This window comes from Filicampus tigris, chromosome 15 (genome assembly GCF_054856515.1).
Source record: "Filicampus tigris isolate MCC_2025a chromosome 15, RoL_Ftig_1.0, whole genome shotgun sequence".
Classification (NCBI taxonomy): Eukaryota; Metazoa; Chordata; class Actinopteri; order Syngnathiformes; family Syngnathidae; genus Filicampus; species Filicampus tigris.
In genome coordinates, this window is record NC_141231.1 from 10,648,232 (window position 1) to 10,704,992 (window position 56,761).

The 56,761-nt window shown below is 41.8% G+C and overlaps 7 protein-coding genes across 13 annotated transcripts; 4 read left to right on the forward strand and 3 right to left on the reverse strand.

Moving 5' to 3' along the window:
- Nucleotides 1-504: 504 nt before the first annotated feature.
- btf3 (basic transcription factor 3) lies at nt 505-5,913 on the forward strand. 2 transcript variants are annotated; one of them, XM_086053826.1, is made up of 6 exons: nt 505-590; nt 2,063-2,131; nt 2,768-2,881; nt 2,952-3,153; nt 4,305-4,364; nt 5,476-5,913. In XM_086053826.1, the coding sequence occupies exons 2-6, from the start codon at nt 2,063-2,065 to the stop codon at nt 5,520-5,522; spliced, it is 492 nt and encodes a 163-aa protein (XP_085909952.1). In that variant the 5' UTR covers nt 505-590; the 3' UTR covers nt 5,523-5,913. The 2 variants fall into 2 exon arrangements, with proteins under 2 accessions (XP_085909952.1, XP_085909951.1); XM_086053825.1 differs by lacking the exon at nt 505-590 and adding an exon at nt 636-764.
- Nucleotides 5,914-13,524, reverse strand: ankra2 (ankyrin repeat, family A (RFXANK-like), 2). The gene is made up of 8 exons (XM_086053822.1): nt 10,629-13,524; nt 9,603-9,761; nt 9,450-9,515; nt 8,600-8,697; nt 8,404-8,529; nt 7,620-7,686; nt 7,372-7,452; nt 5,914-7,209 (listed from the first exon to the last, which is right to left on the reverse strand). The coding sequence occupies exons 1-8, from the start codon at nt 10,933-10,935 to the stop codon at nt 7,154-7,156; spliced, it is 960 nt and encodes a 319-aa protein (XP_085909948.1). The 5' UTR covers nt 10,936-13,524; the 3' UTR covers nt 5,914-7,153.
- Nucleotides 13,120-17,753, forward strand: tor1 (torsin family 1). 2 transcript variants are annotated; one of them, XM_086053820.1, is made up of 5 exons: nt 13,120-13,431; nt 14,250-14,515; nt 14,959-15,134; nt 15,728-15,855; nt 16,553-17,753. In XM_086053820.1, exons 1-5 carry the CDS (start codon nt 13,242-13,244, stop codon nt 16,795-16,797), a joined length of 1,005 nt encoding a protein of 334 aa, XP_085909946.1. In that variant the 5' UTR covers nt 13,120-13,241; the 3' UTR covers nt 16,798-17,753. The 2 variants fall into 2 exon arrangements, with proteins under 2 accessions (XP_085909946.1, XP_085909947.1); XM_086053821.1 differs by lacking the exon at nt 13,120-13,431 and adding an exon at nt 13,541-13,867.
- nsa2 (NSA2 ribosome biogenesis homolog (S. cerevisiae)) lies at nt 17,749-22,138 on the reverse strand. The gene is made up of 6 exons (XM_086053824.1): nt 21,971-22,138; nt 20,862-21,049; nt 19,514-19,664; nt 19,258-19,437; nt 18,851-19,043; nt 17,749-17,971 (listed from the first exon to the last, which is right to left on the reverse strand). Exons 1-6 carry the CDS (start codon nt 21,971-21,973, stop codon nt 17,904-17,906), a joined length of 783 nt encoding a protein of 260 aa, XP_085909950.1. The 5' UTR covers nt 21,974-22,138; the 3' UTR covers nt 17,749-17,903.
- Nucleotides 22,125-29,332, forward strand: gfm2 (GTP dependent ribosome recycling factor mitochondrial 2). Of its 3 annotated transcripts, none has more exons than XM_086053813.1 (20): nt 22,125-22,575; nt 22,649-22,730; nt 22,876-22,921; nt 23,348-23,445; nt 23,528-23,653; nt 24,456-24,544; nt 24,638-24,726; nt 24,811-24,871; nt 25,693-25,875; nt 26,292-26,372; nt 26,535-26,683; nt 26,818-26,958; nt 27,038-27,137; nt 27,212-27,374; nt 27,452-27,528; nt 27,695-27,833; nt 27,919-28,095; nt 28,392-28,507; nt 28,588-28,770; nt 28,933-29,332. In XM_086053813.1, the coding sequence occupies exons 1-20, from the start codon at nt 22,567-22,569 to the stop codon at nt 29,059-29,061; spliced, it is 2,238 nt and encodes a 745-aa protein (XP_085909939.1). In that variant the 5' UTR covers nt 22,125-22,566; the 3' UTR covers nt 29,062-29,332. The 3 variants fall into 3 exon arrangements, with proteins under 3 accessions (XP_085909939.1, XP_085909942.1, XP_085909941.1); XM_086053816.1 differs by having other exon boundaries at nt 27,073-27,137; nt 27,246-27,374; XM_086053815.1 differs by having other exon boundaries at nt 22,125-22,388.
- A 7-nt stretch (nt 29,333-29,339) lies between these two features.
- On the reverse strand, nt 29,340-38,901 carry hexb (hexosaminidase B (beta polypeptide)). 2 transcript variants are annotated; one of them, XM_086053817.1, is made up of 14 exons: nt 38,556-38,901; nt 36,764-36,918; nt 36,409-36,474; nt 36,091-36,137; nt 35,852-35,962; nt 35,668-35,769; nt 34,885-35,017; nt 33,969-34,149; nt 33,807-33,893; nt 33,662-33,734; nt 31,683-31,863; nt 30,633-30,723; nt 29,641-29,745; nt 29,340-29,561 (listed from the first exon to the last, which is right to left on the reverse strand). In XM_086053817.1, the coding sequence occupies exons 1-14, from the start codon at nt 38,801-38,803 to the stop codon at nt 29,498-29,500; spliced, it is 1,644 nt and encodes a 547-aa protein (XP_085909943.1). In that variant the 5' UTR covers nt 38,804-38,901; the 3' UTR covers nt 29,340-29,497. The 2 variants fall into 2 exon arrangements, with proteins under 2 accessions (XP_085909943.1, XP_085909944.1); XM_086053818.1 differs by lacking the exon at nt 31,683-31,863 and adding an exon at nt 32,598-32,775.
- An 836-nt stretch (nt 38,902-39,737) lies between these two features.
- enc1 (ectodermal-neural cortex 1) lies at nt 39,738-52,335 on the forward strand. Of its 2 annotated transcripts, none has more exons than XM_086053716.1 (3): nt 39,738-40,037; nt 43,538-45,358; nt 49,812-52,335. In XM_086053716.1, exon 2 carries the CDS (start codon nt 43,544-43,546, stop codon nt 45,317-45,319), a length of 1,776 nt encoding a protein of 591 aa, XP_085909842.1. In that variant the 5' UTR covers nt 39,738-40,037; nt 43,538-43,543; the 3' UTR covers nt 45,320-45,358; nt 49,812-52,335. The 2 variants fall into 2 exon arrangements, with proteins under 2 accessions (XP_085909842.1, XP_085909841.1); XM_086053715.1 differs by having other exon boundaries at nt 43,538-45,346.
- Nucleotides 52,336-56,761: the final 4,426 nt, after the last annotated feature.

Sequence of the window (56,761 nt, forward strand, 5' to 3'; positions counted from 1 at the left end):
AAAGGCAAATTCAAACTTGTCTTGAATAAACGAATCAATTTGAAAATTTCGCCACTGTGCGGGCGTTGCTTTTGAGGCCTAATGTGAGGTCATGTGACTGTCTGGCTCTGTTTGATTGGACAAATGGAGTTCAACCTTGCTACGGATCGATTGGTGAGGATTCTCTGAAAAACGAAAATATATAGCAACAAGTAGCAAACGGAATTTAGCTTATATAACGGAGTCAAAGTTTGATTTCTTCTTAATAAAAACACTGAAGTGAAAGTAAAAAGTATGTGGTATTATTAAAACTACTCTAACAAGTAGAAGTGAATGAAGTGCTTAAAAAATTAGTGCATGTAAATGTAAATTGGTATTTTGTGCAATTTAAGCCAATTCCTTCACAACAAATTAGTACATTGTGCCCACAAACGTTATTTTAATTGTCCATTCATGCTGGGTACGAACCTGCGAAACCAAATGGAGGGCATATAGTAAGATATTTATAGACCCACCCACGCGACAGACTTCCACCTTTTTCGTTACGTCACTTCCGTCTTTCTCTTTGGCGTCCATCTTGCTCCCTGCATGTGTCTGCTGTTAGTTTACAGGTGAGTGCGAAGCTTTTCAATTCCTTGTTTCACCGTGTCGAGTGCCAACGCAACGTATTCGAATCTGTCCGGGTGTGTGGAATGCTTCCCGGCAGTGAGAAGAGCGGACGCCGGAAATTGGTAGCCGCCTGTTGCGCGTTGCTTGACAGGGGCGGCTGAAAGCTAACATGCTAGGTGACGTTAGCCGGCCACTTGCTGTTCGAAAAAAACACAGCCGCACATTTTTTCCCTTTTAAATTATGGCGTTAAAATTCGGACTTTTCTAGTTCATCCACTAAGGTTGTGAAGTAATTTTGTTTTGGTTGCTGCAAGTGGAACTCTTTAGCGCCCAAGCTAGCCTTTAAAAGCTTAAGGCGAAAGTTAACAGCTACATTGGCGTGTCAATAAAGTTGTTATTTGAAATTGTCACGTAAGGCGGTGTTGCAAAAATGTTGTAATGTTTGACTGGCCTGGCCAATCACTTGTTAACTCAGTTTAAAAATGCTGTCAATGGCATTTGTTTCTTTAGTGTCTCGTTTGAGATCCGTTCAATTGATGAATATATTCTCACGGTAATGCAATAGTAGCCACGCTCTAAACGAGCTCAGTATGATGCAGTGAACTTGTGCTACAGACACAAAGGTACACAATTTGTTGACTAAATGTCAACGTAGTTTCAAAGAAAAAAATGTCTTATTTTAAAACAAATTGTCTTATACTTTTCAAGAAAAAAGTGGTAATTTTTTTGTGAAAATGTTGATATTTAAGGGGGAAGGTTGAGAGAAAAAAAGGAATATTGTTGAAAGAAATTTTCAATGTGAATTTTGTAAAACGTTTTTCTCTTCAAAAAAAGGTTGGTTTTTTTTGAAAATATTTTCTTTAAAAAATATTCATGCAAAGGTTTATATAGATAAGTGTATAGTCTAAGAAAAATATTTTTTAAGAAAAGCTTTTCATTTTTTTAAACATACAATGAAAAACGTGCTGATAAAATGTATATTTTCGAGTCTTTCGAATCGTCTTTTTGGGGAGAAACTTTTTTTTCCAAAATTCTGGATTTTAAAAAAAAAAATTTACAAATAGGCATGCATTTTAAAAACGTATTTTTTTTTAAAAGTTGTGTATTTTTGAGGAAGATAAGCTGTGTTGGGTAATATTTGTAAGGAAACTTTCATGAAAAAGTTTTTTTTTTAACCTTTGGGGGAAAGTCTTAGAAAAATGTCAATTTTTGTCATATTTTGAGAAAGTTTTGAGATAAAAATAAACCAAATATTTTCAAAAATATATATTTTTACAGGTGTATTTTTCTAAAAAAAAAAAGTTTATTTTCTAAGACAAAAGTTGTTTTTGAGCGTGACACTTGTGAATGAATACCTCTGTTGGCGTGTTGCTCATATGACGTCAAGAAGATTGTCTGGTTGGGTGAAACCCAACTTCTACTGCCAACTGTTATGTTGACGACTCGTTTCATGTTTGTCGTGTTTCCCCGACAGATGAAAGAAACAATAATGAATCAAGAGAAATTAGCTAAGCTGCAAGCGCAAGTCCGCATCGGAGGAAAGGTAAGACACACACAAAAAACATTGGAAGAAAAGAAAAAAATCTACAATTGTTAAAATGCTAGGTTTTCTGATTAAAAAAAAAATAGCAGGAAAAGTTGTTTATCTGGTGTCAATCAAAGTCAGTATAAATGATGGCTGATGTGTACTGACTCCCATTTTACACGAGTTTGAATGTGATTCGTTAATTGTGAACTCAGCCGCATTCCAGTTTTGAGGGTGTGCACACCTTTGCAGCCTCGTTTTATTGTTACTCGGGATGCCCAATACCACTTTTTTCAGACAATAACAATCTTGAGTATTCACTCGTCTTGAGAACTCATGGTTACCAAGTATCAATATCGCTATTACTTTTGATGCTTTTGAATTTTAACGATTTCCCGATCTGTCAAGCCACTGCAGTGTAGCGCCTACCACTGGCGCGGAAGACACACTCAATGTCGGATTGTTTTGCCTTAAGTATCGGTGGCTGATATCAGCAGCTATACCTTGAAATAAGGTCGGTGATGATACCCGGTATCGATACTTTCCAATCTCTTTATATGTATGTTTTTACTGTTCTCAATGAAATTACATTTCTTTTCCTCAATCAAAAAGTCGGGTTTGTATACTTTTTCTATCCGCACTTTGGTGTTTTAGGGCAGTGCTCGGCGAAAGAAGAAGGTGGTGCACAGGACGGCTACGGCCGACGACAAGAAGCTGCAGTTCTCCTTGAAGAAGCTCGGCGTCAACAACATCTCCGGCATTGAGGAGGTAGGAGCCCAAAACCGGCGCGGTAACCCCTAAAGCCTCAACTAAGTGAGCGCCTTTTGGCTTTTGCCAGGTGAACATGTTCACCAATCAGGGCACAGTGATCCACTTCAACAACCCCAAAGTGCAGGCGTCGCTGGCCGCCAACACCTTCACCGTCACGGGACACGCCGAGACCAAGCAGCTCACAGAGATGCTGCCCGGTATCCTAAACCAGCTCGGAGCCGACAGCCTCACCAGCCTCAGGAGACTCGCCGAGGCCCTGCCCAAGCAAGGTAGTTGGTTCACCCTATCAGTGCATTTTTTCGCTTTGTTTAATTGCAGCCGTTTGCCAAAATCCCCCAAAGTTCATTTTATTTCTCATTAATGGACAGTCAGCACCCCATCTTGAAATCAGAAATGTAGAATTTTTTTGCTAATTTATTCAAAAAGACAAACTGAAATATCATATGCTCATAAGTATTCAGACCCGTCCGTGCTCAGTATTGAGTAGAAGCTTTGAGATCGTACAGCCGCGAGCCTTCTTGGGAATGATGCAGCAAGTTTTTCACGCCTGGATTTGGGGATCCCTTGCCATTCTGCTCTCCGGTTCAGTCCGGTTGGATGGTGAGCGGTGGCGGACAGCCATTTTCAGGTTTCTCCAGCGATGTTCAATCGGGTTTAGGTCAGGGCTCTGGCTGGGCCAGTCAAGAACGGTCACAGTTGTTCTGAAGCCACTCCTTTGTTCTTGTAGCTGTGTATTGGGCAGGTGATCTGCAGTGTCTGGTTTTCTCCTCACGTACCGTGAAGAATTAACACCAAAAAGTTCAATCTTGGTCCCATTAGACCAGCGAATTTTATTTCTCGTAGTCTGGGAGTCCTTCATGTGTTTTTTACGGACGAGGCGTCTGTTGGGCCACTCTGCCATAAAGCCCGAACCGGTGGAGGGCTGCAGTAATAGTTGACTTTGTGGAACTTTCTCCCATCTCCCTGTTGCATCTCTGGAGCTCGGCCACTGTGATCTTTGGGTTCTTCTTTACCTCTCTCGCCAATGATCTTTGCCCACAATTGCTCATTTTGGCCACCACTCAGAGGGAAATTTATAGTTTTTGACAGAAAAAAAACTAGAATGCTAGAAGACAAAAAAAAACGTATTTCTCACAAAAATTTGAATGTTTTCGTGAAGGTTCTTAAAAAATGTTCAACAACTATATTAATATGGAAAATGTCTTGTGTTAAAAAATGGATTGGTGAGAAAAAAAGAGAGAGAGAGAAAATGGCATTTTCAACTAAGTGACATATTTAAAGCACACAGTGACAAGGGTTTATCAAAACACAAAATCACCAAAAGTAGCTTAACATCATTGACTTAAAGTAAAACCCCAAATATGAGTCTTTTGAATATTTAATTTTGTTGTTTAACTTGAAAACCTTTCTTTTCCTGCAGCCACAGATGGCAAAGCGCCGATTGCCACCGTCGAAGAAGAAGATGACGACGAAGTGCCAGGTCAGTTTCTTTTTCTCTCTGAGTGACGGAGAACCACACGGAACCAATATAGGTCCACAGTTGTTGTCTTCAGCAACTCACTGGCTATTCCACTCTGGTCTAACGAGTAATAATATCCGCCTGGAGTTCCTAAAGACTCTGCATGTTGTGAAGCTGTCCTGGTTGACACGCCTCTACAACATCGCGTGGACATCGGGGACAGTGCCTCTGGATTGGCAGACCAGGGTGGTGGTCCCTTTTTTTAAGAAGTGGGACTGTAAGGGTGTGGTCCAGCTACAGAGGAATAACACACCTCAGCCTCCCTGGTCAGGTCAATTCAGTGGTGCTGGAGAGAAGGATCCGTCGGGAAGTCGAATCTCAGCTTCAGGAGCAGCAGTGTGGTTTTCCCCGCAGCCGTGGAAGAGTGGCATCAGTCCTCGAGGATGCATGGGAGTTAGCCCAAACAGTCCGCTTTTTGCAGATGATGTGGCACTGTCGGCTTCGTCAGCGGTTCTGAGCCGAGTGTGAAGCGGTTGGGATGAAAATCAACACCTCCAAATCCGAGACCATGGTCCCCAGTTGGAAAAGGGTGGAGTATCCTCTCCTGGTCGTGGATGGTATCCTGCCCCAAGTGGAGGAGTTCAAGTATCTTCGGGTCTTGTTCATGCGTGAAGGTAGGGTGGGGCGCGAGATCAACAGGTGGATCGGTTCAGCGTCTGCAGTGATGCGGACTCTGTATCGGACCCTCATGGTGAAGAGGGAGCTCATCCGGAAGGCGGAGCTCTCGATTTACCAGTCTCCATTCTTACCCTCACCTATGGTCACGAGCTGAGGGTTGTGACCGAAAGAACAAGATCCTGGAAACATGCCACCTGGACGCCTCCCCCGTGTGGTTCCAGGCATGTCCCACTGGGAGGAGGCCCTCAGACTGTCTCCCAGCTGGCTTGGGATCCCCCAGGACAAGCTGGACGAAGCGGCTAGGGAGAGGGAAGTAGGGCTTCTCTGCTTAAGCTGCTTCCCATGCGTAAAAAAGATGTAATTCTAATATTTTGAGGTAGAGGTTTTCACTGCATCCGCCTGCACTGTGGCTTTTTTGCCCCCTTTACCATTATTATTTTCTCTGTGATTTCAGATCTGGTGGAGAATTTTGACGAGGCATCTAAGGACGAAGCAAACTAGAGGACCAAGTGGTGATAAAATAGGGACCTCAGGACTCGACGGCGGGGGAGGGTGTCCAAATGTGTGTGCTATTAAGTTTCCATGCTTTGTCCCCTCAACCCTTTACACCCGCTTCAGTCCAGCCCAATGATTGTGTGTAAAATATTTTTCCTCCGTGTTACTGAATCTTGTTCATATGTGGCCTCATGGGGGGAAAAAAAATGCCATGTCTGCAATTAACAAAAAAGTGTAGCTACTGTCAATCAACTTTGATTTTTTTTTTTTTTCTTTAAGTGACTCATGCGGGCTTATAGTGAAAATGAACTGTTTTAGACTTCAGTCCGCTTCTCGTTGCAATTATGTACTTTTGAGGTGAAGATGTGTTGAAGAATAAAAAAAGATGGAGTAGAAATGCTTGTTGACATTTTTTAATGAAAACATCACAAAAGCAACATTGTGGACAATTGGACATGCACACCTTTGTTTTTTACTTCTAAACCACAGCACATGAAAATGAACATAAATATGAAAACTACTTCAATAAATAGAAGAGGGACTTCATGCCTCATGTTTTACACGTGCTAGGTTACTTAAAAAATTGTAATTGGATTTTTATTTCAATTAGTTACAAATTATCAAAATATAATTGCTACATTTTATGTGTTATTACATAAAAAAGTGACATACTTAGAGCAAGATTTTTTTTTTTTAACTTTAATATTTTACATTTATTTCATTTGCAATCACAAATGTAATTGAATTTGTATTTTAATTACCAGATATGGGCACTTTACTCTTTAGTGGTCCGTCTGTGACCTTCCGTCCTTACATTACATCAGTCCGCCCCGCCCCCCCCCCCAAACAAAAACAAACAAAAAAAATGTCTGTGCATAAGGTACTAAATGTTAACAGTTAACAAAACAAAATTGTTATCCACCTTTTTCCTATGCCCAATACATACCTTATCCCGAATTATACACACAAGACAGACTGGGTATGTTTCTGTCAGTCAGTGAAATGGTGACATGACTCCTGTGGCATAATCCATCGTATTATACGCGTTGAGGGCAAACTATGCCCTTTCACTTAGCATTTTTAAAAAAGTATTAATTCAATTTATTAGAATTTCTATTTTAATTGTTTAAAATTTGTACACTATATCTAATGTCTTTAAGAGGAACATTTTCAAGATTTATTTTTAAGTAATATTTGTGAGGACAAAGTTGTCTCATGTACAAAACATTTGAATCGATGTCATTTATTTTCAGACTAGTCTAATAAATCCAAGTGGAGGAACATACGCATGCCCGCGCTCAGATACTATGACAAAATTAAGCAACTAACTACATTTTTGTTTGAATTACAAATTTCAATTACATCTATTTTATAGTTGAAAAGATTTTTACAAGTTTTATTTATATTTAAATTGCAGTATAATTCTAATGTTCATCAACTAAAAATTCAATTACAATTTAAAAATATTACAATAGTAATTAAATAAAAATTAAATACAGCATCAACAATGATACTGAGTTGTAAAATAAATAACGTGCGGAGTAAAAACCAAGCAAAATGTGCACCAATGAGCTCAAAGCAGCACAAAGTCAACCACATCCACTACAGACTGTTTGGTAACATCATCGTCGATGACGTCACTCTCTTATGCCCATCAGCAACCTCAGCAAGTGCGCCTCCATCACCTGTTGAACTACATACGCACATGCACAATTAACATTAGCCATCAGAAGACCCCTTGTACTACTTTCCCCATCTGCAGTAGATGCCCAAGTTCCTTTATTGTTATGTCTGGGCGCGTTTTGCTTTTTCTTTGGCTTTTTTGCCGACATTAACGTCCAAATTGGGTACATACCGTTGCGATGTCCCATGGCCACGGCCATGTCCATGGCGTTGAAACCCGAGTCGGACTCCACGGTGGGATCAGCGCCGCTCTCTAGGAATGAAAATTGCATGCCAAGTTGTGTACTTCAAAGTTAAATACAGTTTGAACTGGGCCTGGTGACGTCATCTATTTGCCCAAAATTAGTTACTCCTCACTACTATGTTGTTCTCCTTGACGGGAATTTCTGGTGGGAGAGGTGTGTGTGTGTGTGTGTTTACCTAGCAGCAGCTCCACGCAGCGTATGTGATTGCCATGGACGGCGTAGAGCAGTGGTGCTCCTCCGTTCTGAAAGTGGCAACAACACTGAGTATAAGATACTTCCTCAAATACAATTGTGTTGTCTTTGTCATACTTTAAAAAAAAAAAATTTTTTTTAAACATTTTGGGGTTTTTTTTTCTTGCTTTTGTTACCATTTTATTTTGTGTCTAGTTTGTTGTGTTTGGTTTTGTCTTTTGTTGTTTGGGTTTTTGTACTTAATTTTGTGTAATGTAATTTGATTTTACTAATTTAAAAAAATGATCACAACTAATTTAAATGTAATCATAATTAAGTTAATTGCATTTTTTTAATAACAGACAAAGCACAACATCTAAGAATACTGACAAACAAAAACATATTTTAGTTGGATAAAAAAAATCCATTTTATTTTATCTAACAATTATCATTTTAATTATGTTTGGAATTAACATTTTAATTCATTCACAATGTTTTAATGTGATGTTCTAAACACAAACTAGTTCAAGTTGCATTTGATTCAGAATTTTTTTTTAATGTTTTTTGGGGTCTACCTGTATATATTGTTCACAATTCCCTTCTTGATTTGATTATTCATTCATTTATATATATTTTAAAGTATAATTGTAATTTATACACAAATGTAATTTAATGTACAGTGAATACAATTGTAATTTTAAATTCTCGTGCAATTTATAAAATGACAATTTTTAAATAAGAATTTCAATGTGAAATTGTAATCGATGGTGCGCGCGCGCATGACCGACCCAGTCGTATTCGTTGACGTCGACGCCGCAGTCGATTAGCATCTTGACGATGTCCGTGTATCCTTTGCTGCACGCCAGCGACAAAGCGCTCTCTCGTCCTTTGGCCAACAAATTTGGATCGGCCCCCTGCACACACATACGCATCGTCATTATGATTACAGCACCCTATCTGATCAGGTGCATTCGAATGCCTTACATTCTGGAGCAGAAACTCCACCACAGCGATCTGACCGTGTGCCGCCGCCCACATGAGAGGAGTAAACCCTTCCTCGTCTTGGGCGTTGATCACCGTCTCTTGAATAAACAAACACAACAGAAACATCACAATGACATCATTTCCCATGAGAAAAATGCAGACAGTACTGTCCCTTGAAGGGAATAAAAAGAGGACACGCGGCAGACGTGGGAGGTTTTAACAGTATTATTTATAAATCATGCATTGCTACAAAAATCAGTATTTGTTTTTATTTGAAAGAACGTTGAAAAGCTCTGAGGGAAGCTTTGCCCTGTTCTTTTATCTTTCATGCTCTAAGGTCTAACCCCCACCCCTAGGATTCCTACTCTTGGGCACCCACCCACCCACGAGAGGGGGCAACTTCTTAACTTAACTTCTTAGTTGAAATACGTAGATAAGAAGATGCCAAGCCGGGAGGAAAGGCCACAGCGACACAACCGCCAAGTTCAAAGTCAACTATCGAATTATTAAGAGGCCCTATTTAACAGTCATTACACTGTGCAGGTGGACCTAATCAAATGTCTGCCGAGGGAAGACAATACACACACAGTACACACGTACACTAAACTATCAAAACAATATCAAAAACCACAGCACATAGTATCCAAGCAACACCAAAAAAGTCTTTTGAGATTTGTCTTACAAAAGCTTGCTAGCTTAATGCTAACACACAATGCAAACAGCCATGAAATTAGCATCAAATGAAATTAGCATCAAAGTTATAATGAAGCGACGGATATTTGAACATAAATGTTTTTCCAAAAAAATTTCTAGAGAGGATGAACGGCCTTTCCAGAAAACACACGTGTACCTTGCTCAATCCTGCTGGCCAGGAAGACCATTTCACCTTGAGCTGCCAGCTGATGGATGGATAAAGCTGGCCGGACAAAACACAAGAGATGATGATTTTGTGTGACGGCAAATGCAAGGCCAAGGTGCGCCGAAGTGGGGGTGGCGGGCGTACAGTGCACGAGGAGCGGTGTGGAGGAGACCTCGTTGCCGCGGTGCTTGTTGGTGAGGGTGGTGGACTGCTTGATCGGCGAGAAGTGCTTGGTGGTGGACGGCGTGTATACGTGGCGCACCTGGATGCCTGCCGACGGAGACGTCTGGATGTTGCACTCCGCTGAAAACACACAACGGGCAGATGTTAACACAACACCTAGGGATGAGAGCAACTCATTGTGGGCAGAGTGAATAGTATTGGAAAAAAATGAACACAATTTGTAGTTAAATGTTTTACGTGGAAAGCCGCAATGTAGAAATTACCTAATATGGCCTAGTGGGCAAGGTATTATGGCAGTTAGCAATTTTAAAAAGGTCTTTAAACACACTTCCAGCCAATAAAAACAAATGATAATATATTGAGAGAGCAACAGCAATGGATAACACAAAAATATTGTACCAACAGTATAAAGAAACAAAAAGTGTAATAACACCCCAAAAAAATCTGCGGTATAACGAGACCGTGAAAACTGAAGCGATATAGCAGGGGATAAATAGATATAATCTATATTTTGTAAAAAAAAATGTACACTTAAGTCACATTTACAGCATCAGTAGTTATAATAAGATTGTAAAATATTCTCTCTCTCTACACATGTATACATATACATATATACACACATACATACGCACACACACGCAGTATACAGATGCATATACAGTATGTGGTTTCTATACACAATATATAAGCAAAAAAAGCACATTTTTACATTTATATACATAACATGTAAACAAAAAAATAGAAAATAATTTGTTGAACTTGTTACAATTATTTTGCAGTTTATTTAGCAGATACCTTTATTCACACAGTAATTATATCAATTCCCTTATTTCTGTGATGTAAACCTGACATTTAAAAAAAATGTAAACATTATGTGTGTGTATCGATGTAACGCGTTTATGATGTAATTTTAAAGTGTTTTTAATATGTTAATCATACGTTTTGTTTGAGTTATTATTGTTGTTGTTGTTATAATGATTAGCAAACCTTTGAAAAGCACGGAGGCAACCTCCAAGTCGGAGTTGACCTGGTCTTGGATGTTCTTGCTGTCCTCCTCGTTGAGCGACTTAACGAATCGGGAGCAGACGTTCATGTCGAAGCGGTTGGGCAGGATGAACTTGATGCCCATGGCAACATTGGGGTTGCCCGCCTCGTCCGTGCCGCTCACCGACAGCCCCTGCTCCGTCTTGATGGCGCCCAGGTGGGGTAAGACGCCACCGCCACCCAGGCCCTCCATGTCGTCCGACACGGCACTGGGGGTCCCCGCGGACGCCGAGCCGGACACGATGTCCATTTCTCGGTCACCGACTCCAGATGGCACCGTTGTCAACACCGCCGAGCTCAACGCAGCAGTAGCTAGGTCATATCGCCTCTAAACAAACAAATAGTCGGCACGGTTGATATCTAATTCGTAAATTAATAACCTAAAATTAAGAAATATAAAAAATAGCGCTAATAGCACTTTCGAAAAGTAGATTTGTCTTATTTTTAAGACGAAATACGGCTACGAAAGGCTACATAGACTGCGCCATCTTGTTTGTTTGACTTCTTTGTTTCTTCACAGGTTGCACGTGCTTGAGCGCCCTCTTCAGACCAACAGGATGGCCTACAGAAAAAAACCCACAAGGGGACCTTTGCTTCAATTCGGAGCCGTCTCAGTCTTGAGAGAGTCTCAACTTACAGGTATCTGGGTGTTCACCTGAACAATAAACTGGACTGGAGTGACAACACAACAAGGGTCAGAACAGACTCTTCCTACTCAGGAGACTGAGGTCTTTGGGTTCAGGGGACACTCCTCAGGAACTTTTATGACTCGGTGGTTGCATCGGTCTCCTGGGCAAGCGGCGTCTCGGCCCGGGACAAGAAGAGGCTTGACAAACTGGTCATGAGGGCCGCCTCTGTCCTGGGCTGCTCCCTGGACTCGGTGGACTCAGTGGGGGACAGGAGGATGATGGCTAAACTGTCATCAATGCTGGACAACCCGGCCCACCCCCTCCAAGGCACTCTAACAGCACTCCACAGCTCCTTCAGTGACAGACTGTTACACCCTCGCTGTGCAAAGGAGAGATTCCGCCGCTCCTTCTTGCCTGCTGCTGTCAGACTGTTTAACAAGAACATCGGGTAGTCTCTATGATCTGGCGGACATTAGTGCAATTGTGCAGTCCTGCACCTAATCTTATATAGTGCAATACTCAACATTCCCCACTACTGTATTTTTACTCTTTTTACTCCAATGCTGTTCCGTATATTTCACCGCAGCACTGTCACTTAAAGTATGTTTTTCCTCTGTACTATATACAGCTTAAATAAGTGTTTCTTCATACTTTATATGTAGATGTATGTTGGTGTGTATATACATGTGTATATACACATGGTTACTGCGTATATTTACATTGGTTTTTGATTCTGAATGTTTACTGCTAATGTTATACACTAACGGCTACATTAAGCCACCGTCTCCGTGTGACCTATATCTTTGCTGCTGTAACGATGAAAACTTCCCCACTGTGGGATCAATAAAGGCTTTCTTATTCTTCTTGTTGGGAGAAGTTGGAGCCAATTCAAGGATGAGTATAGGGCTAAACTGACACAAATATTCACCAAAAATCAAATGAAACACTTTTTCTCATTCTGATTGCTGTAGTAGGTGGCAAAGCAAAGCCTCTAACTACTACACCTCAACTTGTATTTTATATAGGTCATTTTGGAGAAGTTTTGTCAATTTATGACACCATCGCGCATACAATTTGTGGACGGTCCCTAACTCTAACTGAATATCGAACGTCAATGTCAAGCCAACTTTTTCTCGCTCTGAAAGCGAAGCTAGTGGCTACTACACTATTTCCTGTGCTTCCTGCAGCGCGAACCAACGGCTGAAAGGCTTAAAAATTGAAAATTTAATATTGAAACTGGAAATACGGAAATTTGAGCCCTTTCCAGAAAACTCCACATATTTTGTAGTTTATTTTTAAAAGGGGCGTTAAAATGGATATCCTATTTTTGTTTCAAAAGTGAAAATACAACCCTACATTTGTTTTTTGATTTGCGTTTCACAATTAAAAATATAATGAACGTAAGGTACACGGACCTTTTACAGTCAGTGTTGTCGAAATAAACAAGTATTTACTTACTGACATGATGCTTTGTCGATTCACCACATTTTTAGTAACTGTTGATATAGAAGTTTGATTGAAGTCGCCAATATGGATCACTAAGACGTACTGCGCGTCCCTCACCCCGTGTCGTGTTGGGAACCCCGGCTGCAGCGGACCCTTCTCGATAAATCCGACATTTTCCGCGAATGCAGCATAAGTGCATTGTAATGTTCAAATGTCAAACTGTGCATAATGTGACTGTGGTTTACAATACTTAAATATACTTTGAGGAATAAAGCCTCGTTCTAAGGCATACAATGCTGAGGAGACACTTGGCATAAAAAGGTTTGTAAACACTGGAAAAGTTCAGTTTGACGTCATCAACGCTACTTCTCGCAAACACGGGAAGACTTCCGGTGTGGGTGATTGTCGCCGGAAAAGATTCTCTAGTGTAACAATTAACCGCGTGTGGGTGTGGACTTGCAACAAGTAGAAGTCGTCCGTGATGAGGCGCCGCGTCGTGCTGTCGTTGCCACCGCTGCTGCTACTGTGCTCGGCGGCCAGCGAGCCCATCAGCACTACCATCGCGATGGGCATGGCGATCGCTTTGTCGGGCTTTTTAGCCAGCTACCCAAACATCATCTACTACTTCCACGAGTGCTGCCGCCCCGGGTGGATCGCATTCAACAGAACGGGTGAAAGCAACACATCAATCTATCTGCTTTTAATCTGTAAAGAGCGTCTTTATGTTCCTCTATTTGACACGCGAAATATTTTTCCAAACATTTTCAACACTGTGAGCCTGTGCAGTGTTTGTCGCTAGTTGATGACGTATACGGACGTGTCACGCTGTCCGGAGCTAGAACGCTAGCTTCCCTGCTTTCTAGTTTTGTTTTGGGCGCTATGTTCCTTTATTTAGCGCACAAAGTGTTGAGGTTCGGCGGTCGACGATGAAAGGCACGCGCGTTTGTTTGTGGCTGCACGCTTTGTCGACAGTTGCGGGCTTGGCCGGTGCTTTCGACCCCATTACGACCACTGTGATGTTCGGTTTAGGCGCTGCTTTGAGCCGAACCATTTATAACTATTTACGCGAGAGCTGTGATCCAAATTGGATCGCCTTCAACGCCACAGGTGAGACACACATATTATTTGACTTGCAATCAACAACGTATAACACCAGTGTCGTCCGGCGAGATGGTACAATGATAATAAAATAAAACAAAAGTCACACATTAACGCACTGAAAAACGCCCCCGCCCCCCATAGATATAAACAGTTAAACACAAAAATATAGTAGATGCATACATTAAACACAACATCCATCCATCCATTATCATCACCACACGTATATAGCACTTGCAAATCATTGAACTTATTGACCACACTAAACATTCAACACACAGTAAAGCAAAGACAACACTAACAAAAAATCGGTTACAAGAAACATAGTCGAAACATTTTGGGGGGTGTTAATTATTTAATAGTCTTGTGTAAATTCACATTTTGTGGTCAGGTCTGGAGGAGGATCTCAGTACCAAGCTATTCGGGCAGCACTTGGCGTCGCACATCATTGCCAAGGCCGTGAGCGGCTTCATGAACAACGTCAACCCCAAAAAGCCACTGGTGCTGTCTCTGCACGGCTGGACCGGAACGGGCAAAAACTTTGCCAGCGCGCTCATCGCGGAGAACATCTACAAGGAGGGCATGAACAGCAAATTTGTGCACGTCTTCACCGCCGAGCTCCACTTTCCGCATGCTGGTCAGATGGACACCTACAAGGTATGACTGTGATTGGTGACATTGAGTAGGGTTGCAAATTGCGCTAACTTTTCATGGGAATAAACCAGGAATTTACAAAAGGGTCATGCACAAAATGATAATCAGTCAGCTTTCATGGAGGACTTAACAAATGGGCAATGTTTACTGTGCACAGGTGGAAATTCCGGACATTTGGACAAAAAATGATTAATTGATTATCAAAATAACTACATTTGATTATTGTTGTACATCAACAAGAGAGCATCTACAGAAGTTTGTTTCCATCAATAAAAGAAAAAGGGGGGGTAGTTCCTTGGCACTAAAATTGTACTTTTAAAGAACAGGGCTTTTGCCTGAGTCAAATTGTATGCAGGGAAACACTGTACAGTATTTCCAAAAAGTCCCCAGCTGAAAGTGGCAGAAATTTTCCAAACCTGCTTCTGAGGTCATCCTTGTTTTCGTAGACTCAACTGCAGCAGTGGATCAAAGGCAACGTGAGCAGCTGTGCTCATTCCATGTTCATCTTCGACGAGATGGACAAGATGCACCCGGGTCTGATTGACAGTATCAAGCCCTACTTGGACTACTACGACAAGGTGGACGGCATCTCCTACCACAAAGCCATCTTCATCTTTCTCAGGTGAGACTAGCACACTGGCAAAAAGCACAATTAGGGCCACACTCGAGAGGGGTGGGGAAGAATATTTTATATTTTTAAAAGGAAAAATTATGCAGTACTGTAGAAATTAAGTGTTGATTCTACTAAATATTTTTTGGGGAATGTGGCCATTTTTTTCTTTGCATTTTAGTAGTATAAAGGCCCCGTAGACAATTTACAGAAAATAAAAAAAAAACATAATTTTACTGAAGAAAAATATATTTTTTGAACTAATAGTTTTATTAGTTAATTGTAAGTGAAAATTATATATTTTGAATGGAAAGATAATAGCTGATTTTGAAATAAATTTGGATTCTATTATAAAAAGTGGAGGAAAAGAATAACTGGAAAAAGTCATTTAGTAAGAGCATAAACTTACCACTTAAAATTGAGTGTTGTGAAAATGTTCATTTCTATTAGATTTTGATGTAAAGCTTTTTTTGTTGTTTTTTTACTTTCTCCTAAAATTCAGACTATTCTTGTGTAACATTTCACAGTATTTAATACTTTTGGGGAAATAGCAGTTTCAGCTAATGATGACTTTCTTATAAAGTGATGACTGTTTGTCGCCATAGCAACGCCGGTGGCGAAAGCATCGTGCAGACGACGTTGGATTTCTGGAACGCAGGCAGAAGACGAGAGGAGATCGAGCTCAAGGACGTGGAGACGTCGCTCGCGCTGTCAGTTTTCAACAACAAGAGAAGTGAGTTGACAAAACGGAACCATCCAGACACATTGCGATTACACCAAACCAAAGTTGGCCGACTTTAAAATACATTTGTCAATGTAGTTTTCCTACAATTGTTCATAAATGTAATGTTTTTGCCACGTGCCACTGTGTTGGCGTTGAATTTATATTTGGATTTCTGGATTTTCGCCATTTATGCAACTAAATTGAGTGTTGAGTTTGTCACGTTGCCTGATCTGGAGACAAGATTGTTCATGCCTAAGTTGCATAACTCACGTTTTTTTCCCTCATATTAAAAGCTCAGTTTGAGAACCCTTCCCCCCAATAACAGCATTTTTTTTATTCTTGTAATATTCTGACTTTCAGGAAAAAGACATTTGTTTTCATTGTGTACTGCAATTTATTTCTCTTTTAGAAAAGTAAACGAAATTCTCATAGGTAAAAGCTGTTTTACTTTACTGTAATAATGTAGCTATTCTTGGAAAATATATTTCCCTCAGTTCTGCCCCGGACATTCACAAGACTTTGACTCGTTTTATATTAGAAGTATTCTACTCGACAAATTGACTCTGAAAAACCTTTTTCCTTGGACTATTCAAATTTTCAAATCCCCCCATATTGTGACTCCATGTAATATTGCAAATATCTTATTTTAAAAAATCTGTGCAGTGTTCAAATGAAAAAAAATGCTATACACGTTCCTTTCTCATAGGCGGCCTGTGGCACACGAGCCTGATCGACAAGAACCTGGTGGACTTCTTTGTGCCCTTCTTGCCTCTGGAGTACAAGCACGTGGTTCAGTGCGCCATGGCCGCCATGGCGGCTCAGGGCCTGGAGCCAGACGCCACCGTTGCCGACAAGGTGGCGGGGGACCTGCTGTACTTCCCCAAAGCCGTGCGCGTCTTCTCCGTCAAGGGCTGCAAGACCATCGACAGCAAGTGGGAATACTACACATAGCGACAGGATGGATGCCGCGTTACTGCGCGCACTTTCCGACAACCGGGAAAAACTGAAGCGATGTCGTCCACACTGAACCCAAAAAAAAAAAAAAAAAGTGATTTCCTTTCAATAGAAAGGACTTTTTTTTTCTTCCTACTATGTGATTTTTTGGGGGGGAAATTTTAGTAACATGCCTTAATTGGTTATGTTTTTTTTTAAACCATATTTCCTCCCAAAACAGGTTAATCTGATCCAGAGTTTCTATTTAACATTAGGGAAAATGTGGAGACAAACAAGCGTTTATAATCACACTTTTCGACGTGTCATTCTCAACCCAGTGTGCCGTGGGACAATGATCCAATGGCAATTATTTTGACAAAAAAAAAAAAATTCTAATTAAAAAAATAAAACCTTTTTTGTTCATGTATTAATACCAACCACATATAGTAACAGGCAAAACAAAATGTTTGTCCATTTGATGACAAAAGGTACCTGTACAACAAATTTTTGTGAATCGTTTTGCCAAATGATATGCCATGACATTCTTTTCCGATGTGAAACATGTCCCTTGGCTCGATAAAGGTTGAGAAACACTGCTGTTAAAGTCTTCAATGACCCAAACATGCATTTTTGGGGGGAGGGGATGGGTGATGCGGGAGGAAGAGCCCAAATTCAAACGCAGAACCTCAGGACTGAGGCGAATGTGCTAACCACTAGCATACCATACTTCCCATGTAAGAGCCCGCTGTTGCTCAAGCTGCCTCTAATAATCACCCTAGTCTGTTTTTGTCCTATTGGAGCAGCTGTTTTGAGTTCAAATAGCATCTATTTGAGCGATATCTTCATTTGTCTTCATTTGAGGAAACATGGTAATACAGTTCTATAATATTAAAAGCCCACTTCAATAGCCATGAATTTTTGAAATGACATCGTGACCATCACACAAAATAAAACGAGATGTTCCTCCTCTTTTACATTGTACTCACGTTTTTGCTTCAATGTCAACTTTATTAGTATCAAATGTTGACACGGTTCACACGTTGGCCTCCTACGTGTGTCCTGCATCTGCTTAGACAAGAGTCCTTATGTGCAGCAAGTCTTTAGTTTTGAATGAGCAAAGAGTCTTAAACCAGCAGGACTGCGTTAATGCAGCCGTCGTTTTCGGGGTTGTTGGTCACCTGCGCGTATTTACCTGAGAGGGTTGGGGAGGGGGAGAAACATTTTAATTAGAACATTTTGACTTCAAAACCATCATCAAGATATGACCATGGGGAGATCATTCGAGTTGAGTTCTTCAAATTTGTTAGTAATTGAGAAAAAAATATAAGTGAATTTGTTTTAGAAGGACTTTTATAAATGGCAGACTTCCTGTCTTTTTGGACATTTAAAAAAAAATAAAGACTTGTTGCAAGTATTTACGACATATTTACAAAATGTCATAATGCTAGGTGTAACTGGGCCTGATGTAGCACAAAAAAATACTTTCACACAGACTGAGTTTGTTTTTGAAGGACCCCTGGAAATGAACCTAAAATGTCTGATTCAAACCAAAATGGCTGATGTCTGTGTGTTTCTTTTCTGTCTTTTTGATACATTTTTGTGAGTCTACTCATCATTGACATGCCTACCAAATTTCTAAATCTTTCAAAGACTCCAAGAAACGGCCCAAATCACCCTAAAATGGCCTAAATGGCTTTCCAGGTGTGGCTTGTTTTTTTTGGGGGGTCGGTCTACTTATGACAGATGTAGTCCAAATTTCATGCTGGTAAATGAAAAAAGCTTTGAACTTTGGACAAAATTTCTGGGTGTTTGTCTTCAAAGTATCCCTGAAAAATGCTAAAATCACAACTTCAAACAAAAATCGCTGACTTGCGTGTGTTTTCAGACAGGGTTTCTTGACTTTTTTTGTGGGTCTACTCATGATAGACGGCTACCAAATTTCATGTTGCCGAGTCAAACTGGCCATGATTTGGCAGTTCAAAAAGGGTTTGCAATTTTTTCTCTCTCTAAAAGATCCGTGGAACCAAACCTAAAATGGCAGACTTGGGCTATTTGAGCAACTTGGCCTTACCCCACACGACTTTGCCTCCCTGCGTGACCAGGCCCAGCTCGCTGACGTTGACTTCCACCACGGTACCCTTGGTGATGACACCCAGCGAGGTGTAGAGCGGTGACGACGGGTTCTTCTTCACGCCCAGGATGGGAAGGCAGAAGGTGGCCTTTAGCTCGGGGTGCGTCACGTGTGCCTTCTTGAATCGCAGACCCTGCACGATCAATACCGTCTTGCTCAGCCAAAACATACATGGTTGCCTTGACAAAAAGGTCAATCTCAGAGTGCCGCCTCGGGCTCGCATTGCAAAAAATATTCTTCCAAACCCAGAAAACAGGTGAGTCGTGACGTTCACATTGCGAGCCCTACTAATTGTACTCCTGCTAGAGTGCAATTTTTGCTGACTTGGGACTGCAGTGCTGGCTCACCATTGGTCTGATGAAGCGTTCGTATTTGGGGGGTTTCCGCGTGAAGCCGTCGCCCACAAAGCAAACTTTGGTCACCAGTCTCTTCCAGGCCTTTTTCTGCCGCTTGCCCGTCCGGACGACTTTCAGCACCTCCGTCTCGCCCTGGGCTCGCACCTTGGGCAGCGGCACCTCCCATTTGCCCTGAAAGACGAGATCAAGGTCAAAACCGGAAACGGCGAACAGGAGAAAAGACGACGGCGACGCTAATGGGACTCACCGCCTTCTCTTTGCGCTTCTGCTTGATCATGTTGGAGAGCACTTTGGCTCGCGTTTGGCCCTCGCGGTCCAGCAGGTAGGCGGGCACGGCGCCCTTGGGGGTCTTCTCGTCATCCTTCTGCTTGGTTTTCCTCTGCTCATGCATTTTGATGCTGTGCACGGATATTGCACATATTACTACTACTGTGTGCATATTATTTTAACTATGACAATTGAATTGACTACACAAGACAACGATGACTAAACAACACATTAAATACAGAAAAGGAATAATGGGCCTACTTTGACCTGTGGCACTTTTTTGAAGGAAAAAGTCATGTTTTTAAAGGATAAAGCAGTTAGATATTTTCAAGAAAATCTGTCATTTTACAGTTATATTTTATAGTCATACCTTTAAGAAAAAAAATTGTTAAAGAAAAGTGATACTCTAACAAGAATATTGTTACTGTAACCATACAATAAAGAATTTATGGTAATAAAGTTGTCTGATTTTGTGAAAGAAAAGTGGTAACATAGGAATAAAGTTGTAATAAAGTATTGCTTTGGCACCACTATTTATGGGAAAGCGTCTATTATTTGCACTGTAGTGTATTTTCAAGATGAAAATGTATCTATTTGGAAAAAAAATTAAGGAAAAAGTTCTACATTTTGGACTGAAAAATTGTAAACCTGCACCTAACCCCCCACCCCCGAAAATGTGATATATTTTACCAAGAAGATATGTTTTCGACAAAAAAATGTACAATACTTTTGATGATGTTCTAAATTTTGGACTAATGAGTTGACTTAGTTGTATTTTTATTTTTAATATAAATATACATTTCAATTCTAAATTTTTATACTTTATTGTATATTTTACTTAAAAGTTGTGTATTTTCAAGAAAAAAAGTCTAGAATTTGGACTAACAAGTTGCATATTTTAGACTAAAACGTAAAAGGTTGTATTTTTGTCCCCCCCACAAAAATAAATAAATATATATATATATATATATATATATATTATTTTCCCTTCCCCCCCACGTAAAAATTATACATTTTTGACAAAAAATATATAACCGTAAAAAAAAAAAAAGAAGTGTTTATTCAACATTTGACTATAAATAATAAAAAATAAACAAAATAATAGTATTTAGGTGCTTAACATGTACACAAGCGACAACTCAACTAATGTCGCAGTTGCTATGGAGGCCTTTTCGTTAATTGACATCACCAATGGCTACAAAGGCAGCCAATGGCAGCAAAGCGCAATGGGGCACAAGAGCAGGTCTTAAACAGAACCCCCAGTCAGGAGTAACACGTGCTGACTGAGAACAGTCAAACGTTGAAATCCCGGCGGGCGGTCTACTCACGTTTTCTTCATCTGGATCTTCTCGGCGTGCCGCTGCTTGTGGTAGAGTTTGGCCTTGAGGCCGATCATCTTGCGGGCCTTGTGCGAGCGAGTATGAGCCTCTCGGCTCTCTCTCTTGCGCTTGCGCTCGTGGTGGTCCAAGCGGTAGCCATGCCGCTTGCGGTGCAGCTCGATGTGCTCGTTCTGGGGCTGGAAAAAAAATACAACAAAGCTTTTTTTAAATTTCAAGAAATAATATTGACAAAGTGATAATGATCAAGTTGCTGACGAGGATAACGTAAACCTATGTATATATATATATATATATATATATATATATACACACACACACATATATATATTCATTGAAACACATTCTTGTGAGAATTACATTTGATTATTTAATTTATTTAATTAATATTTGAAGAAATACTTGCACTTTTTCATGAAAACTTATATTTCAGAAAGGAAAATAAACAGTTGTAAATTTTCCTTTTATTTTTAGATTCAGTTGTATGACTTTGAGGAGAAAATATACACAGGTAGATTCTAGAATATTGTTTTATTTACTTTTTAAAATAAAAAGAATATGTGGAGGACATGTTTTAAATTTTGAGAAATTTTTTTTTCAAAAAATTGTATATTGTTCAGGAATATTCATTTGATTTCTTCTCAAAAATCATAATCTGTGGATCATAAAACAATTTTAGGAGAATAAAGTCTGGTATTTAAAATGAAAGCTGTACATTTTAAATGAAAACCATATAAACTTGCCTGTTTTTCGTATGATTTTGAGATGATATACATACTTTGTTTAGGTTTAAATTTGTTTGCAGGAAAACGTCAGTCTTACAAATCAAAGTTGTAATTTGTTTTTATGCAGGTAAATTAAATCCTGTTCGACTGTGACTGTGGCACAGCGTCAACCCATTTATCTTACAATGACAACTTGCGACAAAATGGTTTTATTAAGTCTTACAATCATAGAGAAGTAGAAAAAGTACTAATTTCCTACAAGTGTACACAACTCAAACTAGCTAGCTTGAGCCAGCCACATGGAAGCTGGCTAGCCTTAGCATCGAGTGTTGTTTAAAGCGCTAACTATCGAAATTGGCATATTTATCTACTCACCATGGTGTGTTGCAAATGTTACGATGTTCAGATAAACGTGTTTCTGGTGTAAAAAAGTTGCTCAAAAGTTGACCAGTGGGTGTTTTTATCTCGAGGCTCGGGTTGTTTAGATGTCGATGTCCCGAGCCGAGTTTTAGAGGAAGTACGTCACGATGTAGCTCCGGTAATGTCCTTCTGTTCAAGAAGAGCGTCGTTATAGTTCCGGATAAAATATATATATTGAAATGCTATGATTGAAAGAAGAGGTGTTACTGTTTTTAATATAATAAAGCTAAAATAAATTTGAAAGATTTAAGAAATCAAAAAAGTACGTTTTAAAATGTTAATTTATACTTACGGAAAATACCCCCTTCTTTCCTAGGGGGACGTATTTCGGAACGGTACCCAATGGAAATGTGACTGATGACAATCTTAAATGGTGCGTTCAGTGTAAATACTTGCTATTTAGTATTTTCCATCACAATACATCGTTAAATATATGTATTTTCTTTCAATGGTGAAGTCATATTGACACAGTTTTAAAAAAAATCTATTGAGAAGACTGACTTGGAGGTTAAACGGACAATAATATGCAGGCGTCATTGGACATTTAAAGGATGATTTGGGTATGATAGGAACCGTGCGGTCAATTTGAATTACATTCGCTAGTTGTTGTGAGACGTTCATTGTCCTTTGCAGGAGAAGTATTTTTTGGCACTGCGTTGCTGCAGATGGAGACCGAGCAGGTTTCTAAAGAGGAGTTACAGCTTTCTTCCTGGTGGTAAGTAATTTGAAAGATTCTAGCCATTTTTATTACAACGAAACAAGTATAAAAAATTACAGTTTATACTTACCACTTACAGTTTATACATTCAAGCTTTATATGTATGAATGCATAACGCCATAAATTGACCACCCTTTTACAGAAGATGTGAAATCGCTGCGCTCTGTGGTCAGCCCGGATGTGTCCAAGTAAGTGGCGGAGTAGTTTTACTTTATTTTGGTTTATTTTTTATACTGCTTATGACCATAATAAATGTCCATTTTCTTTCAAAGGCAGAGCAGTTTTACTTTATTTTTCTTGTATCATAGTGAGTGCATAACTATTTTTTTTTCTTTACACTTATATGACCACAAAAAATAAAAGTCTGAATAGTTTTACTTTGTATTTGTCTCACACCGTGGTTAACTTATTATTTTTTTACATTTGTATGCAAACTGAAAACGCCGGCTAAGAAGCGTTTCTTTATTTTAGTTGTCATACACTTCCTTGCTTATTTTTACACATGTATCATCAAAACTTATTTTGCACAATGGTTAACTTGTGGTCTTAGAACGCAGGCTGAGTATTTTCACTTTAGTCTTCTGGTGTCATAACCTCCCCAAAAATATCTTAAGGATCCGCAACATCGGCATCATGGCCCACATCGACGCGGGAAAGACGACGACCACTGAGAGGATGCTTTACTACTCAGGCTACACCAGAGCGCTGGGAGGTGAGTTTGTAGGATGGGAGGAAAAAAACATTACAGATAGCTTCGAGTCACTATTTTTATGAGGGCGGCAATGTCCTTCCAGATGTGGACGATGGCGACACAGTGACGGATTTCATGGCTCAAGAGCGGGAACGCGGCATCACCATCCAGTCGGCAGCAGTGACCTTTGACTGGAAAGGTCACAGGATCAATCTGATAGACACGCCAGGTACGCATCAAGTTTTGTCAGGCGCGAGAAGACATGGTTCTTATTTAAAGTAGTGGTCGTCAACTGGGACTCGCAGTTTCCTACTGTCGTTAATCCCGATTTACTTTTACTGTAGATGTTAGGAACAATAAATAAAATGAATGAAAAAAATAGCTTTGGAAAACATTCATACTTTCAAAATACTGGCTATAAAAAGTGAAAGAAAAAATACCCAGTTTAATAATGGTTAAACCTTCAAGTGCAGATACTCTTAGTAGATTTTTTTTGTTTTTTGTGTTTTCACCAATTCATATTTTTGGGGAAGCTATCCTGTTATTCAGTGAAAAACTAACCTCCACTAGTCACATTTTTTGTGCTCTAAGATAGCACAAGATGGTGCCAAATCATATCTAAATAGGAACACTGTAGTGTAATTGTTCCAAGGAAGTATACTGAAGTGATCGATTGTATGCTGGGAAGGAGCTAAGTTTAGGCTGGGTTGTTACTGAGGGTCTCCTCTGTAAGGCAATTATATTGAAGGCTAAGTTTGTGAGAAGATTTAAAATCAACCCCCTCTATAGTTTTTATTTTGTAATGTTTTAAAAAAATTTTTTTTTTTTTTTTAAAATGTTATTTAGCAAATATAAATCAAATACACATGGTGTACAACAAACTGGATCAATGTGTTGCATACAAAACAATCTTAATACAACATTATGTATTTTTTTGGGAGGCGTCCTAATTTCTACAATCAACTCACCAATTGATGATGATTAAAACATGTCTTTATATACTGTATGTGAATGTGCGTGCGTCATACCAGGTCACGTGGACTTCACTCTGGAGGTGGAACGGGCTCTTCGGGTTCTGGACGGAGCCGTTGCGGTGTTTGATGCGTCTGCGGGTGTCGAGGTTTTGAAATTACTTTTGGAATTTTTTTTTTTTTTTAAGTTTTTTTGGAAGGAAAACTTTTTTATTTTAATCTGTTTAATGTGTATCCATTAGGCTCAGACTGTGACTGTGTGGAGACAGGCAGAGAAGCATAATATCCCGTGTGTGTGCTTCCTGAACAAGATGGACAAGCCCGCAGCCAAGTGAGGGACAAGTCCACTAAAGTGCATGTTTATAATTTATTGAAATATGTACATAAAGAAAACTAAACATTGTTTTCCCTTTAGTCTCACATTCTCTTTGGAAAGCATCAGGCAGAAGTTGAAAGCCAATCCTGTCCTGCTCCAGGTAACATTTTACGGGAAAACATTTCAAAGTAATTTGAAGTTTTCTGAAGCTGAGCCATGATTGGTCTTTACCGGAGACCTGAGCAACTGTGATGTCATTTTCAGTTGACAGCAAGTGACAAAGGGGCTTTGACGGAGATGGACAAAAACGGGTGGATTTTACCGCTTAACTCATATTACGCAAACGCAATATTAATCAGTATGCCATGTTTTCGACTAGTGGGCCTGCATAGAACAAATTCTTGTAAAGAATTTTTGGGGGGTTGACTTTCTCTTTAAACATTTTTAAAAAATGGACATTTTGTTCAGAAGTAGAAAGTAATGGATATTTTTTTTTCTCATTTGCTTACCCTATTTTCTCATATAGTGGCTGTTCATATCTTCAATTACAATAAGTACAGTATCAGTTTGTAATTCATGACCAAGATTGTATCTAAATGTATTCATATGAATTCATTTCTCCCCATTCAAATTCCATAAATCCATTACAGTACTCACCCCAAATTGTTTTATGTATATTGAGTATTTATATATTTTAATAAAGATACTGTACTGTAAAATATTTTCCCATCAGTTTCAGTGACTCCATGTCCCTTACGAGTGTTTTCATTTGTTTAATTGCTTGTCCCATAGTAAGGTTTACTGTCAACTTAATTACGCCCACATAATAGAACCACCTATTTTTTTTTTTCCTGAGTGGAAAAAACAAGGAGTCTAACTGAGGTGCCGATGATGCAGCCAGCAATTAATTGACGCATGGTGTCTATTAGATCGGAAGCCACTATTTGAGGAAACAACTAACCAAGCCGCCCTGCTTTGTAGCTTCCCGTTGGCAGAGGCAGGAACTTCTCCGGCGTGGTCGACCTGTTGACCAAGCAGAGGCTGACGTGGAAGCCAACGGATGACGGGCGCGTTTTTGACACCAGACCCCTTAGCGAGTCCCAGGAGGAGGAGGCGGAGCTTCTGCGGGAAGTCCACCAGGCTAGAACCGCATTGATTGAGCAGGTGCTGTGTCATATTACTTGAGTACAGTTATTCCTCCATACTCGGGGTCAACTGCCGGTACTCACGAATTCACCGATTGGCATTTTTTGAGGAGGAACTCATCTCTGACGAACTCACCTACTTGCATATTAGTGCGCTTGTTCTGTTATGACCCAAGCTGTCACAAGATGGCGCTAAAGCCCAGGGGAATAGTAAAGTCGTGAAAGCCGTCAAGGAAGTATGATGACGTGATACATCTCGACTGTATGAAGAACTTTGTATTTCGAGGAGGAGCTAAGACTAGCCTGGGTTGTTAGCAGAAGTTATGGAGAGTCCTCACTGCATGTCCTGTTTTCGCTGTTGCGTTTTCTCAAATATCAAATCAAGCAGCGTTCATTGATTTTGAAGTGTAATGTTAATGTTATTCTCAATGACAGGTTGCAGATCTGGACGACGAGTTTGCTGAACTGTTGCTGACCGACTTCAGTGACAATTTTGATGCCGTTCCTTACATAAAAGTGAGTTGTGCGGCCACAGTTTTGCAGTAAATGTAAACTACCGTAAATTAAAGTTGTCGGCAGCGATGAACAGGCACCTTGACGGAGGAATATACAGAATTTGCCAAATGTTGCCGGGAGCGCTATTACCACCCGGCCTGCTAAACAAGGTTTTGTCCTCAGCTCCAAGAGGCAGTGCGGCGGGTCACTCTGACCCGGAAAGGCGTTCCGGTGCTCTGCGGAAGCTCTTTGCGCAACAAATGTGTTCAACCGCTCCTGGATGCCATCACCGCCTTCCTGCCGTCCCCCGATGAAAGGCCCCACGATCTGGCGTGAGTGAAATATGCTTCCTCCTCCACTTGACTTCAACTAACTACTTTTTCCCCCACACTAACTGGTGACTTTGAATTTAAAGGTTAAGACTCGATACCTACTTATGACTTTCACATCTCTGGGGCCCTAATAGGCGCTGGTACAAGGACGGCTTGTGTGCTCTGGCCTTTAAGGTTCTGCACGACAAGCAGCGAGGCCCACTGGTCTTCCTTCGGATCTATTCGGGAACGCTGAGAGCGCAGACGGCGGTGCACAACATCAACAGGAACGGCATGTACGTATCTAACAACTTTGGGGTTGACCTCCCCTTTAAGTGCAATAAAACGATTACGTTTTGTGGCGTTCCACTTCAGCGAGAGGATGAGCAGACTACTGGTGCCTTTTGCAGACCAACACGTGGAAATCTCCTCTATGACGGCGGGAAACATCGCGCTGACCGTCGGACTCAAGCAGGTGAACTTCGTCGCCACCTTCTCTTCCTCATGTCCTTCCTTCGATATACCGCACGTGCATTCTCGCTCTCAAAGACAGTAACTGGCGACACCATCGTCTCCTCCAAAGCGTCGGCTGCCGCCGCCGCCCGCCGAGCGCAGGCCGAGGGCCGGGCGGGTGTGGTCCTGTCTGGGGTGGAGGTCCCTGACCCCGTCTTCTTCTGCACCATCGAGCCCCCCACCATGGCCAAACAAGCCGGTGAGTTTGCGTGTCAGGATTCTCCCACCATTACTTGCTGTTCACCGCGGTATTTAAAAAAAAAAAAATTCACCCAGATCTTGAGAATGCACTGAACAACCTCCAGAGGGAAGACCCCAGTCTCAAAGTCCGGATGGACCCGGATTCTGGACAGGTATGATCGGCACAGCTGCAACTCCCATCAGTTGCCAGTCAAACCCAACTTTTTCACGCACGAAAGAGACCAACATTTCGCTCCATTGCGCTAAGTGCAGTGTGAATAGGGCTTAACCCAGTGTGATGGGGGCTGACAACTAAATTTTCTGTTCTGCCGTTTTCAGACAATTCTGTGCGGGATGGGAGAGCTGCACATCGAGATCATCCACGATCGAATACGTAGGGAGTATGGCATCGAGACCCAACTGGGCCCTTTGCAGGTGGCGTACCGGGAGACCATCCTCCACCAGGCCTCCGCCACAGGTACAGTTCCAGTTTTACGACTATTCAATTCAGTCGGTTTGCTGCCTGAACGGGCTGCCATGGCCTCCGATTTGACTTGTGACAGACACACTGGACCGCACGGTGGGCGAGAAGAGACACGTGGTGACGGTGGAGCTGGCCGTCGGACCCGGCGAGGACCATGCCGCCGGCTCATGTCAAGTGGCGTTCATGGAGGAAGTCACCTTGTCGGTAGATATGAGGGAGGCGGTGGAAAACGGAGTGCACAGGTCGTACCTCCAAGGTGAGTCTTAGAAGTAGGGCTGGGCGATTGATTGATTGATCTCATTCGAGTTCATTTGTTAGGATGATTGACCTGCAAATATTGCTTAGCAAGAAAGATGGTACAGGGCGTGCAATTTAGGGCACTGGCCTTTCATACAGAACCCAGATAGGCAGAACATGACCGCTTAAGTGTTTTACAAATTTGATATTAATGGATAGTGTGAAAGGTCCCCTGTACCTGGACAGGTGCCATGCCCCAAGTCACAATGCGAAATGCTCAAAGTATTCCACACCCTTGTCTTCCCCTCCATCCAGGTCCACTGCTTGGCTCCCCTCTACAGCATGTGTCTACACTGATCCAACGTGTCAACATGGAAGCGGGGACATCTCCAGCCATGGTTTCGGCCTGCGTGTCCCGTTGCATGCTGAAGGTTCGAGAACTGACGCCCCGCCTTTTTAAACGGCCTCTTTTGCAAACTCAAATCCAAAGCTCTGTGCCCATCCAATGCAGGCTTTGAGGCTGGCCGGGGGGCAGGTCCTGGAGCCCGTCATGTCCATGGAGGTGACGGTGGAGGAGGAACACCTGGGCGCCGTGTTAGGCGATCTGGCCCAGAGGCGAGGGACGGTTCGGGATATCCAGAGTCGCCATGAGGACAAGGTGCTGCTGGCCAGCGTCCCCCTGGCGGAAACCAGGGTTAGTCCCAAGATCCGTGTTTCTGTCTGTCTCCTGGGAACTTGCGGCACAAATTCCCCTCTTTGTATTTTTTTTCTGTGGAACTCATCCTCAGTTATTTGTTGAAAAAAAAAAAAACGTATTTGTTTTTGTTTTTTGTGCTCTTTTCTATGACGGGTAAAGGGCTATTCCACTGTCCTGCGAACGTTGACCTCCGGGAAGGCCACCTTCTCATTGGAGCTGGACAACTACGTGGCCATGGGCACACAGGAGCAGAACACACTAGTGAAGCGAATGGGCGGCTTGCTGTGATTGGCTGCTGATTTTGGACCACAGGCGTGGCTAAAAGAACTTTCAACCACTCTGGACTTGATTAAAATGCTGTTTGGTCCATCTACGCAGTTTCTATTCCGCTTATCCTCATTCGGGTCTCTGGCGAGCCGGAGCCCATCCCAGAGGACGTTGGGCGAGAGGCCGGGTAACCAGAGCCCCGATTCAAGCCTCCTACCTCAGAACTGTGAGGCAGATATGCTAAAGACTACTCCACCATGCTGCCCAAACAGCAAATAAAATACAAAGTGTATGCCATGTCCATTTTTCAGCATTTATATTCACAATCAGTCAGAAACATTACAAAAGAGTGCATTGATCAGAGCGTGTGTGTGTGCACGGCTGCACGCAGAAAAAAAGTGCCTTCATTATGCGCCGCCAGACTTGATTCCTCAGTTTTCCGTCCCCTTCTTTGTCCTTAGCGTCCCGTGAACTCGTGGGGGCAGTAGCTGGAGAACAACGGCTCGGCAGGGATCCCGCGCCTGTCGCCAACACGGGACAAAATCATTCACACGCTTTTCCGTTTTCTTCACGCGGGAAAATGGAACCGTGGGTACTCACTCGACCATGCGACATCGGTGCGAGGACAGCCTGTTGTACGCATCGTTGACGTCGGTCACGTCCTTGGAGCTCCACAGACGCTCGGCCACGGCGCTGGCACGAGGCCTGTCGGAGAAATTTGCGATGCAGTATTTGTGAATTCACCTGTAAGGAACTGTGTTCAAGTGTGTTGAGGAGCTTAATTTAGACAAAAAGTATTGAAAGCTTTGCTGGCATCTATTTGTGGATATTCGCTACTTGCGACAGGACTTGGTCCCTGTTCCCCGCATATGTGCGATTCACTATTCATGACTTCACCTATTTCCACACACACCAAGACGCCACAAGATAGCTCTAATGGTATTGAGCCGTTTTTGACACCGAAAAATCACGGTACGGTGCTGGTACCGGTATCTCGTGCAACACTACAAGGCAGTATGTGCACCAAAGTTTTTTTAATTATTTTTTTTATTTAAATGTTGTTCAAATATTGATCATGTTTTGTTGTGTATGATTTAACTATTAATACAAGCACTTATTTTTAAAAATTCAGAGGGTGTAAAATACTCACTTTGGGGGGGATTACTTTGTCACGGACTTAAGTTTCAACTACAAAAGGCAATTTCTTTAATTTTGCGTGAACGCTAAAGAGTTGACACTGAATTGAAATGTCGTACAATTAAAATTGGTCGTTTTGAAAAATAAATCGTGAGAACTACTAAAATCCGCGTGATCTGTGAGGACTTTATAACTTGTCCTGAATTTATGTACTTTTACAAGTGACAATTATTCAAATGCTAACAGTAGGTAAAATAGTAACCCAAATAATGGAAAACAAACAGGGAACTTTGTATTGCAAAATGTAAAACATGGTCAAATGTGGTAATTTGGTGAATATGAAAAATACTTTACAATAACATCGCAACTGAGCCCTTTGAAGCTTGAACGGTTTAAATCGCTGAATAATTAATTTAGGCAGACACGTGGACATTTTCCACGTAGAAACGTCATACCAGAGTCGCGGCGTGAGGTTGGTGGCGTCCACGTACTCTCCCCACATGCAGGCTTCTCCGCCGATCACCAGCTTCTTCTGCGCCTCGGTTCCTATTTTGGAAAATAGAGTGACGATTTAATTAAACTGAAGTTACATGACTAATAATTTGGTTTTCTTTTTTTTTTTAAAAACGTTGGTTCATTCAGCAGGCGTACGCTTATTTGCACAGGAGATGTTCGGTGTGAGAGTCAATGTTTTGGATATCACGCATGCTACGTGTGCTTTTTCTTTGGCTTTTACAGTTGGGTTTCCTTGAGTTAGGGTACATGCCTTATTGATTTATTTTTACATTGGTTACCTTCTTGACATTTGTGTGACAGTTAAGAATGTTACTTAAAGCATTATCTGTACATATAATGCAGCTTTGATGGTGGCGACATTTTCTTGATGCTTATTCCAAATAAGTATTTTCCTCTATTTACGTACATTGTTTTAGTGTTTTGACAGTGGTTAACAAATTGGCATTTTGTGCGTGTGTTATATCTAAATTGCAGCCACAACTGTTTCTTCACCATGTCAAATCTGGGGGTCTCCAAGATTTTTTTTATTTTTAAACACTTATGTTACAAATCCTTTGCCGAACAATAGCATAATTGTCTGCGTCACCTTTTACTTAATTTTACAATATTAAGAAAAATACATATGCAATTGCTAAAAAAAATTGTCGTCCAGGTCAGGGCAGTTGGAATTGTATCCAAAACTCTCGTATTCGTTTAAATCACGCCTAGTATGCAACTAGTCTCACCCCCTCAGCTGAATTTTGGCCTGTTTTACTGCTGCGTCCCTATAATTTTTTATTTTCCAAAAACGCTCACAATGACTTGGCCAACTACAGTATTAGGATAACGAAATGTTAAAATCCAGCCTGTGCAGTTGTGGTGAAAACTGTATCTAAATTAAAATACATCCAACGTTGGAGAAGCATTGCGGAGCGGATTGCGTTTTAAAATTTTTTTTTTTTTTTTTTTTTTTTTTTTTAGAAGTTGGGCTGTATTTAGGGGACACAAACCCTGGAAATCCTGCGGGTCGGCCTTGTAATGGCCCCGCCAGTCCTGGCCGTAGGAGATACGGTTCAGGTACCAGGGGGTGGACAGCAGGGTCCGGTAACCCGCTGCGGTGACGTTGGCCATCTCATTCTGGTATTGCTGCTGGGTGCCTTTCCACACGTGGATGAGTGTGTCTGCCTTTAGCTACACAACACACAAGACAAGCGACCATGTCATAAAGCTGGGGTGTCCGAAGACCGGCCATTGGGCCATTTTGCGGCTCGCCGTATATTTTTTTTGTAGCCCGTGGCATATATGAAAAATTATATTTGAATTAATGCCATTGGCGGGCCTAATTTGAATATAACGTTCGTATAACGGGGTGTCGACAAATTGGTGGGTTGCAACACCCATGTTAACTACTACAACTAAAACGGTAACAAAATTCCTCTTCATAATGCATGTTTTGCTCCACTTTCTGCTCCGTGTCAAAGTGTCAACTTTTGAATATGCCACATTATTGATCCTCAAGTAAACACTGCTTTAAACATTATTAATGTACTCCAAGTTGCTCGTTTTGCTTCTGAAGATCTGCTGCTCTTCATGCTGAAAAAAATGGTCTTAAAAAAAAAAGAAAAAAATATTAAATGAGGAATATTAATAATATTAATTATATTATATGCATATTAATAATTTATGCAAAATCTGTCAATAGACTAGGAAGATTTGACTTGTTTTTAAAACAAATAAACTAAATCAATGTCTTAAAATGTGTTTATTTATACTGCCTACACCTATAGAATTAGGGTATTTCTTATTTGAAGCGTAAATGGGGGCTCCCCCTGCTTCATCTGACATCCGTGTCACGCCTGTGTGTTTCTGAGCGTAAGCCTGTTGATGAATCCAGAGACTCCCCACAGGCACACCCCAAGACTGACCGTTGAAGCTGAGCGGTTCCACCTTGTAGTACATCAGCCAGTCCTGGGCATAGCTAATGTAATTTAGGTACCAGGGTGCCGACAGGATGGCGGTGAATCCGGCTGCCGTCACGTTGTGCATTTCCTCGCCAGACTCAGCGCCGCCCATCCACACATGCACTACAGTGTCCGGCTTGAGCTGCAAAGTGCCAAGCTTAGTGGCGTCACTTGTACCTCACTACGCTCACAGAACGCTTTATTGTTACGTACAGCTAGACTAGATTTCAAGAATTTCAATAAAATACTATACTAACTAATATAAAGGTCTCTTAACAAACACTCAACACGTTCAAGTGACTGTTTACACTTCAAATTTCCCTGAACTCAGTAAAAAGGTTTTTCTTCCCCATACTACCAGAATACGCTGCAACAGTGGTTCTCAACTTTTTACACCAAGTACCATCTCCAAAAATACATACCGCTAGTATTAAAACTGCAACTAAAGAATGATTCAATTCAAATGTACGGCAAGTTAAATGAAAATGTTCCCAAAATAAATGTTTGGAAAGCAACAGTTCTAACAGCTTACGGTAAATGCAATTGTGTTGTATTTAATTTTAAATACAACTGAACTGTACTTAAATGTACTGAGCTGGATTTAAAAAAAGAATATATAAAAATAAGTCTGGACATTTAATTAAGTCATTATTTGCTTACCACTGGAGGGCAATCGTGATTGTTTTGAGCATCACTGCACTAAAACTTCAACGCCACACAAATGTTACCCTGTACCATTTCAGTAAAGAAATCATTGGAAATGAGGTGTTGAGTTTGAGTTTGAAATGAAGGTTTGTCATGAAACTTAAAAAAAAAAAAAAAGACTTTTTGAAGGCTTGATTTTTACATTCGTCCGCCAGATGGTGCAACTTTTTCCCCATTCTATAAGCGAGCCTTTTATTGTTCACTTAATTGATTTTGGTTCATGGTGTGTACGGAAAAGTGTGTTTGCGATTAACTACTTCACCCTAAAATAATCGTAGCAGTAGCACAAATACGTCTTTGTTAAATCTCAATCCTTCATTTACCTTCACACCATTGTCGAAGACCTCCTGCCAGATGATGTAGCCCTTCTTGGTGGAAGTCACAATGTCCAAAAGTCTACATCAAGTCAGAGATATTGATATTGATTGTCAGAGATTCAACCTGGTGATATATATCTTCCATCCCCACCTTTGGATGTAAAAGGACTCCAGCCTGCTGTAGTTTTTCCCAAAGCCTTGCTGCTCCATGAAATTCTGGATGTCAGGGTTAGACTTCCTGGAAAGTGGAGAAGATGTCAAGTCTAGTGTGTTGCAGCGGAGACGTTTGCATGCGTTTGGCTGTGAGTCGCACCAGCAGGTGAAGTCCACCTCGTCACCCCCAAGGTGAACGTAGTCGTCCGGGAAGACGGCGGCAACCTCCTGGAAGAGGCGGCTCATGAAGTCGTAAGTGTTGTTGTTAATGGGGTTGACTGGGCCGAAGCTGCCTGACGGTTTGGAGCCGGCAAAGCATGGCGTCAGAAGACCTGCCTGTCCTAGGGAGAGATGGATTTCTTAATGCTGGCGTACTCCAAACTACAGACTAGTGTTTCCTAACCTTTACTGTAAGGCACCTATTTTCCTTTAAACAACTAACCAATTATTCAATGACATTTATTAAGAAATCAATTTTAATGAAGCAATTTTAGGAACTTACGTCAACTGAATTTGATTTATATAGCGTCAATTCATAACAGCAGTTATCGCAAGCCACAAGAGACAAAGCCACAATCATGCTACTTGTGTTTAAAAAGAAAAAAAGACTGATTCAATTCGTGGTCAAGAAACAAACCCCTCGTACATTATATTGTATCTGGTTACTGTCAGGCTGAAACATTGTATGCCTAAATATGGTCAAGTTCATGTATTTTTTAACAAATAAATACTATTGGCCCGTTCCTATATCGTATATTATTTTTACACAATAACGAATTTAAAGTGTTGAAAATAGCTTGAGAAAAAAAATCTATTCACTCTTTTGAATGATGGAACTGTCTGAGAAGCGTTGTAAAAATCTGCCTTTTCCCTGACTCTGCGGGAGCCATGCAGCATTAGGTCGCCTCAAGACTGAAAGTCTGGATGTTTTTTTTTTTTTTTTTTAACAACAACAACAGGTAAAAAAAAATAGTTAGATACATTTGAGTAAGCCTGTTTTGTTAAATATAGTGAGCTGTAATGCTTTGGAGACATGTAAAGAACACTTAAGGCTGAGTATGATAAGGGACATCAACCTTTTCCCCAAGACTGCGTGTGGCCCGGAGTGTCGAATTCCGGAATGACGCGGATGCCTCGCAGGCGAGCGAATTCGATGATCATCTTCACGTCGGACGGGGTGTACACGTGAGTGTACGGGTGGTACGCCCCCTGTAGGGGAAGTAATGAAAAGACATTGACCGCATGTTGCGAAGCCACACCCTCCAAATCCAGACTGGCCAATCACAGCGCAGCATGCAACAAAAGGCAAGCCAAGCTCATACAAAATACAGTACCAATGTTACGCTACCGACATGAGGCCAAGATGTTATATGAGGCACTCGTACCCCTGTGTGGCTTAGCTAATGAGGCTAGTAAGCTAACATGGCTTGCTTCTTAACTCACACAAAATGCAGATTGCAATTAACTAACTAGCCAAACTGGTTGCATTTAAGTACAGTTTAAGATACAATTGTGAGGAATTGTTGCTATTGGGGTGCTGAAGATCCTAGTGAGTTAATCTGACAAGGCTAACAATTTAAATTGTTACTCAAAATGCTTAAATTAGGCAATCAATGGGACGTAGTTCCTGTCTGTGTTTGTCAGAAAACAAGACTAGCTACTTACTTGTGAACCAAAATGCTGACTTTATGGAACCAAGTACCAACATGAGGCCTTGTTCACTTTTATGGTACTGACAATACTTAGCTCATTAACCACAAAATGTATGTTCTTTTACTAACGTGAGGAATACCTGGCGCTAAGCTAACTAGGCTAGCTACTTCTAGACTAGCGAAATGTAAACTTTATAGGTTGCTGACCTTGCGGCTGAGGTCCGGGAATGTTCGGCTCATGTACGGGAAGGACTGATCGTCGACTATATGCCAGTGGAAGACATTAAACTTGTTCATTGCCATTGTTTCCTGCAATCATGAATGACAGTTAAACATACACACACAAAAAAGTTAGCAGCTTCGAATTTGACTTTTTATTCCTTCAATCTACCAGATTGGCCAGAATGACTTTGACAGGTAGGAAGTGTCGCGAGGTGTCTAACAAGATGCCACGATGTGCAAATCGGGGGAAGTCGCTGATTTCAGTCCAATTGACACTTTTCTGGAAAGACAAACACAAAGGTGAATGACACAAAGAATAACTGTGAAGAACTGAAAATAGAAGGAACAAATGATAAACTGATTGTGAACACTCATTTCATAAATTCAAGCATGAAAAAGTCCACTTACAGCCCCGAATTCATCATTGTACACCAACTGACTGAATGTTTCCAGTCCTAAAAGCAGACAAAACATGTTTTGACTGAATATAAATGACAAGTTTGTGTGACAGTTATTTCAATTTTTTTCACATCAACCGTTTTGACGCAACAGTTGTCTTACTTACAAAATTCTAGCGTTTTTGTTCCTCTTTTGAGTGACAGAATTTCAAGATTCAAGGAGTTAGGATGAGAGAGAGAGAGAGAGAGAGAAAAAGAGAGCGAGAGAGATAGAGAGAAAATTTTAAAAAATGATTAGTTAAAAAAGAAGAAAGAAAAAACAGCATACCATGCAGAGCGCCCCAGACTTTTGGCGCCTTCAGAATTGCAAAGGGCTGGTCCACCAACAGTTCGTCTGAAGACAAAAACATGTTTTATTTAGTGGTGTCATCATGTGACATCGTATAAGTATTTTGAGTAACAATAGTACACTAAAATGATTAAAAGGAAGAAATGGTACCAGCGATAGACTATAGACAGGAAATGGAGCCTATTACAGTACAAGGTAAACTCATTACAACTCTGTCCCGTACTGGCTGCCCAGTGCTATATGGTTATACAGTAACAAAACATTGACAAAAAAGGTGAAATGTACAAAAAAAGTGACTATAAAGAAATTATAAGTCAATGATTGATGAACTTACATGACTCGTTGGACGTCACTCTGGGGTACTGGTCACACTCCGGGTCTGGGTCGGTGATTAACACCTGCAGTCCCAACAGTACAGGAAAGTCAGTCCACTTGTTTTGTGTGTGTGGCTGTTTGGTTTTCACCCCGCCAAAAATGTACTTGTAGTATCTGGAAAGGAAGACATTAAAAACAGAGGTGGGTGAGGGTGATTTACACTGTGCTGTTCGTTGGAGGTTTCTGGCATGTGTCATATGTGCGGCCGTACAGGGCGACATTGCCACCACAAAAAAAAAAAAAAAAAAAAAAAAAAAAAAAACAGCTACATGAAATGATTTTCTACTGTGTAAAGTGAGGAGTACAAAGTACAGATATCCGTTTTCAAATACATGAAAGTAGAAATATGTCTGAAAGATACTGAGATACAGATACCTGACAAATTTACTTAGAAGCCATTGTTACAGTACATTACAGTACATTGTTACTGTGATATTGTTGATGTTTCAGGTATCTGTTGTTTTATGTCTACGTTGTTTATGTAGATTTTTTTTGGTACTTATTTTAACATCTGGGAGCTCTGGCACTTGAATCCTATGTTAGCAACTGATGGGAAGTACAGTGCCTAGAAAAAGTATTCACCCCCTTTGACATTTTTTGTGTTTTGTTGCCTCACAGCCTGGAATTAAAATGGATTGTTTGAGGGTTTGCATCATTTAATTTACAGAACATGCCCACAACTTTGAAGACGTGATATATTTTTTATTGTGAAGCAAACAACAAATAGGACAAAATAACAGAACACATCATTGTGCATAAGTATTCACCCCCCAATGTCAGTATTTTGTAGAGCCGCCTTTTGCGGCAACCACAGCTGCAAGTCGTTTTTGAGAAGTCTCTATGAGTTTACCGCATCTTGCCACTGGGATTTTTGCCCATTCTTCAAGGGAAAACTTCTCCAGCTCCTTCAGGTTTGATGATTTTCACTGGTGAACAGAATTCTTTAAGTCTAACCACAGATTCTCAATTGGATTGAGGTCTGGACATTGACTAGGGCAGTCCAAAACGTTTATATGTTTCCCCTTAAGCCACTCAAGTGTTGCTTTAGCAGTATGCTTGGGATCATTGCCCTGCTGGAAGGGTGAACCTCCGTCTTAGTCTCAAAACAATGACTGACTGATACAGGTTTTGCTCAAGAATATATAACCCAACCCAGACTTGGACTTCTCAACAACTTTGTCTCTGATTTGTTTGGGGAGTTCTGTGGTCTTCATAGTGGCGTTTGGTTAGCGGTGCCTCTTCATTAGGCGTTGCAGCCTCTGGGGCCTTTCAGAAGAAGTGTATATATATTGACAGATCATGTGACACTAAAGATTGCACACGAGTGGACTTTGTTTCACTATTTACGTGACTTCTGAAGGTAATTGGTGAACCAGAGCATTTCAGGGGCATCATAACAAAGGGGGTCAATACATATGCACATGGCAATTTTCAGTGTTTCATTTTTTTTAAATTTCTTTTTTGATATATATATATATATATATATTTATCATTTCACTTCAAAAGGTATACCATTTTGTGCAGATCCATCAAATAAAATCCTAATTTAAATATCAGTTTAATTAGAGGTTGTAATGTAACATTAGATAAAATGCCAAGGGGGCGAATACTTTTTCTTAGATAACTGAAAATCTACTAGGAAGTATTACTAGATTTTTCAGGTATATTTTCCCTTTACAACATAAATACTTCGTTGCTTCCCACTACTGTTCATAAAACAAAACTTTTTAAACAATTAATATCAATATCACCTCCGGTACGCGTTCTGTAGGAGGTTACAGCTCGGCCCCGCCGACGACGTTTTGCCGTCGAAGATTTGAAAGCTGGCGGCGGCTAACTTGAACGACACGTCAGAGGTATCCACTCGCTGGGGTAACGGCCACAACGACCCCCATTTGGAGGGTTGTCCGAGCTCATCGTCGACCGAGGTGTCCTGCTGGAGCCCCCAGCAGGAGGTCAAGAACCCCAGCAGGACGAAAACATTGAAGGAAGAAAACATGATCCATGGACTGCGTGGAGGGGACTGTGAAATGTCACGAGATACTGTACCAAGTCCGACAGCAAAAACAGCCGCGTAAGGTCCAATAGGCGCCAAGGAGACACTTGCGGAAGTAACTTCGCGGAAGTGGAAGTTATTTAAAGGGGACGCACTCTCATTTTCCGCTCTTTATAGTTATTTTGTCGTTGTTTCTCCTCTCACCGTCGACAAGTGCACAATTTTTGTTCTTGTGAAGAAACTAATAAACGTATTTTTGTGTGACACTTGATTTTGGTGACTTTTCATGTGTTTATTTATTGCTCTGAAGAGAAGTGCATTGTCCACTGGGTGTCACCGTTGTCCCATATTTCTCCTTTTCTATCTATTAAAGAAACGCAAGTGACTTTGCTGAGATAATGCATTTACTTGACTTAACAAAAACAAAATTAGATCTCAAATTCAAGTATTTAATCTTAGATTAGCTCCCTTGGAAAACGGATTGAGATCATTTCAATTTGATTGATACCCACAAAAAGACAGTTGTATGCTGAACTGTACATCCGTGTCCCAATTAGTCAACCAAAAATACAGTAAATTCCCCACGCAAACTCAAACAGTAAATAAATAAATAAACACCTTTAAAAATACATTTGAATTTTTAGCTTTGGAGTTTTCAATGTGATAATTCTTTCCAATAGATTCTTCCCACAAAACATCATGAGCTCATGAGTTCCCGGAACATAACCGGAAGTGATGGATTTGAGAACACATTGACAACACGTTTGTAAGCAAATCATGGAGATGAAATCTTGTGTGTGTATTGTATTGAAACCACCACGCATGTTTTGTTTTTTGCATGCCAACACCCCTCTTCCCCTCCCTCCTGCTCCAAGTCGATTGGCTCCACGGAGTAACAAATCCCCGCCTACCGCCACAACCCCGCCCAATAAGCCCAAAGCACTGAGGCGAAGCACCACAGAATACAGGCGTCAGTCTTAGCTGACGAACAAGAGTAGAAAGTACGAGCCACCAGTGACGACCGTCTCGTCATCTTCACCTCCAAAATACCAGTTCTTCGTAGTCCGGACGTACAAGTCACATCGCGGAGGATTGGGCCGGGATTGCGCTTGGTGGTAACGGGAGAGGAAGAACCGGGGCGAGAGGCAAGCGCGGCAGCCGCATCGTGGCTCTCTCACCGCGGGTATGTCCGAGGGATTCCACGGGCGAGGTTGAACTCCTTCGTTCCCCCAAAGAGGTGGGTGAGACCATCATTATTTTATTTTGCCATTTCATAAAGAAATATGTTGCTCCTCCATATAGCATTATTACTATCAGATAGAGAGCAAGCAGCAATATTTAAACACCATGCACTATAATATGCAGTACAGCAACAGGAACAAAGAGCAGCCACGAGAAGGAATTAATCAAATATTTAGTAATGTAATAACGCGCATAAATTAATATCTTGACCAGATTTTGATGAGAAATACAGTAGGTGACCGATAATACAACAGAAGGAGCCTATCCCAGCTGACCCCTGACTGGCCGCCTGCCAATCACATATACACAAACACGCATCCACACTCTCATGAACACCTATGGACAATTTAAAGTCTCCAATGAAACAAACATGCATAATTGTGGAACGTGGGAGAAACCGGCGAAACCTGAAAAAAAGATGTGCAAGCACGGGGAATACATTCAAACTCAAGATTTAAACTTTACAACTGTGAGACAGTTGTGCTGACCACTTGCTCACCATGCTGCTATGATCCAAATTTTTGAATTGGGTGAAAATGCATACATCTAATGTGACTTTCAGCCAAAGATTGTACTTTGCACATGTGTGTTTTAATAAATGTAACTAAGATTGAATCCAGATGTGATCCAGGTTGAGCTTTTAGCGGCAATGTAAATGCAAGACATTCAGATCTCTTTTGAGCCATTAAAACCACTCTTTGACATCTTTATTCAGCCTTGGTGGAGGTCTGCGCTGTGTTCGATTCCTATTGTAACAACCCCGATTTGTTTTGGTATCGTAAACCGTTTGACAATGCCCGCTGTGCTCTGTGACAGACGGAGCAATTAAATGCGCTGCACCCTTCTAAAGAAAGTACAATTAACAATGAAACAAACAATTAACTTTAATTACATCCACCTGTTGCCAGACATACAACACAACAATAACTTTGTGTTCAACTAAATCGAGACCATTACATTATTTCAATATAACCTAAGTCAAATGTGAATGTTTTTGGAAAACAAGAGATAAAAATCCCACAAATTCACAAAAAAAGGAGTCCAGTTGCTCGAGTCAACCTTTTCGCATTACCACAACATGGATGGCTGACAATCTACACATACACAGAAATTTTAGCAAGCACATTATTTCTTAACAATACAGTACTGGTAAGTTAAAATTTGACATAGGCAATTATGATGGTTGGCAAATGATTTGTGTCTTGGCTTGAAAACGTTTGGGGAACACTGCTTTATATGACAAGGGCATAATCATCACCTTGGTATCTGTACATCCTTGGCGAGAGCGCGAGGTGTCGTGGATGGTTTCCCGAGACATAAAATGGCGACATCAGGTGTCGTTGGCGAGTCAATGAGGTTTTCGGCTGGCGCATGTGCAACGACAGCTGGCCTGAGACGCTAAATTAGATCCAAAGGAGTTTTGCTGCTGATCAATGGTCTACGCCGCATCCTCTCGCTTTCCTTTTTGTCTCTTCCAAATGGCCCATCTGATCGCCATGTTTACTTGTCAAGAAACCTCCCCTGCCCTGCCCCCTCCCCTTTCACATTCCCATCCCTCTTCCTGAGTCCGTGTTTGTGGACACCTGGCAATGATTTCAAGTTTACATGCAGCCAGGCCTCAGATGGAGGACAGAGCCTTTCTCACTGGGGCTCTTCCCGTGTTTGTTGGCATTTGTGTCTTATTATTACCATTCGCTAGTGATTCCAAACAGAAAAAAAATAAATAGCTTGCTTTTTGCCGGACACTTCAAAAAGTCACCGGCTGTGCATTTAAAAGAAACTTGGTGAACCGGATGCTTGATGATTGCTAGGATGAGCTCATGGCTCCATTAGTCATGTCTGGCAATGAGAAAACAAAACCATGATTTAAGTAATTATTTACAGAATAACCACCCCGCCTGTGACTTTGAATGCTATACGCATAAAACGAAAAAAAAAAAAAATCTGTTAGTATAGAGTGTGGGAACAGCACTTAGCCACAGATTGTTTAGTTTTTTTTCCTGGAAAAAGCAGGAAATGATTTTCATCAATGAAGCGTAAGGCAAACTGTTTGAACTTGTTCATTCTTCCTTAATAAAATCCAGATCTGATCCAAATTGAGCAACAGTATAAATGGAAGACAAAAAAAACAAAAACATGTGATGTGCTGTTTTCAGGGAAACCTTCATCTCTTAGGATAGCGATAAAGATGGACATCACTGTGGACACGCGGCTAGCGCGTTTGCCTTAAAGTTTTGTGGTTCTGGGGATTGAGTGTTGGCTTTGACCAAGATACCGTATGTTCAGCTTCATGGACTCGAAATCCTCAACAGGTGTGAATGGGAGTGTGGATGCTTGTTTGGCTCTGGTTGCCCGATGCGCCAGCTCATCCGCGACTCTAATGAGGACAAACCCGACAGAAAATGGACGGATGGATATTTAGCAAACCATGTTAGAGTTCTGTGTTCTGTCAGATTCTTAGTGTGACTTGACGATTCGGCGGCAATTTACCAGGAAGCCTTTTTCTAATTGAATAATCAGGTCAAGAATTGGTGCAGTGTGTGTGTGGGTGTGTGTGCGTATGTGTGCGTGTGTGTGGTTGTCATTTTAGCAGAGCCAAAGGCCACAAAGTGACGCGTTGTCGCTTTTGTCTGCGCCGGAATGCAACCAGTCCTGTCGGGCCGATGTTTTTGCGCTTTGTTTGATATTTCCTCCCAAGCGGATGCTCACTGTGATGTCTGGAAGGTGAAAGTCGGGTTGTGTAAAGTGTGCGGGAATACAACATTTTACGTGATTATTATTTGCGACTTAACTCGTTCATGGACTGTTTTGTTTTGACTAAGACAAATTAATAGAAATTATTACCGTAACCACCACCGACATTTGACTATATGTCCCTGATCGAGGAAACTTAACCATCAATTATGTATCAATGACTGTTGTGAAGGGCTATCTGTTAGCATCATAGCTTGTGCTATATTTACAGTTTGACCTATTAATGTAGGCACCTATAAACATTTCTACGTTTTTTCACTATTCACTGCAGGGCTTTATCCTCCGCAAATAACGGGATTACAGTTTTCAATCCATTGCATCCTGTCTTCACATGCTTGTTGTCATTAAAGCGCTTGTTAGCACCCCCCAAAGTTAAAAGCTAACCAGCCGCTGTGTGAACTTTTACTACACACATACCTGGAATGCCAGCAAGTGTGAAAACCACTCATGCGACACGTCAATCCTAATCGTTGACTGACTGTCATCCGTGGAATCCCGGGCATTTCTTTAATGCATGTCGACCTCGTTGTCACCTCCAATTGTTTTGATGCTTTGGATTCTCGGGGGATGACGCCGACCTCGTCGTTTTGTGAGAAAGGTTCACGTAAGACTGTGACCTTCAGGATTTTGAAGTCAATGATGCAAGTGAGCCAGGCGGGCGAACAGCCACCTGGAATGTAATTTGTTCCTAAGTAGAATATTGATTTTTTTTTTTTCTATCCCCCTTGATTTTATTTCCAGGATTCAATGAAAATGTCCGTGTGCGTCCACGAGAACCGGAAGTCCCGGGCCAGTACCGGCTCCATGAACATCTACCTGTTCCACAAGTCGTCGTACGCCGACAGCGTCCTCATGCACCTGAACTCCCTTCGGCAGCAGCGCCTGTTCACGGACGTGCTCCTCCACGCCGGAAGCCGCTCCTTCCCGTGCCACCGCGCCGTCCTAGCCGCATGCAGCCGCTATTTCGAGGCCATGTTCAGTGGCGGGCTGCGTGAGAGCCAGGCCAGCGAGGTGGACTTCCACGACTCGGTCCACCCGGAGGTGCTGGAGCTGCTGCTGGACTACGCCTATACGTCGCGAGTGGTCATCAACGAGGAGAACGCCGAGTCGCTGTTGGAGGCCGGTGACATGCTAGAGTTCCAAGACATCCGCGATGCCTGCGCCGAGTTCCTGGAGAGGAACCTTCACCCGTCCAACTGCCTGGGCATGCTGCTACTCTCTGACGCCCACCAGTGCACCAAGCTGTCGGAGCTCTCCTGGAGCATGTGCCTCAGTAACTTCCCCGCCATTTGCAAGACGGAGGACTTCCTCCAGCTGCCCAAAGACATGGTGGTGCAGCTTTTGTCCCACGAAGAGCTAGAGACCGAGGACGAGCGGCTTGTGTACGAGGCAGCCTTGAACTGGATCAACTACGACCTGGAGAAGCGCCACTGCGACCTCCCGCAACTCCTCGGGACGGTGCGCCTGGCCCTCCTGCCCGCCATCTTTCTGATGGAGAACGTCTCCACCGAGGAGCTAATCAACGCCCAAGCTGGGAGCAAAGAGCTGGTGGACGAGGCCATCCGGTGTAAGCTGAGGATCCTACAGAACGACGGCGTGGTCAACAGTCACTGCGCCCGACCCCGGAAGACCAGCCACGCCCTCTTCCTCCTCGGCGGCCAGACCTTCATGTGTGACAAGTTGTACCTGGTGGACCAGAAAGCCAAGGAGATCATTCCCAAAGCGGATATTCCCAGCCCGAGGAAGGAATTCAGCGCCTGCGCCATCGGCTGCAAGGTGTACATCACCGGGGGGCGGGGCTCGGAGAACGGCGTCTCCAAAGACGTGTGGGTCTATGACACAGTCCACGAGGAATGGTCCAAAGCGGCGCCCATGCTCATCGCCAGGTTCGGCCATGGCTCGGCAGAACTCAAACACTGCCTGTACGTGGTCGGCGGTCACACGGCGGCGACCGGCTGCCTCCCCGCCTCGCCGTCCGTGTCGCTCAAACAAGTGGAGCAGTTCGACCCGGCGGCCAACAAGTGGACCATGGTGGCACCCCTGAGGGAGGGCGTGAGCAACGCGGCAGTGGTCAGCGTCAAGCTCAAGCTCTTTGCCTTCGGGGGGACCAGCGTCACCCACGACAAGCTGCCCAAGGTGCAGTGCTACGACCCCCAGGAGAACCGGTGGACCGTGCCGGCCTCCTGCCCGCAGCCTTGGCGCTACACCGCCGCCGCCGTCCTGGGAAACCAGATCTTCGTCATGGGCGGCGACACCGAGTTCTCGGCGTGCTCGGCGTACAAGTTCAGCAGCGAGAGCTACCAGTGGACGAAAGTGGGCGACGTGACGGCCAAGCGTATGAGCTGCCAGGCGGTGGCCTCGGGGAACAAACTGTACGTGGTAGGGGGCTACTTTGGCACGCAGCGCTGCAAAACGTTGGACTGCTACGACCCCACGCTGGACGCGTGGAACAGCATCACCACGGTGCCGTACTCCCTCATCCCCACCGCCTTTGTCAGCACCTGGAAACATCTGCCTGCCTGAAGACCTCCACTGGCCTCATTCCTCAAGGTACGTCCAGAGGTGAGCGAAGTCTCTTCGAAATAAGAAAAGTACAACTGAAAACTAAGTTAACGCCCAAATGAGAAAGTAGAGTCAAGTACTCTATGTTTTTATATCTAATTTAAGATTCAAGACCTCACCTATTTCCAAGTTTTTTCAGTTTTGATCTGACATGGGCGCTGCCTTCAAATTCAGGTCAGAACTTTTACCATTGTCCTGTTAATAGACATTTTCTTGAGATTCGGGACGGAACATTTGGGCTTTGTCTTGGGATTCAGTGCTTTTGTTTCCCTGCTTTGTGTCTTGAAGCTTTTCTCTCCAAAGCCACAAAGAGGACTAGTTTCTCTTGGAGACCCCGAGAGCTTGATCCCTTGAGAGAAGTGGCCAAAAGTGACTCGGTAGCGTCCATTTTTAAAAATATTACCTCCAGCAGTTTCACCAATTGACACCATATTTTGTGCACGTCAATTATAACAGAACGCACGCAAAAGGCTCAAGGACCCGTGCCCGGAATTGACCAGGACATCAAACATTTTGGTTTGAAGCAGCCATTTTGTGCGAATTCCAGGGCTCAAACATTTTACTCTTGAGGATTTCAAATCCGCAGAATGCAAGCACTCAAGAACTCAAACGCTATCTCCTTCCTTCTAAATGTGCTTCCGCCTCTTTGCGTATCGGAGCGCAGCGAGAAAACTCAAAAGATGTGCGGTGGGATACCATGCGGTCGTCAGTGTTGGTACGACCACGCATTACTAGAATTCTTTGCGTGGGAATTAGACTTTAGTAATGTGGGAATATTGAGAGTCCCAATCCTGAAGGTCTTTGAATTTAGGCCGGCTCTTTACTTCTTGGACTCTTTTTCCAGGTTCTTTGGACACATAAAGGAATGTCGGAGTGCCTCTTAAGGCAGGCGAGTGGCGGGAGGTCCTGGGAGGAGGGGGCTGACCAAGGCTTTTGCATGCGTTACTTAAGTGACTGCGGGGACGTGCCAGAGGACAGAAAGGGTAATTGAAGTAGAATAGGATACTTTTATTGCTCCTGTGGGGGAGGTTACTCCTAGCCGGTTGGCCAATTAGACAGGGGAGGGATGGGTAGCGGGCGGGGGGTGGGGCCGTCCGCCGGCAGGCCGCAACGCCTGGGCCCGGGCTAATCCACTCTCCGTCGCCTCCCTTTGATGAGGTCACGCTCCCGGTGGCGGGCGAGGAAGAGGCCGCCCCGTTGGGAAGCATTCATCATGCTTACGACTGGACTTGGTCAGCAACAGTTCCGTAGCCTTCGCATTTTTGGGGGGCCGTATTCATGTCAAGGCGAGAGGCTTCTGCTGAGGTACCTTGACTTATTTGTTCCCGGGAAGGCCTTCTCACACATTCAAGTGTGAACTAAAGCAACTCAGTGAATCTGTTGTGTTTGGCAAGGCGCTAGATTCTCACGTGTAAGTCGGTGGCTCTGTGATGAAGTGCTGCCTCCACCAGTGAAAAAACAAGCACTTATCACTCTTTTTTTCTGCAGTGCTTGCCTCAAAAGCCACGTTTCGACTACATTTAAGTTCAGTTTGCTACTTGGGCGGAATGGCGATAGCTACATAAACAGTGCCACATGTTAGCATACCGGCAGAACACATTGTGTAATCCATCAACCAAACAAAGAAAATAAACATGACACAGTATATTGTAGCAGTATTAGCAGTGAACCCTCCTTCCATCATAATCATAACTATCCTTTTTTTTTAAATATATATGACGCATGTTGTTAGCATGATAAGTTAGTGGTTAGCACTTCTGCCTCAGAGTTCTGGGGTCTGGGTTTCAAATACCAGAATGGTGTCAAAAGCATTTGTCACTGTCCTGAACCGCTTTTACCCATCACGCCATCTAATTATCTAAATACGTGATTCTGTATCGGCTGCGTGGTAATATTCTCCCTCGCCTCTGATGCGCCGGGAATGCGGTGTGAAAGGAGCAAGAGTCTGTGGGAATAGCTGCAACGAGGGTGCGAAATTTAGCATCCAACACTTTTCTGCCGTCCTGTGTCAAAAGCAATCGTCGCTGCCTGACAACCAGATTCTGACGCTGACGTCATCTAATTATTTGGAAGCGTGATTTCGTGTCTGTGTGAAAGCGTAGGTATTATTTGCTTCGCTGGGTGCCCGGTTTACTCACACAGCTAGCCAATCGCAAACACTATGAGCAGAACTGCACTGCCTTGTGAATGCGTAGCTTTGAAAAAAGTAACAAGTCGTTTTCATTAAATTAAGGAATAGAAAATACAAATCTGTTTTCAAACCTAGAAAGTAAAAGTAAAAAGTAAGGCCCAACCAAATCATTGGCCGGCCGATTTAATCGGTTGATATGAGATTATTTAAAATTGGCAAGAACTAGCAATTAAAATTAAAAAAAAAAATTTTTAGATACACATTAACACATTACAACATAAAACAATGATAGTGATGATCAAACATTAACTCCCACCCAAAAAAAGGCAAAAAAAAAGCCTATTTTTTAGATGATTTTTCTCTGTTTTCAAGTTAAATACTTAAGTACAAAGTATTGTAAAGCTGTTAAATGTTTTGCCTGTAAACCATATCTTGTTGTGTTAAGGGACGAAACAATAAGTTATTTTATTCATTATATATATATTTTTTTAATGAATCGTTCGATTAATTGGTTATCGGAATTTGATTCTGCGGTCAAGTAACGGTCAAGCCCTTGTAAAAAGTTGTTCGAAAAATAAATACTCTAAGTAGGGTTGGGCAAGTACCGATATCAGGTATCTGTATCAGGTACTTAAGGCAAAAAAAAAAAAAAAAAATCTGACATCGAGTAAGTCCTCCTCGGCAATAGTTGTCTTTCAGCAAAGCTACACTTCAGCAAATCATCATCTGCATCAGAAATAAAAATCTAATGATATTGGTGAGTACTGAAATAGTGAATTCTCGTAGTGGTATCAATCTAAAAAAAATAAAAAAAATTGGTATAAAACAAAAAAAAACATCCCTAAATGAAAGCATAGATTGAAACTGAACTGCGCTGCCTTGTGAACATGTCGCTTTAGCCCGTGCTTTCTTCCTGACCTCCTTCTCAGCCACAACGACGATGTTGAGCAGGCTCGACGTAGGAGGCGCTTCGGTAGCCGACAGTCGCCCCGGGCCCCGGGTGGGGGCGGCATCGCGCGAACCCGTCACCCACACATGGCTGCCAGCTCTTGACAACAAGTCGTGGGCGAGCATCCGTCGCCTACATCCTCGTCGGATAAAGCCTGGGAAGCGGCTAATAGCGCGGGATTACTCCCTGGCTCAAAACAGTCTCCGAGGGCTTTAATCCTGCCACTTATTTAAACCTCAGCTGGCCTTTTGTGTGCACCACGGTTCAGGCTGACAGCTTGCTCGCCGGGTGAAGGCAAGTTGCAAAAGGAGGGGGAGAGGGAAGGAAAAGGCTGAGTGAAGAAAGATTGCAATAAAAGTGTTTCCCCCCCCTGAGGGAAGAGTAACGTTCGAGCGTCCGCCAACGATCCCGTTTAGACTTTATGGAGCTTCACGTTGGCCTAACCAAGCCAGTTAAAGCTCGTTAAAAGTTCTTTCGGCTAGTATGATGAGATGCTAAAATCGAAACATTTGACTGCAGTCTCGACGGAGTTACTTTCCAGACCATTTATTTATTTATTTTTAATAAAGTCACAAAATGTATATTGTACGGAAATAATGTTGACGTCGGCATTTAATTGTTCTGTCACCATACCTCACTGCCTTAGATTGATAAACAAGGATACAGTATTTGTAGCGAATAATACTTTTTGGATCAATTAAGTCAAATTTGATCTGTACTCGGGAAGGCTTCAGATGAGATTCGAGCAGCGAATCTCAGAACTGTGAGACGGACATGCTAACCACTAGTGCGACGTGCTGATCAGTGGATATGCAATCCATGCTTTTACTGTCCTCACTATTTTTTTTTTAGCTCTTCACATTCTCGGCTAGAGGTAGCTAGGGCTGAAAAATAATCTAATTGCGATACCCCCCAACTTCCCTCAAAATTGCGATTTGATATGCAATTCTTTCTTAAGGTCCTCTTACTATGTATTTTTTAAACAAAGACAAGCAATACATTAATCTGCATTACAATAAACAATATTTGATTTATTCTGCACATATATTTTGGTTTTATAGGTTACGTTTACGTTAAAATAAAGGCAAATGAACCATGAAATATGAAAGACTTTTTTTTTTACACTACAATTGTTAACATATTAAACACTTTGACATGCAGTCTTTACTACATTGTGATGTCGACTTCAATTTGTTTAGTTGTTCGGCCGTACTAGCAGCCGCTCACCTTGTCAAAACCCCCGAGTGCAGCCCCCCTGGGTGATTTTGGCCCCTGTAGTAGAAAGGACATGACCTCCTCCTGAAAAACAGGCTGATTTCAGCGAGGATTTTTTGTCAATACTTATCTAAGAAACTCTTTCTCTTCTCTTCCAGATCTCCTCTGGGTTTTTTTGTTTTGTTTTTCTTCATCTGCTCAACTCCCGACTGTGACGAGGCGCTCCAAGAGAAGACCTCCGAGACGGATGCTCAACCAAAAACAAACAAACAAAAAAAAAGAACCAAACGGGCTAGGGTGGCACATTTTCGACTGCATTTTGATGTTTTTTTTTTTTTTTCTGGACTGCAGTGTCTAGCATGTATTTGGACTGAATGTACACAAAGCTCTTCATCCGCTAATAAGCTCCCTCCTTTGAGCCCCCACCCCACAACCCCGCTTATGATGACGCGTGGAGAGCTGAGGGCGGAACTTTTGTGGGGCGTGGTTTTGGGGGGTTAGGGGGTCACCTTTTTCGGGGATGCCGCTTTGTGACGCTGACGCTGCTTTTTCATCCTGCGGCTACTGACTCGTCAGAACCAGCATGAGTTCTTCATATGTGCTCAACTTGCCCTTTCATTGAAGCACATTTAATGCTTTTTGGTTTAAACCCGGTTGGCGGATCTGTATGCCTTTTAATGCCTGCCGGTAGAGTTTTTGCTGTGCAACAAGGGAGTTTTATGAGGCTCACTCTGTGGTTATTTGTATTGCAGTGGATATTTATTGGAGGTTTGAGAGAGGTCCGAACCAAAAACGACAACAGCAGTTGATGACAGTAAGAGCTCGAACCCGACCGCTTTTTTTTTGACGCCGATGCAGATTCTGATATTTGGCAGAATAAAACTCACAATAACTGATTAATTGGCTAATTAATTAAAAAAAATATCTAATGACTAATATTTTTTGGTCCTTTTAATGCTTATAACGACAACGATATAATTACAGGCAGAACATTTGAGTTTTACAATACTTTGTCTTTTAGTATTGTTTTAACTTAACAACAGAGACAAAAATTGGCAAAAATCTGCCAATTTTTTGATGATTTTTAAAAACTGTTTGAAGGTTTTTATGTTTGTCTTATGTTGTAATGTATGGAAAAAAGCACTAATATCTGCCAATTAAAGCTGCTTGTGGATTAATCGGCCGGACCCTAGTAGTAACGTTACCCAGGAGTCAACTATGTGCCAAACTCCGTCACGTATCTGAGGGCAAATGACAGTCCAGGAAGTGAACATGCAAACGCTGTTATACAGAGTGCCCCATCCCAAGCGACTAATTATCTACGGAGATATTATTTCATGCTATTTATTTCCCCTCTGAGTGTGAGAGGGTTGTTACCTGGTCACAACATGGCTTGTGCAGTCTTAATGAGGAGGAGGAGGAAGCTCAGATTACCCACAGCGTGAGGCCGCGGGGGGTCGAGCGAAAAGAATTCCAACTAGGCTCCACCAAAACCTGCCTTATATCAGCCATCGCGCACACCCAGGCCCCCCCCCCCCCGCTAAGTCCCCTCAAGGCCTCGAAAAAGTGTGACAATTAGCCGTGGCATCACGTGATGACCCGCGCTGACTAACGGCCAGCGAGGCCAAGAATGCGGCGGTTCTCGCAGCTGTTTGCGGGACAAATGGGCGGGGGCGGGCAAAAGGGAGGGTTATTGGTTTTAACTGTGCAGTGAGAGGGAAAGATACTGCAGTGTAAAAAAAAAAAAAAAGAAAAAAAAGCCTACTGCCCAATCGAAGTGAAGCAGTTTTTTTTGCTTGTCCCCCCCCCACCTCAAATTGCAACCTTTACAATTTGATTAATTGTTCATTCCTAATTTGTAATCAATAAATAAAATGTATTGTTATAATTGTTTTTATTTGTTTTGAGCCGGTCTGTTGAAATCGGTCTTTATGTGAAACCGGTCCGTGGCGCAAAAAAAAGTTTGGGGACCACTGTACTGTGCTGAAAAAATATTAATGGCGTCATCGAATAAACGACTGCCGTTTGACTTTCATCACACTTTTTAAAAAACATTTTTTTAATTTTTTTTTTTTACAGATTAAGAAATTACAACATAAAACAAAGATAATGACATTCAAAAAGACATGCCCCAAAAAGGCAAAAAAAAAATAAAAATGGCAGATTTATTTTGTCCCTCAATTATTCAGTATGTAATGTCAGATGCTTTCCGCATTAAGATACTTGGTGACGGCCACATAAAGCTGGGTCAGTGGGCGCTGACCACCCTGCTGCTCTACCCGACATTTATTCATTTCAATAACTTTAAAAAGACAAACAGGTGAGAGCAGCACCATTTTGTTCCCTCTCCATTCAATCTTTGAGTGCTCTCACTTTGTTCTAGTTGGCTGACAAGAGGTTTGGCGTCACCCTGCACATGTTTTCTATTGGATTTAAACTCCATGATGGTGTTGCCTGCTATGATAAGGATTTTGAGCTTAAGCACACTGCTTTTATCCCGATGAATATTTGTACGCGTTTGTTCCTAAAGACCAAAAATGTGAGAATGAGGCCACATGTTGCTTTGTTGTCATTGATGTCATGACTCATTCAATTTCTATGGCATTATTTTGTACATTTCCTTTTTTTTCACAATGTGAAATCCATGGCTGAATAAACATGAGTTTTTTCCTCTTGGCTGTACAGGAATTGTGTGTGTGTGTGTGTGTGTGTGTGTCATGGCATATTCAGGTGAAAACGTCATTTAAGGCAGTGTTTTTAAAAAAAATCTTACGTGGTGTATGACAGCAAAATCTGTCGCTGGTTTTGCTTCCCGCGCGAGAAGAGCCACATACTTTCTCTTTCTCTCCCGAGTCACCTTGGCAACCATTATCTGCAAACTGTGGGGGCTGGAGGAGAACGTGAAATCTTAAAAAGCCCCCCTGCTTCCTCCTCCTCCTCTTCCTCTCACTTCCCTCCTTTCCCGCACCTCTCAACATTTTTGTTTTTTCATTAATAGCTACGTCGCAAAACACACACAAAAAAGTCATCAAATCATCCATTCTTTGCATGTTTACATTCCTGGCCATGACACTGGTTTGAGAAACACCAGTTTGACTGGATCCTGACCCTCGTGAACCCATGAAACGTTGGCGGGGGGGGACTGAAACTAGGTGCGCGGGTGTCCATTGAGTGTTGGGACGGGGACACTAAAGAAATAAACAATCTTATGTTGCAACGAGCCACTAAAACGATCTTTTCTCCCGGTGTGTGTGTGGCCTGCTATCAAAGCTTGACATTTAAAGTGAAATGTGGGGACGCTGTGTGTGGGAGCCCCACTTTTCACCACTGCCCCGTCCCCCGCCACCCCCACCCCCACGCCAGAGCCGTCACATTAATCACAACAGGAAGTTGAATTTCCTGTCCAGCAGGAAGCTCGACTTATTCCCACACACAGAGGCCACGCCAACGCTCTCCGACACGTCCGCGAGCCCTTTGGGTGCTGCTAGCGGCACATGTGACCGACCATGATGAAAAAATAACCAATAGGGGATTTGAGAGTTTGGAGTCCACTGTCTAGTGATGAATTTGTTCTTAGAACTAGAATTCAGAGTCTCTCTTTGAAGGACCCTTGCAAATGGCTAAAATGAGCCTAAAATGGCCACTTCAAACCAAAATGGCAGCCTTTCTGTATCCTTTCAGGCATGGCTTATTGAGACTTTTAAGTGGGTCTACTCATGATCTGTTTCCCAAATTACATGTTGCTAAGTGACACTAGCTCCAGGGGCTGAATTTCTTTAAAAATACTGGGGACAAGTTGGCTTTCAAAGAGAAATGGCCAAAATGAGCCTTAAATGGCTGCTTCAACCCAAAATGGTTGACTTCCTGTGTCCTTTTGGACATGGCTTCTTGAGACATTTTTTGTAGGTCTATTAATGATATAACGATCATATTTCATGTTGCTAAGTGACACTTGTTCCGAGGGGAGAATCTTTTTTAAATTCTGGGTGCAAGTTAGCAGTTGAAGGAAAAAGTGTCCCTAAAATCAGTGCTTTAGCAAAAATGGCTGACTTCCTGTTTCTTTTTGGGCATGGCTTCTTGAGGATTTTGTGTGGGTCTACTCATGATAGACCCACAATGATGATAGACACGCCAACCAAATTTCAGAATCTAACAGAAAAGCTCGTCTTTGAAGGACCCCTGGAAATGGCCAAAATAGAAGACTTCTTGTATGTTTTTGTGAATGGATTCTTGAGACTTTTTTGTGGGGCTACTCTTGACAGGCATCAAATTACACGCTGCTTAGGGAAGCTGACTCCAGGGACTGAATTTTTTTTTTTCAATCTCGGGACAAGTTGATTTTTGAAGAGAAATGGCCAAAATGACCTTAAAATGGCGTCTTCAAAGTAAAATGGCAGACTTCCAGTGACCTGTCAAGAGTTTTTTTTGTTTACTCATGATGTCTACAAAATGTTGTCGGCCGAAGGTAAACACTGGCTTCGGGTACTCAATTTTCTGAGCATAGTCCATCTGTCTTGTATATCAGGTTCAAATTTGGTAGCAATTGGGAGAATTTCGTCGGAGGAATTTGTTCAAAATATATATTTGGAAATCCAAAATAAATCTCAAAATATCGCTTCAAATGCAAAGGGTTATGTTTGTGAAGACAGACATTTTCATCCAAGTTGTGCCCGCCGACCGGAATGCTGTCAAACCATACACAGAAGTAATCTCTAAAACAAGCAAGCTGCTCAACGGAAAAAAATAACTGCATTTGCCTCAAATATTTGTCAAGCAAATATGAGTACTAAGGTGAATCATCTCCCTATTCTTGTAATATAATGATTTTCTGCGACTTTCTTGTGACATTATTTAAAAAAAAAACATGAATATTGTCATAAGATTGCATCCTTGTGATTGTCATGCTTTTCCTTATAATATTTTAATAATGTACTTTCCCTCTAACCCTTTAAAAAAAAAAAAAACCCAGAAAATATCGATTTTTTCCCTGTAAAATACTGTATATATATTTTCTTGTATAATACCTGACTTTTCCCCCCTGAAAAATATACAACCTTTTTTTTGCAACATAATATTTTTGGGTAAAATATCATTTACATTTTTTTTTAAAAATAAAACAATGCTGTAAAATATGATTCTTCCCTCCCTCTCCGAAATATCCAAATTTGGCTAGCAGCTAGACGCTAAACGAATACATATAAATGTTATCTAAAAATGATAACAAGTTGGAAATAATTTTGACGTTATCCCTTATCTCGGACACATACTTTGCTCTATGCAAGTGGAAAACATCTGCTCCATGTCCAAGCAAAATTTGACGTGTCCGTGGGGGGTTGCTAACGTGTGATTAAGTTCCACTGACTTCTCATCACACTCTGGCGGCTTCCAAAAGTTTTTGCAGCGCATCAGCGAGCCAGCGTTTAAGTGCTTGTGGCGAACTGAGTGTGCGTCTGCGGCCGTTTGGATGTGTGTGTGCGTGCGTGTGGTCCACACACACGTGGACGCTCATCAGCGACGTTTCATCTGGCTTCACGCTTGCCGACACCCTGATGGCAACCACATGTGCCAGTCCGGACGTCCTTATGTGTGAGTAATGCTAAAAAAAAAAAAAAGTTGAAGGGGCTTCCCTGCTGTCAGGGGGCCCCATGATGTCACGCAAACTGGCTTCATGAAAACATACACATCTTTTCTTGAAAAACTTTTTCTGCGAGTGTAACGCTGCCACACCAGAAAAATTCAAAAGTTTAATATGTTATAGTGTGATGATTTTAATGTTTTACTGTGATAAGTTACATGTTACAATGTGATAAGTTTCACGTCAAAACGTTGCAAGTTTCCATGTACTCACATTATAAGTTTAATATGATCACATTAAAACATGTAATTTATAACTTTAAATGTGAAATTCATCATGTTACAATGTGATATTTAACTTTTTTCCGTTTAAAAATATACAACATAAAAAATAGACACGTTTTTCGTTAGAGATTTTTTTCTTGAAAATATGATTTCCCCTCGGAATTGTGCTTCCATTTCCTCCCTTTTTACTAATTTTTTGGGGGGAAAATGTACAATACTTTTATTCATTTGTCTGTATACTTAAAAAAAAACATGTTTTTCTTTAAAATATGCAACTTTTCTCCATCCAAAATTATTTTCTTCCCCCTCAAAATATACTTCTTGAATAAAAGTTAAAAAATGCCAGTTGTTTGCTCCAAATATTTTGACAAAAGCTAACGCGACATTGAACTCTTTTGACTTAAGTTGTTTTTTTTCATGATTATTATTTTACAATCAAATCACAAAAATTCAATGTGGTGTCTCAAGCCTTTTGCAACTTTTTTTCACTGGAAGCGGTTCATAAGAAAAAAAAAACAAGACCTTTTCCCATTAAACTCAACTTTTTTCTGTGTGTGCTTAATACAAAGACAGTTAGGGGGTCCTCTACTCTCTCTAGGGGGTGTCAAGATGTAACACAAGCTCCCATCAGGTGGTCTGGGGTGGGGGAGCCAATCATGGGCGTTGATAACAACCTGACATCAGGGGAGCTACAGACCAAAGAGGTGCGCTAAAATCCCATCCAGCTGTCAGACATCCTGCGTTGTTTCTCTGCTAATTACAAAGTCAAAGGCTTCCTGGTAGGCCATAAGTTCCCCCCCCCCCCACCTCCTTGAACCCCCTACCGTACCCATCACCGCAGGCAATTGTGGAGCTTCAAGCGGTCATGATGTCAGCTGCCTTACATCAGCACGAAAGCATCCAAAGTGCTTTGTGCCTCAAAAGTGGATCACATTATCCTTGGGAAATAGGCTACAAAAGAAAAAAAAACTGTGATTTAAAAAAAAAAAATTTAAATGAAATGTTATTTCTTGAAGATTTAAAAAGTAAAAGTATGCAGTTTTTTTTCCCTCAAAACTCTTTTTCTTGGAAATATGCAAACTTAAGAATCACAGTTTTTCCCCTCAAAATATAAAAGCTTTTTTTTTAATTCAAATTTTTTTAAATAAAATGTCAACATTATTCCATATTAATGGCATCAATTCTTATAGCCTGAAAAAAAATATCTACAACGCTGAACCACCCAACCCTTTTTTTTATTTTTAAATGA

Bases quoted from the DNA above. Each gene is read 5' to 3' on its own strand.
- tor1 (XM_086053820.1), top strand. From the start codon at position 13,242: ATGAGGCGCCGCGTCGTGCTGTCGTTGCCACCGCTGCTGCTACTGTGC. The intron at 14,516-14,958 runs GTATGACTGTGA...TTGTTTTCGTAG, and splicing joins GTCAGATGGACACCTACAAG to ACTCAACTGCAGCAGTGGAT. The intron at 15,856-16,552 runs GTGAGTTGACAA...CCTTTCTCATAG, and splicing joins AGTTTTCAACAACAAGAGAA to GCGGCCTGTGGCACACGAGC.
- ankra2 (XM_086053822.1), bottom strand. From the start codon at position 10,935: ATGGACATCGTGTCCGGCTCGGCGTCCGCGGGGACCCCCAGTGCCGTG. The intron at 9,762-10,628 runs GTTTGCTAATCA...GTGTGTTTTCAG, and splicing joins TGCCTCCGTGCTTTTCAAAG to CGGAGTGCAACATCCAGACG. The intron at 9,516-9,602 runs GTACGCCCGCCA...TTGTCCGGCCAG, and splicing joins CACACCGCTCCTCGTGCACT to CTTTATCCATCCATCAGCTG.
- hexb (XM_086053817.1), bottom strand. From the start codon at position 38,803: ATGTTTTCTTCCTTCAATGTTTTCGTCCTGCTGGGGTTCTTGACCTCC. The intron at 35,963-36,090 runs GTAAGTGGACTT...TTGTCTTTCCAG, and splicing joins ACAATGATGAATTCGGGGCT to AAAAGTGTCAATTGGACTGA. The intron at 31,864-33,661 runs GTAAATGAAGGA...TGTGTTGTGTAG, and splicing joins TCTTCGACAATGGTGTGAAG to CTAAAGGCAGACACACTCAT.
- gfm2 (XM_086053813.1), top strand. The intron at 22,731-22,875 runs GTAAGTAATTTG...ACCCTTTTACAG, and splicing joins TTACAGCTTTCTTCCTGGTG to AAGATGTGAAATCGCTGCGC. The intron at 27,375-27,451 runs GTGAGTTTGCGT...AAATTCACCCAG, and splicing joins CACCATGGCCAAACAAGCCG to ATCTTGAGAATGCACTGAAC.
- enc1 (XM_086053716.1), top strand. From the start codon at position 43,544: ATGAAAATGTCCGTGTGCGTCCACGAGAACCGGAAGTCCCGGGCCAGT.
- btf3 (XM_086053826.1), top strand. From the start codon at position 2,063: ATGAAAGAAACAATAATGAATCAAGAGAAATTAGCTAAGCTGCAAGCG. The intron at 3,154-4,304 runs GTAGTTGGTTCA...CTTTTCCTGCAG, and splicing joins CGAGGCCCTGCCCAAGCAAG to CCACAGATGGCAAAGCGCCG. The intron at 4,365-5,475 runs GTCAGTTTCTTT...CTGTGATTTCAG, and splicing joins AGATGACGACGAAGTGCCAG to ATCTGGTGGAGAATTTTGAC.
- nsa2 (XM_086053824.1), bottom strand. The intron at 19,438-19,513 runs GTGAGTCCCATT...CTCGTCTTTCAG, and splicing joins AGAAGCGCAAAGAGAAGGCG to GGCAAATGGGAGGTGCCGCT. The intron at 17,972-18,850 runs GTAAGGCCAAGT...CAACCCTCTCAG, and splicing joins GGGAGGCAAAGTCGTGTGGG to GTAAATACGCGCAGGTGACC.